At 33.0% G+C, this 72,089-nt stretch overlaps 5 protein-coding genes across 5 annotated transcripts; 4 read left to right on the top strand and 1 right to left on the bottom strand.

Annotated features, from left to right (window-relative positions):
- Nucleotides 1–14,601: 14,601 nt before the first annotated feature.
- LOC133183715 (barrier-to-autointegration factor-like) lies at nucleotides 14,602–19,937 on the bottom strand. Its single transcript, XM_061318637.1, has 3 exons — nucleotides 19,840–19,937; nucleotides 16,962–17,099; nucleotides 14,602–15,781 (listed from the first exon to the last, which is right to left on the bottom strand). Exons 2-3 carry the CDS (start codon nucleotides 17,085–17,087, stop codon nucleotides 15,635–15,637), a joined length of 273 nt encoding a protein of 90 aa, XP_061174621.1. The 5' UTR covers nucleotides 17,088–17,099; nucleotides 19,840–19,937; the 3' UTR covers nucleotides 14,602–15,634.
- A 202-nt stretch (nucleotides 19,938–20,139) lies between these two features.
- Nucleotides 20,140–32,737, top strand: LOC133183714 (solute carrier family 35 member F6-like). Its single transcript, XM_061318636.1, has 13 exons — nucleotides 20,140–20,261; nucleotides 22,474–22,565; nucleotides 24,921–24,988; nucleotides 25,406–25,452; nucleotides 25,710–25,771; nucleotides 25,911–25,990; nucleotides 26,190–26,328; nucleotides 26,643–26,737; nucleotides 28,701–28,745; nucleotides 29,389–29,569; nucleotides 29,861–29,943; nucleotides 30,371–30,413; nucleotides 31,479–32,737. Exons 1-13 carry the CDS (start codon nucleotides 20,167–20,169, stop codon nucleotides 31,679–31,681), a joined length of 1,233 nt encoding a protein of 410 aa, XP_061174620.1. The 5' UTR covers nucleotides 20,140–20,166; the 3' UTR covers nucleotides 31,682–32,737.
- A 2,007-nt stretch (nucleotides 32,738–34,744) lies between these two features.
- Nucleotides 34,745–36,055, top strand: LOC133183712 (paired box protein Pax-5-like). The gene has a single exon (XM_061318635.1). The coding sequence runs from the start codon at nucleotides 34,751–34,753 to the stop codon at nucleotides 36,053–36,055; it is 1,305 nt and encodes a 434-aa protein (XP_061174619.1). The 5' UTR covers nucleotides 34,745–34,750.
- Nucleotides 36,056–41,128: 5,073 nt separating this feature from the next.
- On the top strand, nucleotides 41,129–58,465 carry LOC133182375 (leucine-rich repeat-containing protein 74A-like). The gene is made up of 14 exons (XM_061317202.1): nucleotides 41,129–41,200; nucleotides 42,294–42,382; nucleotides 42,751–42,923; nucleotides 46,462–46,569; nucleotides 47,079–47,172; nucleotides 47,618–47,667; nucleotides 48,155–48,236; nucleotides 50,740–50,825; nucleotides 51,029–51,223; nucleotides 52,392–52,484; nucleotides 52,632–52,752; nucleotides 56,415–56,587; nucleotides 57,924–58,012; nucleotides 58,288–58,465. The coding sequence occupies exons 1-14, from the start codon at nucleotides 41,130–41,132 to the stop codon at nucleotides 58,304–58,306; spliced, it is 1,443 nt and encodes a 480-aa protein (XP_061173186.1). The 5' UTR covers nucleotide 41,129; the 3' UTR covers nucleotides 58,307–58,465.
- Nucleotides 58,466–59,977: 1,512 nt separating this feature from the next.
- LOC133183711 (uncharacterized) lies at nucleotides 59,978–68,649 on the top strand. Its single transcript, XM_061318634.1, has 2 exons — nucleotides 59,978–60,226; nucleotides 67,445–68,649. Exons 1-2 carry the CDS (start codon nucleotides 60,160–60,162, stop codon nucleotides 68,293–68,295), a joined length of 918 nt encoding a protein of 305 aa, XP_061174618.1. The 5' UTR covers nucleotides 59,978–60,159; the 3' UTR covers nucleotides 68,296–68,649.
- Nucleotides 68,650–72,089: the final 3,440 nt, after the last annotated feature.

Genomic DNA, 72,089 nt, shown 5'->3' with positions numbered 1-72,089 from the left:
GACAAATACGACAAATCATCAACTGCCAGACGCGGGTGTTTAGATTGAGCGAGGACTATTACTGAGGTATCCAGTCTCTAGCTTGGACCAGGGATGGCAAATAAAGACTTCAGATACAGAGGGGTGATTTGACTTGGCCTCCTCTTTACGCAGGTATGTTAGTAGGTAAACAGGGTCCTTATCAAATACACACAGGGAACAAAACTGCTTCAGAGACACGGTGGTTTGGGGATATTCTACGTAATTACATAATCAGTTTCAGTAAAAGTTAACTCAGTTGCCCATTAATAGAACAGTTGCTGTGTATATAGAGGATATTCAATGTTTTGTAGTTGGATATGGAATTTATTTCACGAGGGGGACAGGATTTTTGATATTTTCACGAGTGCGAAGCACGAGTGAAAATATAAGAAAAACTCTGTCCCCCTCGTGAAATAAATTCCATATCCAACTACAAAACATTGAATTTTCTGTTTATTACATTTTCTTTGATATTTCCGTTTGCCTCTGTCTTTTCTTAACAGTGTTATAGGCTGTGACATCAAGGCTGAGCGGTTGAGAATTCATAGCTTAGCAGTTGTGAGACCTATTGAAAATTTTGTAACATGGATTTTAGCAACATATTTGGGAAGAAATTGGCAGTTTTAGTCTCTATCAAGATGGTTTAGTTACTATCTCTCTCTTAGGACAGGCCAGAAATTATTTTCACTTACGTTGATATCCTTTCACACTGTGAGAGAATATCACTTTGGTATCCTTTAACACTGTGAGAGAATATCGATTTTATTCAATAAATAAATCACAATATTATACTGTTGAAAATGTAATATATATATATATATATATATATATATATATATATATATATATATATATATATATATATATATATATATATATATATATATATATATATATATATATATATATATATATATATATATATATATATATATATATATATATATATATATATATATATATATATATATATATATATATATATATATATATATAATGGCTGAGTTAATTAAAAAGGCGTCATCACCGTGTTCATCCCCCTTTTTTCTAATGGAAAAAGGAAAATTAAAGTACCTCTGAGACTGTAATTCACTAATTAATTAACACTGTATTTCATACCAACAGTCTGGGAAAATCCCTGAAACTATCTATTAAAAAATGCGCTGTTGGTAAATTTTCTGCATGCATTTATATGTATGTGTAGGGGGAGGTATTTTCTTTATCAGGGCTTTCATTTATATCCGTAAAAGGAATTTCATAATTTCATTTCTCTGATAACCTGAGAGAAAAACATGCACGCTATCTAAGCGGGCTGTTAAACAACAAAGTAGACGAATAAATTGAAATACTTATTCATTTAAATTCGATATATATCCAATTCAATTCAATTCAACTTTAATCTCATATTGTGTAAAACAACAGGGAGAAAATACGAGAATAATATCAAACAAAATACATGAGGCAAGAGTGTACAATTTATATTAACCTGGAAGGGTAATTCTCTTAATTATTAATTTTTATTATTATTCTATACACCATTCATAAAAAATTAATGAATAAATAAATAAATAAGCAAATAAATGAAAAAAATTATGTAAATTATTTTTATTATAGTTATAATACCTCTTCCAAATGATCGATCAATTCAAAAGTAATAATTTATAAAATTTAATTTTTAAAATGCAAATAAAAGACATTGCAAAACAGGCATTATTATAATCTTCATGAACATTCAATAAAATGAGACTCTTTTTTTTTTAAATCCAGCTAACTTTATCGCATGATTAAAATTAAATATAATCGATATCTGACACTTAATACCAACACTGGTGTAAACATGTACTTATGAATTGATTATTTTTGAAGCATCATAAATAGCATAATCTGGCTCATAAATGAAGCCGAATTTATTCAAAAACTTCTACATGTAATATTATAAATAATATATACATTGACGACGTATTATCAATTAACAATAGTTACTTCCATTCGTATGTCGACTCGATATATCCCAGTGAACTTGAAATAAAAGATACCACAGAGTCTGACACATCTGTTTCATATTTGGACATTAGTAGAAAAAAAAAACCTTAGTGGTAATCAAACAACAAAACTTTATGATAAAACTGATGATTTCAACTTTTCTATCGTCAGCTTCCCTTATCTATTTAGCAATATACCATTATCACCTGCAATGTGGAGTTTATTTATGTGTCCCAGTTGATTCGATACGCAAGAGCATGCTCTACGTCCGAACAATCTGTAATACAGGGAAAGCTATTGACAAACAAGTTGATGAAACAAGGATATCAACAGTCTTTTTCGAAGTTAACATTTCGCAAGTTCTATGGTCTATACAATTTCCTTGTCAGCAAAAAAGTCTATTATTAATTCGAATGCTTACTGACGTTTTTCATACCAATTGTTAGGGCATTATGTACACAGTGAATTGTCTACGGATTTGTCCGTTTGCCCGATCATGACAAGGAGCATCAGCGGGTGTGACCGATCGACAGGGGATACTTACTCCTCCACGGCACCTGAACCTACCTCCGATGCTTTAAGGCGTCCGTGTTTGCTCTGCTCCGATTTCTATTGTTTCAATGTACTTTTAATGTTGAATACTGTTCGTTATCTCCATATTTCATTTGATCTATGTATATTTCCAACCTTATTTTAGACATCGTAAACATTCGGGGAAAAGTCACTCCCCCCTTTCCAAAAAAAAAAAAAAAAAAAAAAAAAAAAAAAAAAAAAAAAAGAAAGAAAAGAAAAACACTTTTTTGTATATTAAAAAATATCATAAAACTTTCACAAAACAATTACAGTATTATGAATCTCTCTCCTCCTAGCTAGGACAAAATAAGATCGAATCAGATTCAAACTATTTGTCTGAATTATTTTTTTAATTTGGTTGTTGTTTTGATTAGTGGTAGAGTCTGTTATTTTGCATTTTACTTCTGGACGATATGGTGTTCATAAAAAAAAACCTTTGCTCGTTAAAAAGTTACTTTCTTCAGAAAATTTAGTTGCGGAAATATAGCTCTCCGAAAAAAAATATATATACTGACAGACCAGAGAGCATTAAAAAAAGTGTATATTTATTGCATACAAAAAGGTGCGCTGTTTTTTGATTTATTTCTACATGTTTTTCAAACTGTCATCTCATAATATTGTTAACCGTTTGTTTCTATCATATTCTTTTACTATTCCCACATCAAAACATTCCATATATATAACCGTTATTAATAGCTCTGCTGGGACTGACTTTGAAACCATCGAAGATTTCGCCCATTTATACTTCTATTTTGGGTGGCAAGATAATTCGCTACAACGTGCTTAGTGCAGATGTCATCTACGAGAGTAGCTGATAGAGGTCTAAGGAATTTTTTGAAATCAAGTTTTTGTGCAGTTGAGGTAAGAATTTGGAGAAATTAAACCAGAACCAAGCGCACTTTTTTATGCGCAATATAGTTTTTTTCTATGGGTGGCACTGTAGCTCTCTGGTCGTCCATCCCAATTTTTTTCAGTCCAGCGAGCTACAGATCTGTAGCTACAGAAAATTATGCTTCGACATGTACATGTTTGTCGAGACACGTGCATTACACAGTCATGTTGGTGAACATAGATTTCAGGAATAGACCTGGGACATTCGCGCCTTTTAGACGACGTTTAACGAACACCTTTTGTGTTGCTTTTAGTTCTATTTATAATGAATATAGTCCTCGTATTCGGACATTGATTACGACGCCGACAAAACTTGAAATTTACTTAAGATTTCTTTCCCTATGAGGACTGAGTTTTAATATATACATGTATATTTTTTGTAATCATAACTTTGGCTATAAATTAAATATGAATAAACTCAAACTTCTGAATCTTCTTTCTTCAATACATGGTACGCAATACCGCATTGATATATTATTAAATCTTACATTTAAATCCCTCTCTTATCAAGATTGCCACGAAAGGATTATTTACGTATTAACGGTCTACTAACTGTTTTGTATTTCTGGCTATTAAATGTCAAAAGGATTTTTGTGTGCATTTGTCTTGAATTGCTCTAGATGAATTAAAATCCCGTGAACCACGCACAAATGAAGAAACACGATAACTTTTTACAACACACTAAAGAGGTGTATAACCATAAATGCACATCACGAACTTATAAATGTTCACGATATAGAATGTCATTGAAAATAAACAGCGACAACTAAAGAGGGAAGTAGTTTTTCAGTCTGATTTATATGTTTTATTTCCTTGTGCAAGAGTATTTTCGAAGAATTCAATTCATAGAGTGACAGGATTGACACATAAAGGTCGATTCTTTAAAATTACCTTTCTAGTCAACTTGGACAATGCCATATGCAGGATGTGATCAAGAATCTTTTGGATTTACCGGTTGAATTTTCGTGGAAAAATCTGGGGGATTGCCGAACATTATGGACGTCACAATGAATATTCTAGCGGAAAATTTGAACACACCCCCATTTCTTTACTACGGACAGCTTTTTGTCTTCAGGATGTGGCTCAGTTTTGTAGTTGATGCCTGTATAGTCTACTTTCTTGTACGAAAAGGATGTTTGAGGATCGGAAAAAATTTGCTGATATATGTGACAATAGTGATTTCTCTACTGATTTTTGTGACGAGCTTGGTGCTAACTGGAGAGGACTTGTATTCACACGCCAACAAGTTAATGGTTGGTTTCAAATTTCTGACTGCTTTTCAAGCCTCGTATTTGCTATGCAATTATTCTCAAAACAAAAGTTATGACTTTGATATACCAACATTATTACAAATATTTCTATGTTTTGAAGCCGTGTTGTGTTCCCTGCAATTGATTAAACTTGTTGTGTCTGATCTCAGTTACTCTTTTGGAATAAAATTCTAAATGAATTCGATGTTTCGCTCCTCTTCAATTTACGTTTAACTTGTTGAATTACTCAAAGATAATATGTACATGTATATCTAGATATGGTGTCTTCATGCATTGAAACAGTAAAGTACTATCCATTCAATAGTTACCATCTTGCATGGCCCAGGCAAGTACCCATGCCCCTTTGAGCGCCCATGGACGGTAACATACGATTCTTGGGCCCGTTTCACAAAACTATCTTATGACTAAGATCTATCTTAAGACCGAAAATTATCGTAAGATTGTACCATAGCTGTTTCACAAAACTCTCATATCTTATATGATAATCTTAAGATCTATCTTAATCTTAAGACAACTAGATACCTGTCTTAAGTGAACATGGCGACAGCATTGCTTTTGGGTAAAAACCGACGGATTTTTAAAAGAGAACGGCTTTTAGAGATAGAACAATACTTTGGACTATATCAGACCAGTCGGAACAATGACCCCCCCCCCCCTTCAACCTAATAATTTTGCCAACAAATACAATATATAATAGAAAATATAAAATGTAGCTACGTTATGGTTGCGCCCCATAATATTATTCTTTCAAGGCATTTTTGCTTGGTTGTGCCTCCTTCCGACCGAAATTGCCCCCCCCCCCGAAATTGCTTTTCACATCCATGTAAACATGTGTGTAAAATCCAGATATCATTTATAATTTCATTCAAATTATTTAATTTTGAATTTCAATTCCCAGAAAGAATATCATATTTTCTATGACCAAGCATTGCTTACTTATGCAATTTTTAAAATGGCTAACGCAATTCGAAAACGTATAGTTGTTTTATTGATAATTATGTTAAGTAAATACATTTTTAATAAATAAGAATACGAAATATATGCATTTTTATGCTTTGGACAAGTCTCGCTCATGAAAATAAAAAAAACGAGCTTTAGTGTAGCTACCTTGCATTTTTCACGTTAATTTATTTTGGTACATTGTGGTGATTTTTTTTCTAGAAACTAAACACGTCTTTCAGTCTTACAAAATTAGATGAAAGTCAAATAGTTTTAGTTCTTGACATACCCCTCATTAATACGCTGGAATACGTATGAAAACTTAGTATAATTCCTGCTGTAACATCTGATGCTATATGTTTTCTTCATAGCATTTGAATGGTAATATTCTGACTGGAAATTGTTCTTTCGTTTCTCTACTTCGTCTGTTAGCACTGGTATTTCGTTGCAGTATAAAGTTCAGCGTATCAGAGACACCTTCATAGATTTTTATGTACGATCCGGGGGAACTTCGAACACGATTTTGGTGTTTCAACTGAATTCATTGGAAAACCATTCATTAAAGGCACAAATGCAGTGGTGGATTTAATCAAAAGTATTATCACAATGTCATACATTTTGACAGCAACTATTTTCTGAACAAATTTTATTCAAATTTACCTTTTCTGACACCATTCCCCCTAAAAGTACATTGAAGTTGATGCAAAAGATTTTCTGTGAGAGTATAACTTCAAAAGAAACTATTATTTCAATATTTTAAAGAAAATTAAGAAAAGACAACTAAACTTCGTGCAAACATATTTTTTAAAATTTTTCTTGTAATATTGAAGCATGGAATTTGTCTTAAGAATTGTCTCAAGATTTCTTATACTTAAGAAAGTTTTGTGAAACAGCAGTGACAAATCTTATGATTGTCCTAAGTCAGATATTAAGATTATCTTAAGATCTGTCTTATGACAACTCTTATGATAGTTTTGTGAAACCCGGCCCTTGATTTTACGTTATGCCATCATGTATATTATACAGAGATCAAGTAAAATCAGGCATCGTGTGTTACTGGTGTTGTTTAGTAGCCATTCCCCCTTGTTTTCTTCCCTAGGAAAACAGTATACAGCAGTTTTCAACCGCAAAACTGGCAATATATAGCAGATCGTACCCCATGGAAAACTGGACCTGCACCCCCCCCCTTTCACCTCCAGGGTGAGCCTACTATACGGTAGCTTTTTCCTTTTCTTTCCATACAAGTTATGTTTAAGGCAGATCATTCTTTGCAATAGTTTACAATATTAAAAACACAATCGATTTTCACTGTAACTCATTTAGGGTCAAAGTTCCAAGACTTTGAATAAAACAAAGAAGTAGATTTTAAAAATTTTCTTCCAAATATCCTTCCACCACAAGAAATAGTCCACAATAAATCTTATTTGAGCAGTTTTTAAATTGAATATTGTATGATTTTCCTTGTTTAATTTAAATATATTAAACAGTGCGACATTTAACTCCGGACACGACATAGTCCGGACTTTTTAATACCACTGATTTCTAATTGTGATGTACCAGAAAAATCAATAGTACCTGGTGGCATTTTTTTTAGCAGTATCACATGCTCTCATGTTGAACCCACACATATCTCTATTTAAAAAAATATATTAAGTCCTAAATATCAGAATCCTATGGGAGAATGGTAGGGTTTTTAGTCCTAATAACTATCCCATCTTTCTCCCATGGGAGAAAAAGTATCGGATGGGATATTTTCTCCCACGAAATTGTTCAAATGGGATAAATCCTATGGATACTGATCAGTGGGACATTTTCTCCCATTTATTGTCAACCATAGGATAAATCCCATAGATTATGATATGTGGGACATTTATTCCCATAAATATTTAAAAAGATATGTATTAACCTGTCATCTGCAAGTGAATATCTGTGGGAGAAAATATCCTAATGGGAGAAAAAATCTCATCTGATACTTTTTCTCCCATGGGAGAAAGGTGGGATAGTTGTTAGGCGTAAAAATCCCACCATTCTCCCATGGGATTCTGATATTTAGGACTTAATATTTTTTAAAATAGAGATATTTGTGAGTTCAACATGAGAGCATGTGATACTGCTGAAAAAAAATTCCACCAAGTACTATAAAAATTTTTTGGACATCACAATTAGAAATGGTAGTAAAAATCCGGACTCTGTCGTGTCTGGAGTTAAATGTCGCATTGTTATTATAAAAATGAAATTCTATTAATAATTTTGATATCAAAGGTTCTGACTAAACTTTTTTTCAAAAGCCATCTAGCGTTAGTTCAGATTAATATTGTTCCGTTTGCAAGCCATCTAGCGTCAATTTAATGAACAGCTGTTAGTTGTGCATCGTTGATCGTTCGTTTTGCAACGGATAATGCTGTTCTAAAATTGGTTAGACAACATATAACTTAGTACATATATATTTAAAATATTGCATACTTATATTTATATCCAGTATGTAGGAGTTGCCCTCAGAAAAGAGAGATAACTCTCACTGAGGTTAATGAATATTATGAATAAGGCATCCTGACTTAACACTTCACATAAATAATTACAAAACCAGTGGCGTAGCTTCCATTGAAGCACGGAAGCACGTGCTTCCACATTGTTCGGTGGGGGGAAATGAATTCATAAAAAGTTACAATGCTTTTCAAAAATAAATTTGAAACACTCTCCAAAGAAAATACTGAAATGTAGAAAAAGTTTGCATTATTTGTTTAATATTTTAATTTTTTAATTTATATTAAATTTATGAATATCATTTCTATATGTAATTCATAAGACTCAAGGTCATGAAAACATTCATGTATGATTGAAATTTCAAAAGCATTTTATAAAGGATAATACATACTTAGTGTAAGATGTATAACATTGAATATATGTAAAATGCATGTAGGTCTATAACAGGCTAATAATAAGGACATCTGGGAGAACTGCTGCTAAAAAAGTATTTAGAAAAAACAAACAAACATTTAACATTTTATGGTTTAAAATGTTATTAACCTTTTGTCTAAAATGCACCAGCTTCCAGGGGCTTTGCCGCCAGAGTCCCCAGGACTTCGCCTTGGTCCCACGGGGGCTCTGTGCCCCCCCCCCCCGGCATTTTATGCTTCCACATTGATCGACCCCAAGCTACGCCACTGAAAACGTATATTAAATTCTCAGTAGGTTGGAATTGCTTTCGCTTCCGGTGCAACTGAACCAAAATTTATCTATTTTAGAAATTTAATAAATCATTACACAAATTTAAACTGACAAACGACTTAATTGAATTTAAAAAACCAATTAACGCTCCATGCGAGGATCGAACCAATAAGTTCTCGATTCCTGAGTGCTCCGTACTGGTAACACATACTACTGAGCTATCATCTCTGCGTAAAGAATATGGATTTTTAAACGACATTGAAGCACCGTCTACAAATAGGTTTTTTAGGGGGGTGGGGTCTTTTTTTTGGTCTCTGGGTCTTCTCTTCATTTTATTTACCGAATGTTTGCTCGTTTCTTTGAATTAAAATGCACAAAAATGAATTTTAAAATCATGAAGAAATGACCCAAAGATAGCATTTTTTTTATGAAAAACATGTTTTGAAAAATGTTGCGTTTTGTACCAATGACTCATCATTTTTCAAGTTATTTTTTAGCAAATCAAAACACAATATCGATAAAACATTTCCCTCTCCCTTGTCACAGTAATCCGATGCGTCAAATGAATGTTAAAATTACATTTGACAGATCAATGAAATTTTAACTTTTCAAGTGTGCACAGATCCATGTCGAATGCCAATCAAATGAGACCTCCTTCTTTGCAAATAAACTCCGAAACGCTTGTACCAGAGTTCATACTTTTTTCTCCCCTTATAATACACTAAGTATAAGGTGATGCCGTTAACTATATTCAGATTTCATTCGCATTGTTATTATCTTGAGTTAAATTAAAAGTCTACTTTCGCTGAAATCGCAAAAAAAAGAGAGTACGGTGGTGGGCACGGTTGGCGGATCTAAGTTACTGACATTTTTTAATGAAACTGACGGAGAGTTTTTAATGAACACCATATCGTCCAGAAGTCAAATGCAAAACCAGAGGCTTTCCTGAAAACTGAACACAAATTAGGAGGCGTAAATTCATCTTTGAGAGCTGTTGGATAGGACACATCTAGGGATGAATTAAAGTAGAGTTGAAAGAGGTAAACAATACCATATTGAATCTTCAAAAGGCGATGACGTCCATTGGAGGAGCTCAAAGAGCTTAAACAAAACATGGTGATCTAGAAAAGGACAAAAGGACAAAGAAGACTGATTGGAAGAAAGACGCTTCTTGTTATAACTGTGGCAAGATGGGACATCTCAAAAAGAAAAGCCCCAGAATTTCAATGCAGTGCAGAGAGGAACAAAGCAAACAAAAGAGCCATGCAAAAAGGAGTCTCCTGAAAAAGTAAGGGTTACTTGGGATGCTGGTATTTTTGTTAAAGCATCTATTGATGGTTTTGATTTGAATATATTGGTTGACACAGGAACTACACTGTCTCTTTTGACTAAACATGTATATGATAAACTTCTCGAAAACAACAACTCAGTTGAAACTTTAAAGAAAGTCAGCCAACCAGTGATATCAGCAAGGAATGACCCTCTTACAATTAATGGGAAACTCGGTGTCCCAATCCTTATAAGTATTGTCTTGTATAGCACCGAAGTTGTTTTTAGAGAGTTGACTGTCGATGCAATTATAGGGTTAGACTAACTTTTTGATCGGAAATAAGTGTGTTGTCGACTTGACAACTCAGATTTTGGATGTTAGCGGAAAAACCTCACCTTTGAATAAAGCGGGTCATACTGGATGTTACCGTGTTACTACTGTGGCAGACACCATCGATAGATCTGAAATTGTCTCGAGTTGCTACAAGGAGCCATTGCCAAGAGGTTTAGGGATACTAGAGGAGATAAAGATTTTTTAAAATCTGAAAGAGGGATAATTGGCAAAGTGTTTGCCACAAACCAAAACTCGGTTCCTTCGTTGTCGACTGATCAATCATAGTCCAAACGTACAAGTCATCCATAGTGGAACTGCCATTGCAAACTTAACACCAGCTGATGGCATAGTAGAGGGATCGCATAAAGCACCAATAAAACATTTGAAGGAATTACCCAAAGCTCTCAGAGAATTGCTTGATAGACCAAGCAAGGGACTGAGCCAGCAATAGACGGATCATTACTCTTGCAGAATGTGAATTTTTTTTTCTAAAGATAACAGTGATTTTGGAAGGGACAGATATTGTAATGCATTCCATAAATACAGGGTGAAGAGTACCAGTAAGACAGCCTCTTCAAGGAATTCCTGTTCATTGGAAGGACAATACCGGTATAGACAAACAAATTGATTAGATGCTCAAGTCAGATGTCATGGAAGAATCAACAAGTCCTTGGGCGGCCAGAGTAGCTCTTGCTCGAAAGAAAGATTGGAGCCTTCGATTTTGCGTAGATTATAGAAAAATTGAACGACGTTACTATCAAGAACGCCTATCCTCTTCCGAGGATAGATGAGTCCTTGAATCCTGCTGTTTTCAGGATCCTGCTGGTTCTCAACCCTTGATCTCTCATCGGGATATTGGAAAATTGAAGTAGATCCAAAAATAGCGTTTATTACAAAAAAGGGTTTATATCAGTTCAAGGTAATGCCGTTCGGACTTTGCAATGCTCCAGCGACCTTCGAACGGCTCATGGAGACAGTCCTGTGTGGTCTCCAATGGGAGATATGTCTTTTATCATACTTCTGGTAAAACATTTCCTAAATAAAGTTAAGAAAGTAAAGTAACATTTTTTCTATAGTCTGAAAATTTCACGTCTAGCAAAGCTATCGGGGTGTAGTTTGTGCTATCCAACCCTCGGAAAATTTTCATTCAATTTTGAGACCAATTTTGACTTCCTGCGATCATCTATAGACTGATGATGTCAGTAGCATTGTGACGACCTCAGGATTTCAGCTCATTCTTTCAGTGTTATCTTAATCCAAATACTTGTTCGAAACTCTTATAATTATTCTTTTCATGTTTTTTCTATGAAACTGTAGTATCAGGTAATCCAACCCTCAGAAATTATGATATACATCAGTATAATGAAACGCTTATCCACTGGTTGTGAGTGGGATAGCTCTTTCATCAAACCCTTGACATTAACTATCCCCCTCGGGCAAGCTCTCGAGGAATAGTCCCTGTCGCGGGTTTGATAAAAGGGCTATCCCACTCACAACCAGAAGATAAGTGTAAAATATATATCGATGATTGTTTAGCAAAACCTTTGAAGAAATGACAGAGAATCTCCAGAAGGTCTTTGATCGATAACAGTTAGCTAGGCTCAAATTGAGAGCAAAGAAATAATTGGACAGAAAGCTGAATATCTTGGACATATTATCTCTAAGGCTAGGGTAGCAACAGATCCTAAAAAGGAAGAAGCTACCAAACACTGGGTAGAACCGACATCTATTAAAGAAGTGAGATCATTCACTGGGGTATGCAGCTACTACCGGCGGTTTGTGAAAGACTTCGGAAAGATTGTAAAACCTTTACACAATCTAACAAACAAAGATGCCAAATTTAAGTGGACTGAGGAATGTCAGTCGGCATTTGATAAATTGAAAAGTTTTTTTGGTTAATTAACCCATACTCGCTTTCCCTGACTTCAGTAAGCCTTTCGTTCTTGACCAGATGCGAGCGACATGGCCATAGGAGCTGTCTTATCACAGAGCCAGAACGGATCTGAGAGAGTCCTAGAGTATCGCTCTGCCTTGCTGAGTGTTCGACTAGCTTCGTCTGTTTCGTAAAATACTTAAAGACACTATCTGTTTGGACGGAGATCTGTGGTCCGTACTGATCATGGCTCGCTACGATGGCTCCTCAATTTCAAACAACCAGAAAGCCAACAAGCGCTTTGGATGGAGATTTTGGGCATGTATGAGATGACTGTCGAATGAAATATGAAGATAACGAACAGCATTCAAGCTCGAAAGTCCAATGAAACGATACAAATTTGAAGCAGAGCAACACGGATCTCAAAATTTAGAGGTGGGATCAGGTGCCATGGAGGAGTGAGCATCCCCTGCCGACCGGTCACACCTGCCGTGTGCTCCTTGTCATGATCGGGTAATAACGGAGAAATCCGTAGACAGTTCAGTGTATAAATAATGGCCTAACAATTGGTATGAAAAACGTAAGTCAGCATTTGACTCAATGATAGGTTGTATGTGCTGACAAGGTCATTGTATCGTCCGTAAAGCTTGCGAAAAGATGACTTCAAACGAGACTGTTGATATCCTTGTTTCATCAACTTGTTTGTCAATAGCTTGCCTCGTTTTAGAAATTGTTCATACGTAGACCATGCTCTTGCATAAATCGTTATGATTTTCTGGATAATAATTACAGTGTGAAACAGTTATGAATATATAAAACTGAAAAGTTGGTAGAACTGGGAAAAATTGTTTTGAATATGCTACAGCTGCGAATGACAACGATATTTTTTCTACACTTTGGATTTCTTGTTGTTGTCCATCACTGCGCCGTGCATCTCCAGAAATCATTGGTATCATCACGTGACGAACATCCAGGGTGGAAAATTTCATGACATTTATCACCGATTTTGATGAATCAGTTGTACTGAAAGTATGTGCCATTTGAATTGTCTATCTTGCAACTTGTTGTGTGTGTGCGTTTTTTTAAAATTTCATTTTGGTGGCGGGGGGGGGGGGGATACTTTGAAATAAAAAATTTGTACATTCTTCAGCTTTGAAAATCTTTTATTTCACTTTGAAAGTACTTTTTTTAAAATGCTTAATTTTATTTGCGGCCGATTTGAAGTTTTGCATCAATCACTTTGTACCGATTTTTATAATGCTTTTTCATTATATGACATGGGAAGAGATTTTCAATGATGCAATAAAATACCTATGTACCAACTAAGCCCCGCTCTAGGGCCATGAATTTCGCAAGTTTTGTAAAAGGTTGAGTACTCATTACATGGCCAGATCCAGAATATTTTAGGTGGTGGTGGTGGTGGTGTGTGTAGGGGGGGGGGGGGGCTTACTTGCTAAAACAAAATAATTCTGACTCAAAAATGTTTACATTCTTGTCTAATCGCAAAAACTCTTCCTACCAACTTTACGAGGGACCCTTGTTTCTTACAGGAGTACAGTCCCTTTCGATTACTTTATTATTTAAATAACACTGAAAATCGGGGGGGGGGGGGGATCTTTGCATGCATTTATTAATCATAATGCATGCAATTTTGGTCCAGCAAACTGTTGGAACGCCTACTACACAGAGGTGTAGCATTAGTTCATCTCAACTTCATGAAGGTGACCTAAAACTTGGCTAAAATTTGTTCAGCCGTTCCTGAGAAGAGGTTGAAAACGTTCAAGCTTTCTGACTAAGGGACAAGCACAACGTTGAAAATGAGTGTCTAACTAAAAATTGTTGAGAAAGACGAAAATACTCCATAGACTGAAACTGCTTCACAATCTGGCTGGTTTGTGATTTATTAGAAGAAATGTTATCATAGCAAGTGCTTTTATTTAAGAACAGACGACACAAACAAACTTTTTTTTCAAAAACCAAGAAAATAACCATTTTAGTCATGTTTATTTAAGTATAATGAGTAAGTTTAACCGCATAGATTTTAATTTTTCATTCAAAATTTCACAATAATGTCCTATATAGTGAAAATGTATAGATTTATAAGGGTGATTGCAGAAAGGTAGAATTTTGAACATCATAGAAAGTTTACAATTTCTTGATATTTTAGAAATTTGATATTTGCATCAATTACAACCAAAATAGGTCCAAAAATATATTCCAATCCAGGCATCCATTTTCTGTTTGCATCATCTGTCCTTAAATAACAAAATATGAGGGCATTCACATAATATCCTAATGCTGTTGCAAACTATTTATTTTTCTTAGTACTTGACTATTCTTTATGCATTTTTTTGAATGCACATTTATATGGGATTCAATCTTTTTTTACTGGTATTTATATTGTGGGCATAAAAATGAAATGTAATGAGGAAAAAAACCCAGTCTTTAAAATCATCAGCTACATATATAATCTTAGCAATGGTAGATTAAATATTGGAAAGGATTTTAAATTAATATGTCACTTGAATTGATTAAAAGGAAGAAACATGACAATATGAACAAAAGAACAATAATCTCAGCTTAGGCATTTTTTTGTAATATTGATATACAATATACCACAACACAATTTGTACACATTAACTATTGAACTTCAAATACGTCAAATTGTTAAGCATTACACATAGAGAAAAAAAGATAAGATTTCAAGAAAAATGACCAGTCAGCAAGGCCCCAATGAAGAAAACCTTGTATAATTAATAGTAATGATGGGGGGTGACAGCAATCATGAAAGTACAAAAAGATTAAATTAAGGAAAAAGAACCAGAGAGATGGACAACCAAAATTACTCTTAAAACATTAATTTGAACATAATATTTTATCTGAAAACAAAATTTTGAGGGAAAAGGGAAAACTAAATGGTTGGACTGATACAATTTCTAGGGGTTAACTACGGTACAATTTCTTGCAAGACTCCTGCTGATTAAAGCAAGAAGCACAAACTGCAACAATGTTACCATGAATGCATACAAACTCTAATACCGTGGGTAGATAATAAGCATATAATCACTAACATATTATCATCTTCCTAATTATATATAGAGCAAATAATTAATTTTTGATCTCCATCAACATGAGTAACATTAAAAACCTTAATTACATAAACATAAAAAATTAAATAAAACAGTATTATTTGATATTACTGCAACTTTAAGAATGCTCATTTCATAATTGTTTGCAGTTGGTAATGTATAAATGACCTATTCCCATCTTCACTGATGAAAGGCTTCCAAGTAAGTTTGCATTATTACTTTTTCACAGGAAATTGTCACACCAGTCTTTAAGACACCGGAAACAATCTTCCTGTTGTTTAGCATTGGCACCACACACTTCTTTTAACCAGTCCTTGAACATCTCTTCATCCTTCTTCAGGACTAAAAACTGTCCCAGAACTACATAAGCCTAGAGAGAAAAATAAAAAATACATTTAACAGAGTACACTTTAAGTTGAGCTTTTCATATATAAATCAATATTTTTAATTCTTGACTGCCTTATTTATACAATATTTGAAGCACAAGCAATGCTATATAATTTTTGGTTGCACAGTCATATGGAATGCTTAAAGGGGCTTGGACACAGATTTGAAGTTAATATTTTCTAAAATTTTCAGAATATTTACATGTTGTTAGAGCATTTCAGACTGATGTATTATAAAAGCGTGTTTAGAAACTTCTTTTATCTGAAAATTATAACTTTGAATTTCTGGACATATTTGTTTGACACACATCCTTAAACTTTCATGAAGTAAAATTTATCTTTAATATTTAAGAAAAATGGAAAAGTTCTTGCGTATTGATAAAGAAAAAAATTTAAATCTGTAATCCAGAAAATTTAGAGTCGATATGAGAGAAAGCAAAACTGTCAGTCCGTGTTCAGTGACGTGTGTAGAGTTAACAAATTGAACACACACAGTAAAATGTGTATTAATACATAAACAATACTCCTGCCCATGTTTACAAACACAGATGTTTGACATACTGTGATGAAGAAGGTCTTGTCACTGAATTTTAAAAATTTTCAATAAAGTTCAATTCATTAAACTGAAGTTATTTTTTTTAAATAAAAATAGAAATTTAAAATTGTACATGAAACAGCAATGCAACTGTGTCCAGGCCCTTTAAAAAAAAGTCCACCAATATGAATGGTTTTTTTAGCATTAGAGCAAGTATCACATGATCCAGATTTTACTGAAATTTGATAAAGGAAGTAAAGCAAAATAAAAAAATCTCTACAATTTTAATGAGAATATACACCAGGAAACTATTTTCAATATAAAATATAGTTATAGATCTATAGTTGAACTTCGGTATCTCAAACACCGATATTTTGAATATCATGGATACGTCGAAATGATTTGGAAGTCACGGTAACTGATATCTCGAATCCTCGGATATCTCGAAGTTTTTTTCTTCGCCCCATCGAGTTCAAGAGTTTAAAGGGGGCATATATATATTTTTCATCACAGGAACATCTATACACACACGTCTCATAACCACAGACATCATTTTTTTCTATATTTATTACAATGGTTTTTTTCATAAGGAAACACAGTCAGTTTATTATAATAGTAACAATACAAACCAAATCAAAACCATTTTCAATAAGTCTTCCTCCAAGTGTTGGTCCAATGCCTGCCAATTCTGTCACAGGCTTTTCTGCCATTGGCTCCTGAACAAAATTCTTGTGTTTCTGTGATGTTGAAGACATTTTCTTGTGAATCTAAAAGAGAGTGAATAAAAATATTAGGATAATCTGATATCTATATAAAATCAATCAATTTAATGACTACAATCAGCATTACAAGGGGGAACATAGCAACAAGACATATAAAAGTATGACTAGTCATTTGTTTAAGCAATTTTCTTGAGTACCAGTTCAGGATATGGTCAGACCCCTGAGTGAGTCCAATCTAAATTGTCAAATTTTCTTGCATAACAATAAATGATGACTGCACTTAAGGACATGCGAAATTTGCGACAAAATAAACTTTCAAAACAAGCATTTTTCTTTTCATTGCAAGAATGGTCAACGTCCAATCTACAACTTTATGTAATTACATTTTAAATTAATAAAAGTGTGTATTTATGAAGTTCGAATCTGTTTTCAAAGGGAGGGGTCCTCACAATTTCTTGAATCTCCGTTCGATAATGAGGACGCCCACTTTTTCACTGACTTTATACATAGGACTCAGGGCATGTTTGTCTATTGTTCTACGTTTAACAGTAGTTGTATATTTGCATAAATAATAATGTGTCAAAAGGAGATTAATAGACAAATATGCGCTCATGGTAAAAAAAGAGAAAAAAACTGCTTCTTCTTACATTTGCTCTCTGTGTTGTAACCAAGGACTGTGACATGTTGAATATTATGATTCACCACATGATTTCTTACCTCAGGTAACTTTGTGAATACTAAATTCCGTCACGTGACTTGTAAGGTAGCATGTTTTGTGCTAACTAGGACATTGTGTTCGAACACATTACATGTAAGTCATCTGGCATTGATATAAAATCTGCTTTAATCACATTGACGTGCTCATATTGTTAATTTCGTTTTAAAACCTTTGTCAGAAGTGTATTTGTACCATACAGAATGGAGAGGGAGATTGGAAAGAGTGATCACGTAATTTTTTTCAAACATGCCATTGTTATTTATCAAGTTTAATTTTAGACCCATTCTTACAATGTTAGCTCCACCTCCCATGCATATCTAATGTTCAATCAAGGGCAGGTAAGTGTAAATTCACTATATTTGGAAAGCAGTAAGGATAAAAAACATTGAATCACTTTATTGTATCACAGTCTAAAATCATTTTAAGATTTAAATTTGGTTCCAAATTGACAGGATTCTTTCATAAACATACAAAAGTGAAATAAGGTTTAGATATAAAAGCAACAAAAGCAGAGCTCCAGATAAGGTGCGTATTTGCAGAAATATGCATTGATTTTTTCAAAATACGCATTGAAAATTAAAACAGGGCGTACACTTACGCATTAGCAATCATAAATAAGCATTACACTACAAAAGTACTGCATGCATGTACGACAGATTGAATGATACAAGTACTAATTATGTGAATTGAGGTCAGCTCAGTGTTTGAATTTTTATCAAAATAAAATTTTGATTTATAAGCGTATTCGGAATAACCTAGGCTGATTTCCAGTTCGGGAGAAAGATTTGAATATTAAATACTCGCATTTTGTCTGAAAATATCACAGATTTCTACTGTTCAAATAACATCCAAATTTTCGTTCTTGATGCGTACGCGTCTATATTGTCAAAATTCTGCAAAAAGACGCATGGTGTCTAATTTATCCTTTATCACTGTATATTAAACAGTTCTTATATATTTACCATTTTCTGTAGCAATAATATCATCTAAAGTCCGCCGACAACCTTTATTAATTGTATGAAAATAAATGCTTTTTGGCTTTCCACATGGCTCCTTTGCTATAAATAGCGCCACGCGACTTTTAATGCAAACGGGGAGTAACTTTTACCTCGAGCGATGCCAACAATTTATATAGCAAATCCTAATATATTTCATTAACCTAATTGATAAATGCAGAAACTGTTCTTTTTTTACATTCCTCTTTCAAAAACGCTTATTTCGATAACAATCTAAAAACACATTGGATGTCAAAAATAGCAATATAGATTTTGCTGAAAAGTAAAATCTGCATTGATTTGAAAATCAGGGAGTAAATACACTTTGAGGTAAAAAATTATCTGGAGCTCTGCAAAAGCAACCGAAAAGGACCCCAAAACAGGCGTTAAGTGCAGTCATCCTTTGTTACTGATCTGTCCCATTTGCAGAAATAGATCGGATGTGTGCCTTGTGAAATTTTATTGCAAAAGCTAAACGTCCTTGTCATTATTGCTCAAACCAAGGCACTTGTTTCATTCAGTTTGGGTTATCAACACAGGTGCTTGTGAACAGGACCTCCACCCTCCCGAATGTAAACCTCAGGTCCAAGGATATTTTTATTTGTCTTTCATAAATTAAGCTTCTAGTACACAATTACTGTACAATGTATTTCATATGGAAATTTAAAAAAAAAACGAAGAATAAATGTTTTATTAAGAAAATCAATATCGCGGTATTAAAATATAAAGAAGGTAAGTCACTTTGATTTGTTTACAATCCTAGAGAAACGAAAGTAAAAAGTTCAACTGTTGTCTTCAATTTCATAGAATCTGATCACAGGGACATCTTATCCGCTATATTCTCTATTACACATATATTTCACAGAACGGAGCGGATAAGATGCCTCTTTGATCCGACGCGCGTAATAGAATGAATTGGTTAAATTGAAAGTCTCACGGGCCGTAATTTTAAAACATTTGCAAAGGATTATAGAAGGGGCCAGGCCCTAGGCTTAACTATCACATGAACCTTGTACCGAACATAAACATCAAAGAAGTGTCTAAGTACATTACAAAGAAAAAAATATTTTACCTGGACACCCTTTTAGCAGAATACTACTATCTCTTAATACTTTCGCTTTCGTACTAAACCCTTGCTTTTTTTTAAAGCCTATTTTTGGCGCTAAGTCATTCAAGATTGGTTTCGTATTCTCCTGTCATCGATCCCGACCTAATACACAATACATAAACATGATTAATAATTTAGGATGTTTTGTGATTTTTATTTATTTCAGAAAAAAATTAAATAAATCAGGGTTGGCATACATACACTTTTGAGAAAGATGCAAAAAAGAAAGAAAAAGAAAAATGCAATAAATCACGTGATCAAATTTGGTGCTGAAAGTCACATGATGGGAAAATGGCGTTCTCCTGCATGCAGATAGTGTTGATGGTAGGGATGCTGGTAACTGGGAGTATTAATACACTAAGTAAAAAAGCACAAAACGATTGTACGTAAGTATGCAAAGAAGCACGACTCTCTTTTACTGTTTAAATTTGATTGGAAAATTATGTTCAATATCTGGTCAAGGTTTAAAAAAAAAATTAGGACAAATGTTGAAAATAAATCAACTTGTATCCTCAATTCTCATTATATCGCGGGTTCCATTGTATCGCGGTATATTTCAAAAATTCGGATACATAGCTCATATCCTTTTTGTTGATGGACTATCTGTCTGTCGTCTGAATGTTGACTTTTGTGATGATTAAAAAGTATGGAACATCCGTTGGAAAATTTTTTATTCAAATAAAACGTAATTTTACAGATTTCCATTCCCGTTTTTATTTTATTTAGACCATTGAATTTATAACCTGTAAAATCCATAATAAAGTTAATATTTTGAAAGTCTTAAGTTTGTATTATTGTTTAGTTTTCATGTAGAATTACATGTACATCGTAAATTTAAAAATTGAAGTCCATGTCAAGTACAAGCTTCTATGTTTTCCCATACTGTGATACATTGAGACTCTCTGATTTAGGAGGTAAACAAGACTTCCTGTTTTAAAAATAGACTACAAATTAAACGATGCAAGCTTGGAAAATAATTTGACACTAAAAAGTTAGGCCATAGTTAGGTTTATGAATATCATTTGATGAAAGGTTAAAGTAAAAATTTGGAATTACACTTTTTATGCTAAAGAATTAAGTACCGCGATATAATGAGACACCAGTATACTAATTATATATATTTCATAATTGACTAAGGATTTACTTCTACTTTGATAAACATAATTATGCATGGTTAACATGCTTTGGTTAATGTTCATGCATGTACTAGGTATGACATTAGACCATGCAGACAACGGATCCACATAATCTTGGCTCAGATTCGGCTGGATATTTAGACTGAAACCGTGACGGCAGCATTTTGTACTGAAGCCGTCGATGGCAGCGTCAGTCCAATATTAAGCCAAGTCAAATCTTGGTCAAGATTTATGAGTCCTCAAATGCATGCAACTCTATCGGTGACCATGGTGATTGAGTCATTATGACACTGGCTGGTTGTGGTGTGATTAGAGAATCCAGGTCTGTCTATATGTTTAGAGTAAGGGTGTGGTCACAGTCAATCAGTGATAGCCACTGCCAACTTATTAATTTGTGATACAGCTACTTCAAAAGATATTTACAATTATGCAATTTAACTATTGTGTTCTAATCTAGCTGACATTTCACAGATTCTTTCCCTGCATGATACCAACTAATACAGGTCTTTTCCATTACTGTTCCTTTGGTTTGTCATGCTCAGTCAATGAGATGATGAAGCTGGACACGGGATAATAATTTTACTTCAATACTTACTGCTATTCTCTTATCTGTGCCCAGTGATGTTAAAACAGACTTGGTTATCATAAAAAATTATCAATACAACCTACTAAGTCAAATTTTACCTCCTTGTCTTCATTTTATCCTTTCACAGTGCAATTAATAAATGTGAGACACAAGTAAATAATTTGCAAGTAAAATAATTTTTCCATATAACCCAACTACACTGTCTAGATGCAAATTTTACGAAAATGTGTAAGACCTATATATATATATATGTAGAAATCACATCTATTGAAAATTATTGAAAACCTGCCATTCCCAGTACCTGAGGCCTGTTCAACAGAGCGAACGTTCAAAATTCCTTATCCCTCCAACAGAAATGTTCGTGAGTGCTTGCTCTGTTAAACAAGCCTCAGGTACCAGGAATGGCAGGTTTTCAATAGATGTGATTTCAGCAAGAGTTATTTCCTGTTAATCACCATATTGGATGTCAACAAGCCCAAATTCCTTCATTATTCAACCAATTTAAACTTGTCATATTGGGCAATGAGGTGAAGCTAACAGTTCTTCTAACAATATATGTTAACAAAAGCTTTCTTTAATTCAAAATTTTAGTATTTTAAAGATTTTTGCCCTTATATTTCTGCCATACATGTTTAAAATTGGTTGCTCATAGAGGAAAATTTACTAGTTTGACCTCCAAGATGGCACCCAAGAGAAATAACTCGAAGGGAAAATATGTCATACAAAAACTATCTACATCAGTTTAAGCTGATTTGATCACCTGTGCATTTTACAACCCTGCAGAGACGTAAGTAAAATTGTGATCTTCTTTCTTTAGATAAACACAGACAAAACATTTCAAAATTTTGATTTTTGATTTATTTTTCTCTTTCAAAGAGTGAAAGGATACCCAGACAAATCAGCAAATAACACTTCTAAGCCACATGAGTTCAATCATCCATGGTTTCAAACCCTTATCATGTTCATCGGTAAGTAACTGTCAGAGTTTATGTATAGTAACCGTGAAGGGAATTCTGGTATTTTGGTCCAAGAGTGAAGAGCCAGTAGTTTCTTGTGTTGTACAATCTTCAAAGTAATTACCGGTAGCTGTCCCCACAATTGAAATTACTTTACGTGCATACATGTTTGTACATGTATGAGGCAAATGCTTCAAAATGATGAAATTATGCAGTAGCAAACAATACATGTACATACAGTTGCAGAATATACAGTAGATTTTCTTCAAATAATGTGAAAGATTACTGCACCCTCTCCCAGTTAAGGTCTTTCCATATTCCAGTCTCTTGGACTAAATTTATCACTGTTTTACATACATGTGTAGTGGTTTGGGCCATCGATATCAGCCTGGGTAGCTCAGTTGGTAGAGCACCTGACTAGTGACTAGTGATTCACGGGGCCTTGGTTTGAAACCTGGTCTTGTCTGTAGCATATATATTTGATCATCAGGCAAAATTGAGCATATGTCATCAAGTAGTATAACATTTATGTCATTATGATGAAGCTGTGTCAAAATATGGAAATGTGAAGGACCTAATTTTAATAGGATTGAGGAATAATATAAGGTTTCACATTCTGAATTCCATATTTTTGGGAGAGTTTCACAGAATCATTTAAATTTTAGCTTTTTGCATGCAGCCCTCCTCCCAAATATATTTGTCTTTTGATACTATGCATATACAAATACTTCAGATACACCGGTAACTTAAATTGTTTTGATAATCACCACATTTTTTTATTTCACTATTTCCTTTAGCAGGAAAAAAAATGTAGCTAGGAGTTGTACAAATTAAGGTATATTGTAATAAACTCTGAGACACATATTTCAACAATTAAGCAAACAATCTTCGGAGAGATTCTTATTTCTACAAGCTTTCCCATTAAAATAACAAATTAAATTAAATTGTTTGATCAAAATCATATACTCATGTCAATCAAACACATATGAACAATTACATTTATCATTTTGATACATTCATCTAATCTGCACACCAATGGTTCCACAAATTTGGCATTAGACATTTTAAACATTTGAATACATTAAAGGGATCATCACTTTAGGCAAGATTTCAGAATACACAACATCCAGATTAGACAAGAGGCCCATGGGCCACAACACTCACCTGAGTTACTATGGCCCTTCTTCATCAACAGATTCTTTCTCCTATATATTCTCATGTAAAACTTGATCACCAATTTTAGTCCCACTCTATCCTCTGGGATCATGATTTGAATAAACTTGAATCTACACTTCCTGTAAGAATGCTTTTTTATATATATGACTGCCCATGGTTTTTTGTGCTCCTGGGATAAAGCTTTTTAAAGATTTTTTTCTATGTATTCCTATGTAAAACTTTGATCTCCCACTTTGGCTCCACTCTACCCCTGAGGGTTATGATTTAAACAAATTTTAATCTACCCTATCTGAGGATGCTTCCATAGAAATATGACTGATCATGGCTTTGTTGTTCTTGAGAAGATTTTTGAAGATTTTTCCTGTTTATACTGATGTAAACTTTGATCATCCCTAGTGGCCACACCCTACCCCCTAGGGTCATAATTTAAACAAATTTGAATCTACACTAGCCATGGATGCTTCCATAAAAATATAACTGATCAAGGCTTTGCTGTTCTTGAGAAGAAGATTTTTAAAGATTAATTTTCCTATTTATACCCATGTAAAACTTTGATAGCTTATAGTGGCCACACCCACCCAGTGGTTCTTGAAAAGAAAATTTTTAAATGACCCCACCCAGTTTTTACTTTTTCTTAATTATCTCCCCTTGAAAGAGGGTGTGGCCCTTCATTTAAAGAAACTTGAATCCCCTTTACCGAAGGATACTCTGCCTCAATTTTGGTTGAAATTGGCCTAGTGGTTCTTGAGAAGAAGATGAAAAGTTTATGACAACATTACAATGACAACAATGACAGACAATGGACAAATTTCAATCAGAGGAAAGCTCACTTGAGCCTTCAGCTCAGGGGAGCTAACAAGTTTTACTGTATACATACATAAAGACTCGATCCTCATATAAAGCTCACTTGAGCCTTCAGCTCAGGGGAGCTAACAAGTTTTACTGTATACATACAAAAAGACTCGATCCTCATATTTGTGGTGCCTAGAAATATGAAATTGACAAATATACACTGAATATCTTTAATTTATGTACATGTATTAAAGTTTCAAGTTGAGCGCTAAATGTACTTGAAGCATTGATTTGATAAGCAAATGTATTTGAAGCATATAGTCTAATTACTTTATTTATGAATCATAGACCTTTTGTTATACCTTAAGTTAAATTGAACAAATGAAATGATATTTTCAGGTGAAACAATTTGTTTGATTGGTTTTGTGATCGTCAGGAAAAGAGAACGAGACAAAAGAAAGAATGAGGTTTGAAATATTAAAATTATGAAATATGGGTATTTAATTTACCATGTTGTTATATACATCTGAAGTTAAATTGATCAAATGAAATGATTTTTGTTAATACTTTATGTATAAGTAAAACAGGAAATCAAATAAAACTTGGAAAAAAATTTAGTCGCTGACTGGGACATGTAGAAGGTTTTGAATTTTCAATTTCAAGTCATATTTAATCAAGTTTAGGGAGCTGAAAAAGATTGAAAATTAGTTCATTTTCAGTAAATCTAGACCTACTACTTTTTAAAAAAAAAAAAATAATCAAACTTGCCTACTCTCCCAATTGATAGAAAACTATATGGAAAACATCCATTTTGAGTAGGCAGCTAGGTCTTGATTAACAATGCTTCATATAAACAAAAGTTACATATTTACGTTTACTTTCAGTTTTCTGTAACTCCACTGGATGAACTGCCAAAACAGTTTCAGAACAGGTAAATTTTTGCTGTTCCAAGTGTGCATGTTTGTAATATACACATATAGCAGTTAATATATTTGATGTGCCCTACGGGTCCAGAATAAGCCATTCTATAGGGATTCTGGGCATGTATAAGACACTGAAAGCAGGGGACCACAATTCTTTGAATTTTCTTTTTTTTTTTTTTATGATGCATAGAATAAAGGTTGCATCAATGCAGTAATTATTTACATGAAGTATACATGTATTTTTATTGAAGCATTTTTTTCTCAGATTAATACAGTTTGTGGTAGCTTTTCCAACTATTTGTGATCTGATTGGGACATCTTTAGCAGGTAAATGAGTAAGCAAAATGTCTAATCCTAAAGAGCTACGTTTTCATCAAAGGCTATATGTTAATGAATTTTCATTAATTGTGAAGTTATTTCCTAAATATTGTTATACAATAGATATATCATCTGATATTGTTTACAGGGATTGGTCTTGTGTATGTTGATGCCTCTGTGTGGCAGATGTTACGAGGATCAATCATTATATTTGCTGGGATATTATCTGTGAGATATGTTTTAATACATGTGTAATTAATTCACATTAAAGAAAAATAATAATTGATAAGCCATGATACATAATTTACGAAAATGTCAAAAAATGTTCAGACTTGAAATTGGTTATTAATTGCCCATGGTATTGTATGTTTGAGCCATTTGATTTACATGTAAATGAATAAACTTAACCAATGATTTGTTTTTTTAGAAAATCTTTCTGAAGAGGAAGTTGCGGGCTGTCCATTGGAGTGGTATGCTGGTAACAATGATAGGACTTGTTCTGGTTGGTTGTTCCAGTGTGTTTAAGTCCAAGACTTCTTCATCCAGTGGATCAAAAACAATTTTAGGTTTGTCTATGATAAACTTAGAGTAAGCTTGGAGAGGGCTTAATTATATAGGCTATGCCTGCTGCTCAATCCATTAATTTATGTTTCAGTACATAATATAATATGTTCAAATCAACTTAGTGTAATCAAATTTTTGCACTTAACTGGTAGTTCACTTGCATAATTTTTGGCGTGATTAAGCAACTGCATACATATACATGTACATGTAGATCTGAAATATTTTGAGATCTAAATAGTTTTTTAATTGAAGTTTTGACATTAAAATTGCATGAATGTCTTGCAATAATTGTTGGATATGTACATGACTCTTGTAGGCATCATACTTATCTTAGGAAGTCAGGTTGTCAGTGCCAGTCAGATGGTCATAGAAGAACTATTTCTAAAGAAAAGGAGTCTTCACCCTCTTCATGTAATTACATGTACACCAACATTATTGAGCACTGTAAATATAAAGGATACAGTTTAGCTTTTCAACATTTAGAACAAATTTATTTCATATGGTTTATTAGAGATCATGAAGGAGTTCATGTGACCCTGTCTAGTAGTTAACTGACAATCAAAATCTAAATCGGAAGCCATGCGCTTATCATCCTAATTGAATTTAGGCTAAAGGAAAGACTGCAGAAATTGCTTTGGTCAAGAGATACACGTGCTTAATCAAACAAAAGAAAGTAATTTGAAGATTTTTCTATACAAAATTAAAGGTGCTGTTAAAGCATTTGAAAATTTTAATCTTTTGAAAAATCATTACATGTAAGCCAACTACTCAGATGTGTAATATTAGACTGCAATACCGCTTGTTTACATCTGAAATGTTAGATTAATTTGGACTTCATTAAATTTAGTCGAAGCTTTAATAAAAGTTCTAATACAGAGGGAATCTAATGTTTTGTTACAATTAATATTTAGTTTAATCTTAAATTTCTTCTTTTTTTTTAAGTAAGTATCAAAACCGCATAAAAATCTACAACAATTATGAAGTTTTTAAAATCATGAATTTAATTACTTTCAGTACTGTTTCAGTACTTTGATTTTTTTTACATGGCTGCATGTTCAAAACCTGTATCAGTCTAGGTTTTCAAGTTTGGTTTTTCTTAAATGGACTTGGTCATGTTTGGCCAATTCCACTAAGATGACTTTAAATACTACATGTATTTTAATTTTATCTCTTCTAAATGAATGACCTTCTTTGACATGCAGTGTCTGTATTCCAGTCATACTATACATGTATTACTTAACCAGAAGTCTCTGATGAGACTGTAGCTCTACTGGTTGTACTTATAAAGGAAGATAAATGTAGCACTTGGACTTGAAACATTGCAACAGCAATAAATAGAATAATGATCCTTGGTTAAGTCTGTTTTTGTGGCAAGATTTATTGCAATCAGACTAAAGCTGTAGGAGGAGTAGCCTTTTAAAATAATTTTAATGAAATTTCGATTTAAGTAACCATGGCAACATCATTCAACAAATAATGACTGTTATGCATCTCAGTGTAGTGTACTTGTATGCCAAGTTATACTGAAATCAAACAAAACATGTAGGAGGAGTAGCCTTTCGAAAGTATTTCAAAAAATTTGTATTTTAGTAACCATGGCAAAACTGTTCATCAAAATCCAAAACTGGTACTGAGAATTATGTATCTTAGTGTAGTCTACTTGTGTGTCAAGTTATACTAAAATCAGACCAAAACTATAGGAGGAGTAGCATATTTAAAGTATTTCGAGGAAATTTCTATTTTTAGTAACCATGGCAACACAATTCATCGAAATCAAAAATGGAAACACAGAATTACGTATCTTTGTGTAGTCTACTTGTGTGCAAAGTTATAATGAAATCAGATCAAAACTGTAGGAGGAGTAGCATTTTGAATGTATTTCACAGAAATTTCTATTTTTAGTAACCATGGCAACACCATTCATCGAAATAAAAAACGGATACAAAGAATTACGTATCTTTGTGTAGTCTACTTGTATGCCAAGTTATAATGAAATCAGATCAAAATTGTAGGAGGAGTAGCGTTTTGAAAGTTTTTCACAGAAATTTCTATTTTTAGTGACCATGGCAACACTGTTCATTGAAATCAAAATCCAATACACAGAATTATGTATCTTAGTGTAGTCTACTTGTGTGCCAAGTTATATTGAAATCAGACCAAAAATGTTGGAGGAGTAGGTTTTAAAAAAATTGTTTATAGACGGACGGACAGACAGCTAGACAGACGGACAGACGACGGACACCTTACTATCACATAAGCTCTTCTGGTCTCTGACCAGTAGAGCTAAAAATGAGCTAGCCATGAATTTAAAGAAGTAAAGCAATTAAACTTTAATTCTCAGTACCAACACATGATATTCTGTCATTTTCTACAGGTTGTTGGTATGGAGGGGACATATGGTGTTATTATGATGTCTGCAGTAAGTTATTTGATCTCAAAAACTGTGTAATCCATGGTATTTAAACTTTAACTTTCTTTCATTTTGGAAAAAATACATTTTTATGCTTCAGGGCCTAATATCTTTTGCATCCAAGTCCTATGAAATGACCATGTTCCAATTGAAAATTGACTCCTTTTTTCCAAAATTAAGCTAAACATTCCCAAATGACAAGCAGATCAACTTTTTCAGTACTCTTTGCATTTAAAATAATGTAAATTTTGACATTATAATGATTCATAAAGATGTGAGAAAGGAATAAACCTACAATCTACCTCTTTATTCTACAGTAAAACGTAATACATCATGTATAAGTAATCAATATTTCAAAATTTTGTCACTTTTCAATTTAAAATTCCCAATGGAAAGAGTACAGGACCCTGTACCAAAAGGGGTCAATTAAGCCCTGTGTTTTATTGGTGTAAAATGGAAAGCAAATTTTTTTAATTAACTCATAAAAAATATAAACAACACCCACAATCTCTACAGAAACTGCAATCTGTAAATTCCCAACAATAAATAAAAGCATTCATGGATAATTTATGGTTGTTATTGTATGCATTTTGTGTAGTTGATTTATAAATGCTAAGAGTTAAACCACAACTGTATTTACTAAATCCTACAGATTGTCCTGCCGGCCATGTATTACATACCAGGATCAGACGTAAACAACAGCTATGAGAACAGCTTAGATGCCCTGTATCAGATCTATAATGAGCCCAGACTACTGGTCTTCTGTCTTCTATACCTGACGTCTATTGCCTTCTATAACTATTTTGGACTGGCAGTGACTAAATCTTTGACAGGTATACTAGAAGAAGTAATTTTATTGAAGTAAAGTATTGCACCCTACAATCTTTGTGTCCACCCCCCCCCCCCCCCAAAAAAAAAAAACAAACAAACAAACAAACAAACAAACAAACAAAAAAAAAGAAATAATAAAAAAAAAACACATACATTGTACCAGGTACATGGTACATTGCCCTGCTTGGAGACTTTGTAAATGTAATCAATTATTTTGAATCATTGTAAAATATAAAAGGATATTGGTTATATATAAAAGAACTTAATGTAAAATGTAATTTTCTTTTCCATAGCTGTACATAGAACTTTGATTGATGCCTGCAGAACAATGCTGGTATGGGGAGTGGATCTTATAATATACTATGCATTTGATAAGGTATGTTACATCTGCATATATAGATTTCTCTTCTTTGGAGGGGGGGGGGGGCACTTTTTTTGGTTATTTTCTACCCCATTTTAAAGGTGATAATCAGTACTTGTATTACAAGATTTGGAGAGGGGAACATGTAAATGTAGATGATGCTTCAGGTTGGTTATAAAATGCAGGGTAAATGAAGGAAATTCTTAAAGTCCTCCAAAAGATTTTTTTTTAATTTAAAACATATTATACTATAGTAATACAACTGTTTTTTAAATACTCTAGAGAATAAGAAAAATAAAGTTACAAAGGCAGATTGGATATAAATCTCCTTGGTCTATTTTCTTTTGTAACTTTAAAAATATATGTAAAAGAATTAGTGAAATCATTGCTTATTGAAGTTTGAAGTTTTTTTCACCATCATATTTTCTTTTTTTTTTTTTAGGACTTTGGTGAGCCATTTGACAAACAATATGGGCTTTTACAAGGTGAGAGGAGTGTAGAAATATGTCACCACCAACACTACAAAAATGAACATTCAAAAATTATTCATTTATGTTGTACTTGTAATACATATATACTGAAACGCAAAAGAAACGCAACATCCTATTTTAGGGGGAAATATTATCTATAGGATATAATTTTGTATCTAAAAAGTAAGGATATCTTCAACTTTGTAAATATCTGTAATTTAACGGTTGAATGATTTTCATAACATTACCGGAAGTAAAGCTTGAGTCCACTTAACAGAAATCAAAAATTGCATGATTTACAAAACATTTGGCAATAATATGGGGTTTTAATGGTTTGTATCTGTTCATCATAAGTAGTGCAGCAATATTCCAAAAAATAAATTATCCTTTCTTTTCCGTAAGCTATGCCAAGGCTTCCTGAAAATGACTTAAGTACACATTTCCATTGCTCTAGCTGAAAAATCTCAAAATAAAGGTGATGGAGAGTTGCAGGTGCAAATATGCAATACATCACGCCTCAAGAGGCTCTTACGTATCATTAGCATGAATGACAGTCCTTGGACCAGAAGTCCAAGGGTTACTACACGGCGCTAGGCTAGAGGAAATTCGACCTCGTCATCTTAAAAACAGGCATTTAAAATTGGCAATTGAAGAATATTTCTTTCGCTCAGATCTCGAGATTGATGAACCTATTACATCATAGAAATCAAGCTGCAATTGTTGTGCATGGCAGTCTTGCACGCTGTTATTGAATGGCCGGGGTGGGGGGTGTTTTAACAGTCATGAGTTACTTTCTAAAGTTAAAAGAAAATCATATCACATTTTTATCAAATCTCTTATGTTTTTAAATTGTGTTTAACCTTAATGTATTCATTTTTGAAAATCATTAGATAAAAAATTCAAATATTTGTAGATTACTGCTTGTTGCGTCTCTTTTACGTTTTAGTATATATGTACCAATTTACACTTTACATGTATACATACATTTACATGTATATAGGTGTTGAATATTTTGGATGTGAGGTGCAGTTGGTGACAAATATTTTCCTGAAATTAAATATACTGACCTGTTTTTTTCAGTGGATGGGTTCTTGTTCTTACTGATTGGTACAGCTCTGTATAATGAACTGATTCACGTGGAGTGTATTCCCTGTCTCAGGACACCAATCAAAGACATGGAATACGTCACCAGTCCCCGTCACAGTGGAAACATTCAGAGTGCCGAGTTCTCAGATTCTGATGAAATTAACACATCTGAGAGGACTCCTCTGATACAGGACTGAAATAGCACTTAAAACTAGGAAATGGTTTTGTGTTGCACTCAGAGGGCTGAATTAATGCTGTCAATGTAGTAAACTGGAATGAGTTACTGTGTAAAATAAAGGATTGTCAGCAGTCAGAGAGTATGCACTGATAGAGCTACCTTGTCTACCATATACATACAGTTTTTACATTTTGATATTCAAGGTATGAACCAAAGTGCCATCCCCATTGATGATGTTTACTTTTGAACATATTTTGTTGACAATGTGTCAGTGGGATTTGACAAGTTCTAAGATGATGTGCAAACTATCTTAACAAAATAGGTGCCATTGTCTATGCCTGTATGCTGGTACAGTCTGTACAGTTTTTGCTTAATATTTATATAACATCAACGTAAAAGAATGTGAATTATATCAGAGATAAAGGAACAGCCACACTTATATTACTTATTTATAAGGCACATCAGAACAATCAAGATTACAAAAGCAACATAATGTTTGTTTACAAAAGATTACAGAGATTTTTTTCAGCATTAGCCATTGAAATGGTAGGTTACATATACTTAAAATGTCATGAAAAAAGTTGCATTTGTGTTCAGTCCCTCTACATTATACGTACATTGGGTGTGACTAAATTATCTTTAATTTTTTGTCTTCAGTTTACAACTAAAAATTAAAAGAAGAACAATTTTGATTGATACCACTAAAAAAAGTGTAAAAAAGAAAATATAGAATGTATCTTCTGTCACAGAGGGCTGTAATTGTACATCTTTACTGTCTCAATATTCATATTGTGATATTGCTATGGTTGTAATGAATTTTACTTGCATAATATACAAGCATTGGAACTTTGAAATTAACTTATTACTTGATGTCTACTGTTACATGACAGAATGATTCCCTTTGTCAACAGGTTATATGTCAACAATTTTTAATGTATAATTCACAATTGACAAAATCTTGTAAAATGTTTTAATTAATAAGTTCTGTGATATACGTATACATCTGTAAATAAAACACTTCATCGCCTTGTTCAGAACATTAGAAATACGATATTATTTTTGCTTCCTATTTTTGTATACTTATTATGAATGATTAAAAAATGAAAGTTAATAAAATGTCCTTTATTTATTTTAATTCATGTTCTTAATATTTACACTTCAAAAAATCTTCACAGTCAATTATAATTTCAATTGCACCAAGTATGATTAATTATAACAGGCATGCATCATTATATATGTATTTATCTGGATAGTTAAGGTTCACAGTGTTGACAATATAATTATTTCACTTCCGGGTACAGTTCAGTAATTGCCTGTTGGACTGGAAATGATCATACTGCCATTTTCTGGTCACTGCAAACTTGTAATAAGACGATAACATGATTTTTGATATCCAAATTTTTACCGACAATTACATTTTGTATTCCCGTAGATCACTGTGCACGGAACAGCCATTACGTAGTTGTATAAATAGACAGATCTAGAAAATAACATATAAGGGCGAAGTTTGATTCTGAATTTCAAAGGCAAACACCCCTATAAACAAGTTAAATGTTCGTAAATAATTAAAATTTTCTTATAAAAAATATATGAAAATAAAATAAACCAATATTTTACACTAAAAAAAGCGCTCATGCATGTGTACTGATTTTTTACATACATGTAGCTAAAGTAATTGCTGACTGGTAATATACAAAATGAAAAATATGAACTATTATAATTATACTTTCATTTCTTCCTTGAGAAAGGTTTAAGTCCAGATAAAAAAAATTAAATATTAACTACCCTAAAATCATGTAATTGTTATATTTTTCCATCAGTTTTATGCTGATAACGCATTTAATTTTACCAAAGTGAATTTGACGCATTCGTCGTTTATCCGAGTTTGCAATTCGAATCTACTATAAAGCAACATATTCAGTGTAGTTGATAAATTTCTTTTGTTAAAGCTATATATGGTGTATGTGAGCTTAAAAAAAATAAAATTAAAATACAAGATTAAGTGTAGATAAACATGATCTATGTTATTTACATTCAAATTAAAAATTTCACCGATTTGGAACATGAATAACCTCATGTTTCCTTAGTTAAATTGATTTTAAACTACATGTATTTGTTAATTAAATGCGGAGTCGGTAAATAAATCGGTTATTGTTTTAAATTTCTAATATTTTTGAAATGTGATTGATTTAAATTATGTAATTTACAGGAAAGTCCTATCTTCATATAAAGTAATAAAACAAATAGAAAGATCTTTTTAATTTAAGTTAGTCTGAACTTATGAAAAATACGCCCTATATGACTTTAAATTAATTATACGTCAACCATTCATTATGATAAAAATAAGAATTCAATGCCTGTGCAAATTAGAATTCTAAAATTAAGTCCAAAAATTATAATTTTACGGTGGTATATTTCTTCGGGTCAGCCTCATTAAGTTTTACGGTGTTGACAAATTAATTACTCAGCAACAGGGACAAGACATGCGTGAAAATCACCCGGGCCGTTGGTCACACTTTCTTATCCAGCGGCAAGATTCACGCGTGTGTTGGAATCTTAGCAGTATCCTAAAATCGAGCAATTTCATTGGTCGAAATCTGAAGTCATTTACAGAGTCCGCTATGTATATAAACTATGAATGCTTGAATTTCTGCATCATTTACTGATCTGAGTTCTAATACTTAGCAAAGAAAAGATTCAGAAATGGCAGGTCTTCACGGTTTGCCACAATCAGCTTTCTATCCCATCCAGCAAGCATTTCATGTACCAACTTATGACTTTTCCTCTACCCTGAAGTTTCAAACTAATGTTTCCAACCAGTCATTCCAAGGTATTATTCAAGTTCATAAACATGAATATGACTATATATGTGAGGCTATAAATGTACTCCTATAGAGATGGACGTAGTTTGTCAGTATTATAAAATTTTAAAAAAAAAGGTATTTAAGGGGTATTTATTTTAACAGGTATCTTTTTAGTGTATGCTACAAATAATTGAATTAATCAGTTCCAAATGAAGTTAATGATGTATTATTAATTTTTGACTCAATTTCTTTTAATTCCAAAAGGTCAAACAGGAATAAATCAGATGGGTGGATCCTATGTGAATGGCAAGGCGCTCCCCGAGTCTGTTCGCCGACAGATTGTAGAAATGTCGTTGAACAATGTCCGTGCCTGCGACATCGCTAAACAGCTTAAAGTTTCACATGGATGTGTTAGCAAACTGCTGAAGAAATTTCGAAATACTGGATCTTACACAGCGGGCTCGACGGGCGGATCCAAGCCAAAGGTAGCCGTTCCAGAGGTAGTGGATATAATTATGAAATACAAGGATGAAAATCCGACCATGTTTGCTTGGGAAATAAGAGACAGACTGATTAAAGAGAGAAGGTGTACAAAGTTCAACGTTCCAAGTATCAGCTCCATCAACAGAATATTGCGTAGCCATTCATTTGATAAATCACGAAGATCTTCCCTGGGTTCCAGTTGCTCTCCATCATCTTCTGAAAGTTCCATCAGCCCACCCATTGTCTCCAAACGGTCTCCTGTTGGTTACAGTATTAACGATATTTTAGGTCACCAGAACGCCTCAAATAGTTTCGAATTCTCCTCAACACCCATAATGCCTAAATCAGGGAAAAGAAAGTTCAATGAAATTGATGACGGTGACATACTGGCAGTTGCAGCTAAGTCGGCTCGACTGATTGAAGAGGAAGCACCCCCGAAAAGAACAACCGAGACAGATGTTACCAACTGCTCTTTGCCAATTGCTCCACCTCCCTCAACAGATCTCTGCAAGGATTTAGGAACTCTCCTTGACATGCTTCCATGGGTGCCTTCTCAAGTCTCTGCATTAAAAAGTAATCCCACATATCTGGACGACTCTTTCTCGTCCTTGATGGGTCCCAGTAAAGTAGCCCTTGACAGAGAATTCCACGAAAGTCAAGCAACGCCTGATGAGAAAAACCATCACGAAGACAAAGGTCAACGCTCATGCGTGCCAGAAGTAGCGAAGCCAAACATAGCAAGACGTGAGATTCCCCATGCTTCTCTGCCTACATCCCAATTTCACGATAGTTTTTATTCTCATCACACGACCACAGGTCCAAAACCAGTACCATCTCTCTTGTGTTCCACAGGATCGATGATGTCAAATACCGGTCCTGCTGCTTCGACCTCTTTCTATGCTGTACCCCCATGCTCCCAAACTCTCTCTGCAGGTTTATCTAGCTACAGCTATCCCAACTACGCAACTTCAGCTTATGTAGCAAATCAGAGAAATCACTACCCAAACACCTCGTTCGTTTCGGAGCCCACTTCTGCTTTTTATCCACCGATTTCAACTTATGCTGGATACTCAACCACACCATATCCATACTATCATCATCAGTAATCGGAGTAAAGTGACCTATTGTTGTGTACATATGTATTTATTTTTCAGAGTAATATATTTATGTTTTGTAAATTCTTAGTTCCTCTTCTCAATGAAAAAATATTTGCACAGACTTAATGTCCTTTGCTATTGTTTTATATGCAATCTGATTAAAATCAGATTCTTTGATCCGCTCACATAGATCGCTACACAAAGGATCTGATTTTAATCAGATTGGTTTTATATGTTGATCGTTCTACGATTAACAGAAGAATTGAATAATTACCAATCATTGATTTAAAAAAAAAATGGAAAAAGAAATACATATAAACAATTAAAGAAATGAATGAATGAATGAATAAAGAAAGAAAGTACAGTGAAAAGAATAATTCTGTGTTATTTCTATAAAGCGCAAATATAATGTAACAAAGATGCACTGTTTGAAAAAAAGACCTCAATAATAACTTACTTGCCGTCTTGCCGACGAGAAGATGACGTAGACCTGACCTATTTATCGCAGAAAAAAAAAATTACGACCTTTACACTGAATACCTTGGAAGAGGCCTATATGCTCTGAAACCCCAAAATTACTACAATAAGGAAATGTATGCAATTAAAAGAGAGTTCAGGGCCGTTGCCAGGTTTCTGGAAATGGGGAAGGGGGTGCGGGGGAAGGTCTGCCAGGGGTACCAGATTTTTTTAATATATACATTGTATATAAATTGGAACAATTTTGGTGGTTTCTGGTGCGTTCTTAAAGTAATTCTTTCAAATATTGAATAAATAAAATCAAACAGCAATACCTTAAACAGATGTACAATGAATTTATTTTGTTTGAAATGATATTTTTGACTTTTCTTTAAAAAGAGGGTTGCGATCGCACCCCCACCCCCCTTTTGGCGAAGGCCTTGGCTTTTTAAATTGGAACTTACCGGGGTACATGGAATCACACGGTAAAATTTTGCTGAGCATTGACTGACACATTATCAATTTGAAAAAGGTCACGGTATTAAGGGCCAAATCAATTTCAAACAGCAAACATCTTTAAATCTTATGTGTTTATTGCTCTTTGAAACTATAATCTCACTAAAATAAAAACACAAACAAACAAAACAATGAATTGCAAACGATTCATAAATCTATTTAAGGATGAAAGGGGGTACATGCAGCTGTCAAGTGTACAAGCACTTACTAGAAATTAATGAACACCCCAACTCCCAATCAAGTATAGATTCAAACCAAAGTATATTACCGATTGATATTATAACTCGTATATGGAATTGTAAATCCATTTACATCATATGACTTCTATACATTGATGCGAGAACAAATGCTGGTGTAACACCTATCACTCGGCAAACAGCATTCGACCGGCCATGGGTCAACCAGTTGGCTATTAATCTCTGTAGAAATTTGCTTACAGAAATCGTTACCAAACGAAAAAAAAATAATTAGGCCACATGTCAATAAATTGATTGTCTCTCACTGGATGTTCAAGATCCTGTATATTTTTTAAATCCTGAACAAAATTACAATGTGTTTCACCTTAAATGACTTTGAATTAAATCGAACGACATTAAGATTAAATGTAATACTGTATATGTAATACAGTATTCTGGCAATATATAAGTAATGTAAAATATATAAGAAAAATCATTTCTTTTTAAACACATTTTGAATGACAGTGCACGTATTTCCTTTTAACATATCTTTAATGTCCAATTCATTTACCCTGTACATTTTTTAAAAGTTACCTGAACAATCTCTATAAAGGAATTCTTCAATTAAAAGATGCAGGAAAAAACTTTTCTACTGATTTCCAACGGCGCCCTTAAGGTCTGACGACACGTTACTCGAATATCTGTTTTTGCATTTCATTGTAATATACCAAAAATATTTATAACCATCTCTATCTTTTGATTTTTAATCTATTTTCAATAAGTCAGAAAAATATATCAGCAGTTCAGGTGATTTCCAGTATAGGATTATAGAGGAATAACATCCTCCTGAATCTTGCACAAATGCCTGTTTGTACCCCAATTTTTAGTGAGGAAACTTCTTAAAGTAGCAATATTTTAATTTGAAATTCTTGGGAAAAGTTATATATTTTTGAGGAACGTGACGTGTGACCTTAATTATTATTTTTGTCGATGAAGAAAAAATTAAATGTACCTATGCCTTTCTTCAAAAAGTCTTCACTTGAAATCACAAAATAAAAGTTTCTCTATTTATAGTATTGTCTTCCCACAATTTTTTATTAAAATATAATTTGGTGTTATGACTGTTAATTGTGTGCATGATTTTCATCTGAATTACACCCTACTTACAAAAATACATTATAATTTGTTTTATTTTGACACAGATAAATTGTAGTCTGAATGCCTTTAAAAATAACAGGAAAGAATTCAACCCAAATGGACATCTGAGTAAATCTCATATAACACTATATAGTCCTCAAAATGCTAAAATCTTTCTACCGGAAGTCCTCCCAAGATCACTTTGTCTCGGTCGGACGGGGCGTAACAATATCCGCCATGGCGATGGCTTCCCATATTTAACACTTGAATCAATTTTCTTTGGAACAGCGCTTTTCTTGCTTTGAACTGTTGCTTTCAGGAACATCTCTTTTTTAGTAAGATTGCAGTTTTTGATCATAACATCGATCTGTGAAGTGAAATTCCATTTAGATGGAAAATTTTCCGGGTTTTCATTCAAAAATTTTGTCTCATCTAAATGCATGCTTCCTTTATAAGAAACTGGAGTGGATGGGCGCGAATCCTCCTCTCCTTGGTCATTTTCACAATTCCGTGCACTCAATGTCGTATTTTGGCGCCAGATAAATTCGCGCGTTTCTTTCATGGAATGCGGTGTGACAAACATAAAGTGGTATGTCTGTTCTCTGCGACACGGAAATTGCAAGCATTTTTTGCCAGAACAAATGTCGAGTTTCGATTGTGAACTAATATCCAATGATCTATTGCAAGGATGCGGTGAATTTACTTCTTTATGATTTTCGCGTTTTCCCACTATTGGTTGAAATTTTGTTTTGAAATATTTCTCCATTCTAGAGACTGTCTCGTTTGACAACTTTTCCTTGTGTTCCTTCTCCAATAACTTGATTCGTCGAACATGCTTTCCATACGCAGATGTCGCATCGAATTCCAATCGTCGTAGAGATTTTTCGATTTGACGTTTTCCTCTCCTCTCAAGAAGCATCGCTAAGTCACATGTTGCTATGTTTCTTTCTCGAATTATGTCCTGTCGGCTTGTCATTCGCTCTGTCGACATTTCTATGCTCCAATATCCTCTGTAATTTCCTTCACAGCTCAAACGTGCAATTGTCGTTTACAACAATAAGTCAAAAACTGTATGTTGCTGCAGTCTACATATATATGGTTCACAGATAATGTCAATTTCTGCTCGTCATTTACAACGTTTAACAATAAATCCAAAACTGTAAGCTGCTCTAATCTACATGTTTAGATAGTACACAGATAATGTTGATATCTGTTCGTCACTTACAACAATAAGTCCAAAAACTGTTTGTTGCTTATATATGGTCCACGGATAATGTCAATTTCTGCTCGTTGCACAATTGAAAGAAAATCAATGATAATGAATGTTTTATACAACTTTAAAAGCTCTTTAATTAGTTTAAGGCCTAAGCCGAACGCAAATTAAATATGAATTCAATAAAAATACACAAGTTGACCGAACCGAATAAACAGAATTTGTTTGCTAAAAGAATTTCCATTCAATTACAATATTGATTCGTTTTTAACTCTTTGCTCTCTTTAAAAAAAATTGCATTCACTTTTGTTACAAACACCCAATGTACACGTACCTGCGGCCAGTACGCTCTTTTCGAACATCAATAAGTAATATGTAAATGGATTTCCTCTGATGTCGCAGTAAACAGTTTGAAAATTCATAATCAATAAAACGAGCACGTTTTTAATCGCTATTTTATTAATATAATGATCTATATAATCGCAAAGTATGGGGGAATTGTATTGAATATTACTATTTACCGTCTGTCTGAATTTGAAATCAAAATCTATTTAAATCTTAATAAAATATCATTCTTACCCATCTTTATTAATTTTTAAATTTATAATTAAACATTGTACTTAAACAGGCAAAAAAGCAATGTGAAAATACATTGCTACAATCTATAAATCAATGTCCAGTTTAAGGAATCAATCGAACATTTTATTTTAAAATTTATTCTGTATATTTTATTAATTTCTGTCGCAGCAATTCAGAATATTTATTAGGTCAGTGTGACTGATGGAAAAAGCAACCTTGTAAAAATTACAAGACGAATGCCCTATTGCTGAATAGAAAGAATAAGAAAAATGATTTTTTTTTTTCTTTTTGGTCCCTGAATATCATTTAATCTCCAAATTTTGTTTGCCAACAAATAGAAAAAGTATAGTTTCCTATGCTATTTCGATTTTCAGTTTTAAAGATGCTAAAAAAAAAAAAAATAGAATGTTACTCAAAGGAGTACTACATACATGTGCTGTGTAACTATGATGAATAAAATAGAAGTTGTCCAGTTTTATAGATTACAGAAAACTGAAAAAAGTTTAAAATAAAAAGCTGATTTCTTAAATAAGTTTAGTTTTATCGAGTTTTTATGCCCCCGAATCAAAAGATCACGGGGGTATATTGTTTTTGTCCTGTCTGTATGTTTGTCTGTTAACGTTTAGCTGTCTGTTTGTCTGTCTGTCTGTTGTCAACTTTAATCTATTGCGCTGTCAAGGGTAAGGCTTTAATACTTGACATGAGTGTTCATTATGACAAGACCTTTCCATTGGTACAGAAATTTTTGATCATGTGACCTCGACTGTGACCTTTGACCTTTATTTGAAAAACTTTAACATTGGCCATAACTAGTACTGGCACTGTAGTCTACGTCCCACTCCAGAATTGTGTTACCATCAGGGGATTAGTGTTTCACAAACACATCTTGTTTCCCCTTTCTTTTTAGTATTTTCACAAAATGCTTTCAATAGGGACGTTACTGTGACGTCATTTGACGTCAAACGTCAAATTGCACTGATGACGTATCATATCGAGCACAGCGATAATGTCGTCAACGGAAATAGGGATGACTGTTATCGAAGAAGAGAGTATTGAGATTGCGTCTACTCCAGACAGGTAATAAAAAAAGTAATAAATGGGGGGGGGGGGTCCGCGGGCTACTGTGGTCTTTGTATTGTAATTGACTTTTGTTAAACCTTTTTATTGATTTTTGTTACAATTTTACAGGGAAAAAATATGAATGTCCTTTTTAGCTTGCATTGTTTGAGTAAAAAAAATAATGCTTGTCCCACCTATGTAATGAATGCCCCAGAAAGCATACAAATTGCGCCAGGCCGACCCAGGCCTGTAGCAACGATTTTCAAGGGGGTGGGGGTGGGGCACAAAAAAATTTGACGAGCTCTCGGAATACGTGCAATTATGTAAAATTCACAGATACACTTTGGAAGGACGCACATAACTAGCCCCTACCGGGGTAAATATTATATGAGTTATGGATCCTTCAGGGTAAACCGTGTGTGATAAATTTCCATACTTATTATTACTTTCTAATGTCTATTCCAAGAAATGTCATATTTTCTAGATTTTGCAATGCATTATCGTTTTATGGCATCATGAAAAATGCATTCGTGGAAAACTTTCATCGTGCAAATTAATAAATAACATACAACTGTACGCCTACATGTACTTCAAAATTATGCAAAGTTTCTCTTCATATGGATTAATATTATCAACATTTCTTTTATAGTGGTTCAATCCATAACTTTGCTTATACGAAGCTCACAGATACAAGTGTACATTTACTCAGGATCCCCTACCCTCGCTTCCCAAAACATTTGTTGGATGATTGAGTTAAAAATTGAATTATTCTTCCTATTAACCAAAAACTATATTTTACGAATTCTCTCTTGGTACATACATGTAGATCTCTGTACAAGTCAAAGATTTTTTTTAAATATTGCATTATACATGTATATTGAAATGCATGTCGTAATTAAGATTATTTTTTAAAAAATTATTTTATTCTCTTCTATTTTTTAAATCTTCTTGCTGATCTCAAGTGATGAAAGTAAGTAAAATTTTAGACCATGACACAGAACTACTGTAGAATTAATTAATTCATTACACGTAGATGGCAAGACATCTGTCAAGCAGTGTAACATGTAATATCATGATGAAGCTTACAGATTTGTAGACGTGTCTTTTTCAGTGAAATAAGTGAGAAAATTAAGTCTGGATCTCCACGACAGAAAAACCAGGATACAGGAGAGGACCAAGACACTGATCTGGAGTTAGAAGGTATAGGAAAAATATCTCATATACTGACCTGCAAAATACTCCTGTCAGGCGTAAAAGTGATTTGGCAATAGCTAATTACATATTATTAAAATATTTCCTTCTTCCATTAATTAATTTATTTATTTATTTTGTTTTTTTATCTGGTGGAGGAGATCACATTACATAATTATTTTCAGATTTATAACTTTAATTAATATATCTTAATTTTGCAGTCGGCAGTGGACCTAATATTTGTGCCGAGATAATTTTGATTGGTTTTAAATAGAAAAAAAAATACGGAATTTACTCATTTACATGTATAAAACAAAAACGTGAGAGAGTTAAGTTTTTAGTTTGACCCTATTTTGTGTTTGATTATTTGATTTCAGAGGAAAAAGAGGAGTTTGATGTGACGGGTCGTAATCAGTATCTCTCTGTGTGTAGAACTCTGGGCGTGGTTCCCTCCTCTTATTTCCTCCGACATATGCAAGACAGTACTTTATCACTAAGACACCATGGAATAGGAAGTCCGGGGGCCAAAGCAATCTCATACCCCCTCATGGTATGCACATATTTAATATAATTCCGCGGTGGTTTAACAAAATGCTCCGTGGTCGTGTAAATATATATATGAAAAAAATATCCTGTCCAATTCATGATCCAACTATAACACATTGAATATTCTGTTCATGACCTTTTCTTCAGTTTTTCTTCGGTTGTGTGATGTAAATTAACCAGGTGACAGTTAAGAAAAAAAAATTACAGGTGTCCTGTTAAGTTCGAACAATTTTATATTTACTTCTACCCGGTAAATTCTTTACTACGTGACAGTTGTCTATTGAAATTCAAAACATTTTTGCGCGGTGATTGTAAGTCCATAAGAAAGATACAAAAAGAGAAAGAACTCAATAGGTTTGAACTATATCAAAATAAACCCTTTTCTGATGGTAATTTTAACGTTAAAATATGAAAGAATTAATTTCACATTTTTTTACCATTTGTTCTGTGCACAGTGAGAAATATACCTCTGGAAATATTTTCTATTTTATTGAACGGAAGCACATTTATACGGAAGCCCATTTAGGACCTATCAAAATTTTTTTTTGAATTCGATATAACGAATTGTCAAAGAATGAATCGTTTAAACGTCCAAATCTGGCCCCCTGATAATTAAATTAAAGATTTCCTACATATTTTTGCCTCAATCTTTCCATCAAACATTGTAGTTTATTATTTTCAATTTCAATTTTTACTTCCTTGCACTGTAATTAGGTATTTATTTGATTATTATAGCAGGGGTACGTTGTTTACATCAATTTCTCATAGACTTTAGGCCTCACCCCCATTTTCCAAGCCAATTTTTTATAGGAGCGCAGGGATGTTTCAAGTTGTCGTAAATACGGTCAATGTAAAGAGTTAAACTAGTCATTTACATTCATGAATGAAATTGAAACAGTCTTGCGCTCATTTATTATTTTCCAAAAAGGTGCAAAATCACGGGTACTTGTCTCCATAGTAAAGGCACCTTGTTTACAAATTTCAACCCGCATATGACCTCATGAAAAACAAAGCACTGAACACGTGACTCAAATCTATTCACTTTCGCGCTTTGACCACACCTATGCGACATCGTGTACGGGTGTCTGCGAGCTATTGATGATCAAATCATTTTCAAATGGATAATTAAAATTCTGGGATAAAACTTCTTTTTGATTTAAGATGTGTTAAGATTTTTGATTTACTTGTTATTAAACGCTATATCAGTCGATTTTGTTTGATTTTATTTTCGGTATCTATCATTTTATATTGTAGGCCTGCAGCTTATAGCTTGCACTTACTGCCTGTGTCTCATAAATACAGAATTATAAAATTTAAGTTACTGTGGGTATATATATATATATATATATATATATATATATATATATATATATATATATATATATATATATATATATATATATATATATATATATATATTACATTTGCCTTTGTTCCTAAATATACATCAGCGCTACGTTCATTGACTCTTGAAAGATAGATAAAAAAAATTCCAATTAAAACTGTCATTAATTTTATAGACCGTTATTTGAAAAACACTAGTTCATCATATCGTTAGAAAATAAACTGTTTGTTACAAGTGCACAAATGCATACTTCCAATTGAAGAAACCTTAAGGGAAAGAAATTGAAATACGGAGCGCTAAAAAGACCTGTATATCAGATAAAAAGTCACTGGATGAATACATTTGCACAAAATGCACCCCTAATTTGAATAGAGGGAAGCTTCAGGTTTCTTCTGACGACTCTGCAAATGCTAAAACTTTTTACATCGGCACAAAATCTCACAAACATTTTGTTTTTTAGATCATGTAAAAAATTCCATGTTCGCAGGTATTTTTAGAGCATAATGTTTAAAAGCAAGAAAATGCACTTGTATGGTCCTTTCACATGTCCGATCAACGTATTTAGTGAAAAAAAAATCAATCGAATGAAAAGGGGTGTTAAAAATATCTTTAAGTGAATTATCATTTATCTTACTACGGAGAGAGAGTTTGTTAAAATCAAAAAGTACACGAGTGGATTTCAACAATTATGAATTCCTAAATGATGTCTGGCATGAATAAACAGGATTTTGTTCAAAGCGATGCAATCTGGACTGTACAAAGTACACTGACACTGATGTTTCATTATCCACCAGCGATGATACTGACGTTCAACTGACGTTTTAATTTTCATTTTCTTAACGATTTATTTTTTGTACACACAGTGTAGTTTTTATCATAATTCAACAGCCTACGTGTTTTTGTTGTAGCACTCGGATTTAAAAATTATATATATGCTCTGAAATAAATTCTAATTATACACATAAATGTAATAAGCTTAAACCGATTAATTTTTTTAACGTATGAAAAATAGTGTATCCTGCGTTATACGCGCTGTTTACAGATTCCATTATGTATTTAATGTATAAAAAAATAATTTTAACGAATTTTTAGTAAATCAAATATAACTCGTAAGTTAAGCAGAAAAAAAGCCTGCCAGATAATTTAATTAAGAATCTATGCTTATATTTTCTCGGTCTCTAGCACGAAATAAGAGGGTTTTTACGTGTCAGTTATTCATAAAACTTAGTACATCTCGAACACACACTAATGTATTCAAACTAATCGCACGCTTGATAGACGCTCCGCCTTCTCATTCAAATAATACAATGACCTACATAGCTGTAATGGCTTAGCCGGGATTTTACAGTGAAGTATACGATTTTATTTAATCAATATCATGTATATATTGAAAGTCTCTCTCCCAAAAAATCTTTTATGAATATCTATACAGACTATGCTTGAAGATTTTAGCTATAATATGACAATGTTATAGTAAAATTCTGCATTTAAAAGGGGCGAGAAAGCAGTGTTATGAAGATTCATTCTTTGTTAAAAAACGAAATCTAATATTTGTTATAAGGAATTAAATTCGTTTTAACAAATTTTAGAATTCGTTTAATTCTTAATGATAAATTTTAGAATTCGTTTAAACGAATTTAATCTGTAATAACAAAATTTTGAAGTCGTCATAGGGGCCTAACGGATAAAACGAATTTAATTCGTTATAACCAATTCAAAAAATTGTTATCACGAATTAAATTCGTTTTAAAAAAATTCGACAATTTGTTATATTGAATTAATGGGCTTGCGTAAGAAATACAGAATTTAATTTCAGTACTGTGTCATTTAAAAAATTCCTACATTCATGTCTTCTGTGGTAAAAATTGATGACAGAATCTTCGGAAAAAAGATACCATACTGAAAGAAATTTGCGGTTCGGTAATATTTTCGGTTATTGACTGTAAGAAATGGGCAAGTGAAATGAATTTAAAACAGAGCGTAACTGTTTTTTTATGTGTCGGAGGCAATAAAATTGGACAAAAATTTCTGAGGATATACATGTACATGTACTTTACTATACACTTATATACATATATAATTATGTGCTTAAACTTAGATAGACGACAGATTAATAATTTTTTAAAGGAAGGTTATAGCTCCGCATACATGTATAATTATGCCAAAAATATGAGTGATTTTTTCTCATTTCTAACAGAACAATACAACAGTGGTAAAGCTAGACCTACAGGATAATTGGCTGGAGGGAGAAGGTGGCGAAAGTATTGCCAGAATGTTAAAAGAAAACTGTTACATTACAGATCTGGTTTGTATAATGTATTAATGACCATTAAATGTACCTAAGTCACTGGAATTTTTTCGTATATCAACATAAATTTATGTTCACCCACCCACCATCTAGCAAGATTTCAATGAAGAGTCACAAGAAATGAAAGGAGGAAATCAACATCTAAAATCATAGTGAAAAATTAATATGGAAAGTTTATCGCCTGAAAAAAAAAATCACGCGTGAATTTTGTCAAGCGCGCTCTTTTTTCTAGCATTTTGTTGTTTAAGAAGAAGTTTTTAATCAAATCCCTGACCATTAGTACTATGCCATCTCCTTACCTCACATTATTGATAAACAGCATACTGTTGTCAGGCTATTTAATGCCGAAATAGATATTTCTAAGCAGGAAAAAGCAATATTCAAGCTACATCGTACACCTGTCTTACGAAAGCGTAACTATTTTAAATGCATCAATACTTGTTTATTATTAATTTGAAGCCAATTACAAAGCTTAGATCGGTGTTGATCTGTGGAATTTCTCCTAGGATATCTCAGAAAACAGACTAAGTAGCAAGGGAGCGAAGGCCTTATGTAACATGCTGACTAGTAATACAACTCTGAAAAGGATAAATCTCTCTGGTAGGTATATACATATATATGTAGGCCTACAGTTCCTCGTATACTTTATACGAATTCAGATCTTTAAAAAACTTGAATTATAATTTACAATTATTGAAGCAAACTATTTGTTTTGATTTGATTTGAATTGAAATATTTTTAACTAAAAGCAACTTAGCAAATTTGTTTACAAAATGAGTTCTAAAGAAAGTATGCATGATTAATTATAATTTATATACATGTAGTTCTATTTGAGAGTTTGATATATGCACGTATAATGTTCCTGTATGTATATATTTTTTTGTATGTTGGGAGAATTTATGTACCATGATTTAATAAATGAGATAAAAGAATTAAAATAAAATATTGAGTTATGCAGCCTAGGTTAAAACTATATCCTCATATAATCGTAAGGTACTAAATAGTGTTTAGGATGGCTCATTTCAGTGTGTGTTTCTTTTTGTAGGTAATTTGTTTTCTGATCGCGACGCTGGATACTTTTTCGAGGCTTTTAGTGTAAGTGAAATACTCAAATACGCAATACTTTAACATGCACCACCATTCTTTTGCAAGCAAGCTAGATCCTCTATATAGTTTTACAGGACCAAAGTACGCCTTAACATTTGCAAGCCAGCTAGATCCTCTATAGTTTTACAGGACCAAAGCACGCAAAGCTAGAAAAACAATTCTTATGTTTAAGCATTACATTATAGGTCATTTCAGATGGGTGAATGGCCATGGGGGTCAGAAAAATGAATCAGCGGGAGCACAGTGTTGAAATTGCCTGGGGTGCACTATGCTAAATTATGTTATCAAAAAATACATTGAGTGTGCGCGCGTGTGCTTGTTTCTTTTAATTGTGTCTTGTTGGAAAAACATGTGAATTTAAAAATTACTGAATAATGAAGTGTATTAATCATGGATTGATTATATTCCTGCATACTAGATCATTCGGGGACACATATTCTGGTTCTAATCATTAAATAAACTATACTATTTTCAGGAGAACAGCAGACTTAAATATGTGAATTTGAGTCATAATGAATTCTCTGACAATGCTGCTGTGGTTCTCGGACAAGCAATAGGTAACATAGTGAATAAAAGAATTACTTCTTCATTAGCATTATATTGAAAATACTCATGTTAACAATTATTCTTAGAAGTTACAATATTAAAACTGAAATAAGGGAACTGGATTCATTTGACATTCATACTGCAGTTGTGACATATCATTAATACGTTTACAAATGATTGATTATTGAACTGTTTCGTCTCAATTTTATGACCCTTGGAAAAAACCCTGGCCGTATCATTGTGATGGGCAAACAATAGAAATTGAACCAAGGTAGGCTAATAAAAAATTGCTTTTAAGCCGAGAATGTGCGTTGATTCAGGACCAAGGGCATCTGGGCTAGTTTCAACTTTATAAATATGCCGAAATTACTTTGTTGTGGTCACTGATGAATATCAGTTTTGATACATTTCAATTGTTTTCAGTGCATAATGCACAATCGATAAGTAATGTTTTATCATAATTATAAGCAAGAATTGAATTGAATGTGCTCCTATTTTTTTTTTATTTTGACCTGTCCTTGAAGTGCTGTCTCCCTTTGTCTTGATTCAATAAAAATAAATTAAAACAAGATGTGTTTGTGAAACACTGATACCCCCGTATGGCAGCTTACGGCGAAGGTTAAAGTTTCTCAAATGGAAGTCAAAATCCAGGCCAAAAGATAAAAAATGTTAAATTGAAAGCCCTAGCTCCAACCATTCAAAAGTAATGGCGAAGGTTAAAGTTTTTTAAAAGTAAGTAAAACGTCAAGGTCAAAGTTGTTGGTATTCAAAGGAAGGTCTTGTCACTAGGATTACATATGTAAAGTATGAAAGCCCTAGCACCAACCAATCAAAAGTTATGGCCAAGGTTAAAGTTTTTCGAAAGTAGGTCAAACTCCTATGTCAAGGTCAAAGGGTCAAAGTGTTTGGTATCCAAGGGAAGGTCTTGTCACAAGGATTACATATATGAAGAATGAAAGCCCTAGCATCAACCATTCAAAAATTATGACCAAGGTTAAAGTTTTTCAAAAGTAAGTCAAACTCCAAGGTCAAGGTCAAAAGGTCATAGTGGTTGGTGTCCAAAGGAAAGTCTTGTCACAAGGATTACATATGTGAAGTATGAAAGCCCTAGTTCCAACCATTCAAAAGTTATGGCCAAGGTTAGTTTTTCAAAAGTAAGTCAAACTCCAAGGTCAAGGTCAAAAGGTCATAGTGGTTGGTGTCCAAAGGAAAGTCTTGTCACAAGGATTACATATGTGAAGTATGAAAGCCCTAGCTCCAACCATTCAAAAGTTATGGCCAAGGTTAAAGTTTTTTCAAAAGTAAGTCAAACTCCAAGGTCAAGGTCAAAAGGTCATAGTGGTTGATGTCCAAATGAAGGTCTTGTCACAAGAATTACATATGTGAAGTACGAAACCCCAAGCACCAACTGTTCAAAAGTTATGGCCAAGGTTAAAGTTTTTCAAAAGTAGGTCAAACTCCGAGGTCAAGGTCAAAAGGTCAAAGTTGTTGGTATCCAAAGGAAGGCCTTGTCACAAAGAATACACATGTGAAGTTTGAAACCCCAAGCACCAACTGTTCAGAAGTTATGGCCAAGGTTAAAGTCTCATAAAATTTTGCAAAAGTGGGTCAAACTCCAAGGTCAAGGTCAAAAGGTCAAATATGATGGTACCCAAAGAAAGGTCATGTCACAAGGAATACACATGTGAAATACGAAAGTCATAGCTCCAACCAATCAAAAGTTATGGGCAAGGTTAAAGTTGACAACAGACAAACAGATAAACAGACAAACAGATAAACAGACAAACAGACAGACAGGACAAAAACAATATAGCCCCGGGATCTTTCGATCCGGGGGCATAAAAATAAATAAATCTATTTGTTTAAAAAAAATTCTACCGGTACTTAAATATTTTCCCCAATGAAATACATTTTTTCACCGGGGCCTTTGTTTTTAATCTTAGTAATTATTTAAATTTTTATATTTAAAAATAAGCTTATCTTTGGAGACCTCATTGCAATCTTTGTTGATCAATAACTGCTCAGGTATCTGTATTTTTGAAAATTTCTCTTGATATTAAAAATATTTTCTTGGTAAATCCTAGCTTTTCTACTCTAAAACGCTTTAGATGAATGCATGGCAAAGTATTCTTTATGAGACTGATATTTAGTGAAAGTGAATCATGTATGGAATATCTTAAAACAGGGATGTAAACATGATTGGCAACAGTAGTTTTTTAAAATTCTCAATGTCAAGGAAAAAGATAATGACCTTGACCTGACCTTGTTGCTTCTAAAATAAAACAGCCAAATTTAATCAAATCGATACCATCACTTAGTGATATTGTCTTCTTGAATCTATGAAAATTTCCTTAATTTTTAAAAATAAGAAATATGAGAAGAACCTTCCTTAAATAATTTTAGATCCTTTTGTGATAGATATCCCAATGAAATTTCTATTACATCTGTTCTTTTTATCAAATGAAATTTAAAAAAAATTGGAAAATGAATAACTTAAGTTAAATTTAATTTCAGCTGAGAACGAGACGATAGAAGAATTAGACTTGAGCTGGAACTTCTTTAGACGAGGCAGCACTCTTAAACTTTGTGAAGGGATCTGGGTAAACGTTTTTCTAAATACTTTGATTGCAAAATGGACAAAAAATTAGAATTAAATACTTTCTGAACTTTTTTTTTTTAAATTTCATTAATCACTCGAAATAAACTCTGCTTTCTCTACAACTTCTTGTTCATGCCTCTAAACAAGCTTAGTTTAGATGTACCAAATGCAAGGAAATTAAGAGATGACTTATGTTTCTTGTAGAGCAATTGCAGACTGAAAGAGATTAATTTGTCCATGAACGGTTTTGGAGACGAGGGGGCGCTCGCTGTAGCAGAGATCTTAAAGAGAAGCATAACGCTTTACGTGATGGATATAAGCTATAACCGAATTTCTAGAACAGGAGCAACTGCGATCGGCAAGGCACTGGATCAGAACGATGCTCTGCGAACTCTAAGGGTAATCTAATTCATTATCATTTAGCTGTTTTACTTAAAAAAATTACGCGAATACATTTTAAAATAAACCAGTATAGCACTAGACACACAAATAATATTCAAATACGCATTAAAAAGAAATAAATTGCAGCTGGTTGAAGACACCCTATATTAATTTTTTTACATAATAAATAGACCACGTTTCTTACTCCAATTCTTCTTATCTTGAACCCAAACATTATTAAAAACGTTCGTAGTACAATGTAAATGAAAAATCATTAGTTCCATTCTTGTAATCTTTGTCCTTTGTCATACTTAAGGGTCATTTTGATCACAAACCATAGAAGATATTCATTGATAGGAAAAAAGTTTTTTTTTAACTGAATAATAAATTTGTTTATTAGAGAGGTAAACTCATATAGAAATGCCTAGAACCATCAGGTCTATTACGACGGCTCTTTTATGTGTATTACCTTTTGAGCGAATAGTAACTTTTTACTTCAGCTTGCAGTAGAATACTTTTCAGTAAGTTAATGTCCAAGAAACAGACATTGATCCTTGACTGATCCTTGCAATAGAATAAGTTAATGTCCAAGAAACAGACATTGATTCATGATTCCAGCTCGAAAAGAATAAGTTAATGTTCAAGAAACAGACACTGATTCTTGACTTCTGTTTGCAACAGACTAAAGTCCAAGACAAGAAATATAGACAGTGATCCATGACTCCAGCTTGCAATAGAATAAGTTAAAGTCCAAGAGATAGACAAAGATCCACGACTCCACCTTGCAATGGAAAAACGTTATGGTTCAAGAAATAGACAAAATTTTGTTTTACTCAACTTGTGTTTAATTGACTAACAAGATTTCAATGTCTTTGCCAGCTTCAAACAGTTATTTTTATGTAAATTAGGTTCTAAATTAAGGTTAAAAGTAAAATTGTCATAGATCCGTATTTTATAATTTTCCTTAACAAGTGGCTCATGGATTTAATCCCCTGTTCTTTCGCTTCTTATTAGCAAAATCCTCGAACAAACAACACAAGACACAAGCAATGACAGACTATACGTGCTTCTTTGAATAAAAAAAAATGTTTAATAAAATCGTAAATTTTACATGATTTGTCAAGAAAATAAAGCATTCTGCCGCTTGATTAACGATACACATGTATACATGTACAGCTCTATTTAGATAGGGCACAATCCTTTTGGGGTTGAAGGAGCCAAAGACATCCTAAAGGGGGTGGCCTGCGAGCACTGTGTGATTACGCAGTTAGATCTGTCAGTAAGTATGTTACATACGATAATAAACAGGTAGAATTGTTAACCTCATTTTAATATTGAGATTTTTTCATGTTTTTGAAGGTTTGTACCTCCTCCCTATACCTACATGCATACAGAATCTGATTGTTTTGTTTTTCTTAATTTCTAGGGCATAGAAGTTGACAAGGAGTTCAGAGAATTGAAGCAAGTTCTGGAGGAAACCAAAGAGCTCCAGGTTACACATGGTGTTGTTCTAAGTGATTACGTAATCAAAGTCAAACCCAAAAAAGGTAACTGCAACGCAAACGCAATCAATTATAAAAACCACAAATACATGAACGGTACGACAGATGTAGATGTACATCCTACTATAGTCATGCAACAGCGCAGTTAATAGATTTGGTTTCGGAAGCAAGCTATTTCCAAGAGCTTCAATTGAAAAAAAATTGTACCGACATACTTCCCTAATTTACACAATGTTCTATCCCCGTGAGAGAAAAACCGCCGTGAGCCGTTCCTTGTTTCTGGGTTATTAAAAGTGTGTGTGGGAAATTTACCAGCCAATCAATTGGCAAGAGAAGCTGTAGTAATCTATTTCTCACTATAGTCAATGGTTATTTTCTCATGTGTTACTAATGAATGCATAGGCTTTCAGTAGACTAATGACTACACCGCACAGGAAATTAGGAAGAGAATGGCGCCTTTTGTATTTCGAGAGCATTGGCTAGAAATCCCAATTGCGAGGTTGTAGAAGTGATCAGTCCGTATTATACAAGATTCCATGAAATTATTTCATGAGAAAAAGTCAGTAAATCCTGTAGCAAACGTAAAGTTTTACAAGGAAAAGGCATGTTCAACTTATAATACATCAAAGAGTAGGGTGTGTTATCAGTTATCAATTTAAATGCATGTGTTTATAAATATGTAAATGATTATTGTTTAAAACATACCGGTAAATAATTTTCGAGACGAGAAAGAAATGTGTAAACCAGGAGTGTTTTTAAAACATGTTAAAATATAATTATTTTCTATTCTTAACGATTAATTTAATGATGAATAATTGTTTACCAGGGCTCAACATTAACTAAAATATTCACTTGTCCAACGGACAACAAATGTTACTTTTTTAAAAATTACATTACAAGTATAAGATGGATGTTGAAATGGCGCATTAAGTAGTTTGGATCCTGCCATCAAAAGTAGTGAGAATTTTTTATTAAGTATATTTTTAGAATCTACACACATAGCTTATTTAAAAATCAAAACAAAAATGGGGGTCATTGTATTTATTTTGGCGCTACGGAGCATTAAGCATGAACATTTTGCACTGTAATTACGTCTAACACAAAAAAATAATTTTTAAAGTTTTTAATTTAGGACCAGCACAAAATAGTTCACGGCACAGAAAACTTTGTGTGCAGGCTGCATGGAAAAATAGGAATCCAAACTTAACAATACTTTAAATACTTCTTTTTATTCAAATAATATATGGGAACAAAAACAGTCTTATTTCATCTTGAATAGACACATTAAAATTTGTGACAACAAAAACGTTTCAAATTATTTCGCATGGTCAATTTTTTGACCTTTCTGCACTCAGAAATGTCATTTTTCTGGCATTAAAAATTTAACAAGCAAAAAAATCATTTGAAAGTAATTACATTTTACTGAATTGAAGAAGAATGGTTAAAAGTATCTTATATATTCAGAAAATAAAATCTAAAAGTGGGGGTCTGTGATGTTAATGTTTAGATATTACTAAAATACATGTAGTATTAATTCTAGGCTTAAATTGGGTCAATTTTTTTTCTTGAGTTTCACAATATATTTGCTATATTTGTCAAATATGATGATAGAATTCATAACAGTTTATTTAATATATAATTTAGGACCAGCACAAAATAGTTCACGGCACAGAAAACTTTGTGTGCAGGCTGCATGGAAAAATAGGAATCCAAACTTCAATACTTCAAATACCTCGAAAGAAAAAAAAAGATCGTTTTCTTCTAAAAAAAAAACTTCCGCCACAAAATATAGTTCCTCACGTAATGCTTTTGGTATGGAATTTAATTATGGGATTTTAACTGAATATAGTTTAATTGGGATTGTAGAATCCAAATTTATTGTAAAAACTAAAACATTATGCAGAATTTTTTAAATATAGGACACGACAAAAATATGCTCAAAAGCTCAGGAGTGAACCTCTTTAAGCGACTTAGGGGCAATGTGAAAACCATCTATCCTTCTGTGTTCACTAATTCAGATATGAAAAAAAGAATTAAACGACTACACGATCAGTATGTACTGGTCCCAGCTGATAAAGCAGGTAACAACATAGGCTTTGTTTGTAAGTCTCACAATTTGAATTGTATTTTAGGTAAGCTGGGATTTAATCCTTTAAGTGGAAATCCGACGTATACCCATAGCTCCCTTTCTAAGGAGGAAATTCTTCAAACTCATATGTCAGTTTTAAATATTTTTAATATTCCCAACAATCAAATTGAATGTGAATGACCATACTTATACTGGATTCCTAAACTCCATAAAAATCCTTACAAACAAAGATACATAGCGGGCTTCAGTAAATGTTCTACCAAGCCTCTTTCTTAACTCCTCACTAAAATATTAACAGCAATAAAGGATAAAGTTCACTAGTACGGTGCAACAAAAAAATCGAGAAGTGGTGTAAATCAGATGTGGATATTTGAAAACTCCAAGGAACTTTTAGAAAAAATTGAAATCACAAAATTTTAGTAAATTAAATAACATCAAAACGTACGACTATTTAACACAGTACATCCATTCCTTGCGATAAATTTAAGTCCAGGCTTTCTGACAGAGAGTTTCTTTTACAGTAAAAAAGGGAACTCGTAAATTTACTTGTCATTGGTCATTTGCAACATTATTTTGTTAAAAAAAAAATTAATTATGATTATACATACAAGTACTCCGAAGTTGATATTAAAAACATGCTTGAGTTTCTGATTGACAATATCTATGTAGTATTTGGAGATCTAGTCCTCCAACAATCCGTCGGAATTTCCCTAAATACTAATTGCGTTGCTTTATTAGCAGGCCTATTTTTATATTCATATAAAGAATTTTTTTTTTCAAAAACTTCTACATGAGAAGAAAACACTTGATGTGCCAGACCTTCAACTCGACATTGAGATATATCTACGACGTATTATCAATTAACAATAGCTACTTCTATGCCGACTCGATATATCCCACTGAACTTAAAATAAAAGATACCACGGAGTCTGAAACATCTGTTTCATATTTGGATATTTTGCTAGAAGAAGACGTTAATGCTAAACAAATATTAAGATAAACGTGATGACTTTAACTTTCCTATCGTCAACTTCCTTTATTTATGTAGCAATATACCCCTATCACCTCCATATGGAGTTTATGTCTCCCAGTTGATTTGATACGCAAGAGCATGCTCTACGTAGAAACAGTTTCTAATACGAGACAAGCTATTGACAAACAAGTTCATGAAACAAGGATATCAACAGTCTCCTTTGAAGTCAACATTTTGCAGGTTTTATGGTTGATACAATGACCTTGTCAGCAAATACAATCTATCATTAAGTTGAATGTTAACTGACGTTTTTCATACTAATTTTTAGCCCATTATTTACAACTGAATTGTCTACAGATTTTTACGTTTACCGGATCATGACAAGGAGCACACACGGCGAGTGTGACGGGTCGACACGGGATGCTTACTTCTCTAAGACACCTGACCCCACCTCTGAGGCTTTTAGAGGTCCGTGTTTAATCTGCGACCGATTTGTATTGTTTCAATGGACTTTTGAGATTGATTACTGTTCGTTATCTCCATATTTCATATATTTGTAAATTATGATAAAGCGTTTCTGTTTTCCTTATTTGAAAAAAAAATCAGGGGAAAATGCTATATTTTTATTTGTACATTTATTTTAAGCAAAGGAACAAATGTTCGGAGTCCACATTGCTGATATAACCCCTTCAAATATTCTTCAAGTAATCAAGCAGTACAGTCACGAAAAGGACATTAAACTTGGAGATATGTTTATCAACTTAGACAGGAAGAAGATGGGTTCTGTGACAATTCAAGAATTTATTCAAGGCTTACAGGTACATTTTCTTAAAGAGCAAGAGCCACTTAGGGCCTTTTTTGGCCCTGTGAATTTCTGAAAATTCAAAACTGTATAGTTTTAGTCGACAAAGCAATAGATAATACTTGAACACTTGTTGAATGAATATCTACTGTAAATGACGTCATGAATAGCGTCATTATTCACATATCCTGAATATTTCTTCCAAAATGTGATGCCATTTTTCAAAATTTCGTATACAGCACAACCTCCGATCCAAAATATGTAAATATTTTATAAAAGAACTGTTAATGAAGATTATAAAACATATTTTAGTTTTTGGATCGAGGGGTGTTCATATTTTGATTCTTTGCTGAAGGTTCTCAGAAACACCTGTTTTCTGCAAAATTCAATAACATTGCAATTTCAGACAACCTGTTTTCGAATGCCTGGACTCTTCAAGGGAAATTCTGCTATATAAACTGAGAGCATTTAGAGTCTACTTTATATTAATGTTGGAAATGGTACACAGGGTGTTAGTCAATAAATTGGTATATCTACAGGGCCATTTTATGCATAAAGTGAACCTAGCTCTTTATCTTATAATATATGACATAGTATAAGGAAAGAAGTAAAGAATGGAAATTGTTAAACAAAAGCAGTAGTATGGCTCTGAAAAAAAAATGACAACTTTAAATTAACCTTTATTTATTAACATTTAAATAACTTAATGGCAACTTTAACGTAACCCTCTTTCATACCTGATTTTCTCTGAGACCTTTAAGCCCTTGAATTGGTGCTTATTTGCGAGAAGCAGGCACTTTAAACTCAAATGAAAGTTTAAGGATTGAAATGCTTGATTTACTTTAAGTATAGACATGTATTGTTTCAACCATATTCCTTACTTGTCTTTTCACTTCCGTTCGAAGAATTTGTTTGCAAACTTCAATTATAACACACCGGATTGACTGTTAGAGAGTATTTTCACTGAACTCTGTTAAACTGGTATGTCAAAAGAAAAGTTTTGGTATGATACACAGGAAAGAGTATTTTTTCTTTGTATATCAGGCCATGTCATACCTTTCCCTTTTATCCTATTAATTAAAAATAAAGTGTTGATCAAAATAGGTCTGAGATTTTCCAAAGGGCAAAGAATATTACGCGTACGATATATCATCTTGATTATTTCATATATCATCATGGACAAATAAGGATATATATGTCACCTGATTTTTTGTCGCATTCATGCACATTGCAAATCCTCTTGAAGTAGTTACCAAAATATCTGTTTTGTAAAATAAACGTAATAATTTGCATTATTTTTATATTAAATATATGTTCTTGTGATTCATAAACAAAATGTTCAAAATATGCAGAGCTGTGGTCTTGAAATCCAAGAATCCCAGATGTCAACACTAGTAGATCTCCTAGACGCCATTGCACCTGAAAACCTAATAAATTACAGGTATGATTAGAGCGGATTTCCGCCTTAGAGTTCAAAATCAACATTTTAAAGACTCTTGACAGACATTGTAGGAATGAATTAGGGTTATGAGTTGATATTCGTAACGTCAAGATCTTAAAAATAAACTGACATTTTTTGTGATTTAGACGAAATAGATATAGCAATAAAATGTCTATCTTTTCATGTGGATTTTCATACTGCAATACTTAAACAAAAATAATTTCATATATTCCAATAAGCCTTTCTTTAATCTTGTTTTAATGCCTCTTTTACAGCATCTTTAAGAGCAAGTAAGGAGAATAAGGGATCATTAAATACAAGTGAAAAATGAAGCCAAACAGGGACGCATTTGATATTACATTGTATTACCATCAGAATACCTCTTTATGTACCAAGTAATGCACGTATAAGCTATTTTTATTGATATTAAACGCTTAATTTGGGAACACGTGATGGACAGGGCATTTTGAATTTCTTTCAGAATGCTACTTTTTATATAATAATTAATCCAAAAGTAATCTTATTGGATGAATCCTCGAAACTGCAACTACTTGATACAAGAAATCTGTATGATAGTGATCAAACCTAAGCCCATTAAAACACACTTTTGGGCAAAAATTCCCCTGGCTCAAATTGTAACTTAATCCAAGTAGAAAATTTTCTGAAAATTGACTGATATTGTTGGTAAATCCGATATCTGAATGAAATAAGATTTCAAGGCACCTTGCATGCATTCACGAACAAAACAGAAATATCCTCTCTTTTTTGCATGAAGTTGCAAATTTGAAAAAAAAAAGTTTTCTTCAAAATTCGGTTCACAAGAACATTAAATGAAATAATGAAAATTGTGTTCACAAGAAATGAAATACTATAGTAAAATAATCCATGAAGTTATACAAAATGAAAGAAAACTCCACTGATTATAGTCTGGAGAGGAAACCGTATGGGAATGGTATTATTTCTCTTGTGAACATTCACTAAATCTTGTTCAGTGCATTAGATGCAGCATTAGCCGTTTTACACCCTACTAATCCATTATGTTGTTGTCGGATTTCGAAAATCGATCATATCATTTAGAAAAGCACGAACAGAAATACGTCACTGATAAAAATTCCATCGTTTTGTAGTCAGTAGTTGTGCTGTATTACCTGTGTTAATAAGACCGTGTATCCTGGGGGACGTTGACCTTTTTTTTTTTATACGCAATGTGTTTTGGAATGGAAGAGTCCTTGGTGACTGAACTCGTCTGATATTGGTATGCTGAATTACCGGTATCACAGATACAGACAATCGGTCTAGTAATTACTAAGTATACGTTCCTAGTACGCTCCTTACTGAAAGTTTGTAGCTTTGTAAATAAAGAGCACAGAAGCACTTGATCGGTATAACTTACTTAGTCCTCTTCATGCCATGTGGCACATATAAGGCAACCACACAATCCCTCCACCCAGTAAACACAGGATAAAAAACAACAAATCAATTTTAGTGACATCAATGTTTATGATACGCAAAGTTGGATTTGTTTATCTCGTTCTGCAGGATACCCATTGGCTCTCTGGGTATTTTGTCAATGAATATAAAACACTCCTTTATGACATTTGTAAGCAAACATGCTTTTGTTCTTCCCATCTAAGCAAAGAAATGCTTTATAATTTCACTTTTAATAATTTATTCAGATATCTTCATTATGACATGATGCTTTCCGGAAATAAAGATAACCATGAGAAATGATTGATTAAATGCAAACGTTCTGTGACCATGTCAACGCATATTTTCTGCTGATTGTAATTGAAAAGACTGATTTTAACCTTCTTGACTCTCCAAGAATTGTAAAATGAACGAATTCAAGAGTTTTACGCACTAATTACTGATGAAAGATATAAATTTGTAACAAATGTAAATAAAGAAAAGCAATTTTTTTTTCAAATTAATGACGTCACATCACCGACGGGAATTCGATTGTAAAACGCCTCTGTTAACACTGCGTATAATGCATCGGTTGTATCTCCCGTAGCGAAGTCAGACGTATATATAGATCGGATCACGACTGCTGCATTCTCTTATTGATGTCAGGAGGTTTATGAATGAAAACCCTCTTGTGCCGTGCTGTTAATTATTGTTATACGAACTACACGTGAATCTGTATAATGGGAAACCAAGGAAGCAAGAAATTAGGGAAACCGTCAGGAAAATTTGAAATGGAGGGCGAAGAAGGTATGCATTGTTTTAATACAAATCCTTTTTTTTTGTTTAAGTGATTGTTCAGTTTTTATGTTATTAAAAGTAATGCTCATAATATCATGATATTATGTTTGCTACCAATGACCAAATTAAATGCTTGAAGGTAAGAATTTCTCGAGGAAGAGTAAAGTACATATAGTAAATAATTATTACATGTTTATAATGTTCACAATTTATTTGTCGAAACTATAGGAGGATATCTAAATCATTTGTTACCCTTAATATAAACTTTATAATAAAGTATTGTACAACAGAAAATTAGTACAGTCGAGTTTTTCTGTCCATTGTGAAAAGTTCCTGAGCAAATCTTCATAGTATTTCAGATTTATTTTATTTTTTGTACATTTCTTTCGCTTTAAGTAGGTTTGATAACACGAGAAAAGTATATTTGATAGAAAGCTATGTATTTTGTGTCTTTAAGAAAGAATACCCCTTTATCAAGGTCTCTATCGGATAGAGATCATCATACAGAGGTGTCTTTCGGGACCTTGAACATGTTACCTTGGATGTTTGGCTCGGCTTCTCTACTGGATAAGAAATGTTTATATCATAAACATGGAACAGTGAATCAGATAAACAAACCATGGTTGTACATGTTAAATATGAAAACTTGACCACCTCCACAACCCTTTTTTATGCAGGCATTGCCTAAATGCATCGGACCAGCTTTGTTGCATTTTAGAAATTCTGAAAATGAAGACAAACAGACGATATATTTATTTGCTAATGCACATAATAGTGATATTTTCAGATGTGTCAAACTAGATGGGTAATTTCCTGAAGAATTTATGAAACAGCTAAGTACGTACTAACGCAATATGTTATTCTTATGTTATCGTTGTAAAGTCGCTGGTTAAAAAATGCTAAATACACTTTTAAGCAAGTATTTTGAACCCAAATTCTATCCTATGCTGGTAACTAACTTTTATTTATTTTTATTTATTCATTATTATTAATTATATATTTTGGATAACATAGTAAACTCCGGTATACCTCTCAATTATTTAGGTGGTAGAAAAATCTTGCCAATTTTGTTTTCATGGCTATCTGGAACAGGCTTTATAAACATTGATCGAAAAAAAAACCCGATCGTATAGAGGAGATTGACATCTCTATATGGTGTAGCACCGTTAATGAGGTACATATATTCTAATAGCTCCAGGAAACAAATCTATTTATTTACTTGCCTGTTCATTCAAATTGACTTTCTAGAATTCTCTTTTCTGATTTATAGATCTTTACATTCCATCAGATACAGTACATGTGTAATCATGATTAATATTTGATTTTGTCCTGCTTGTTTCCTTTGGATGTGTTGTATTGAGTGTGCAAATCATTTAATCATATGGGCACATAAGATAAAAATGTGATAGAAAATTACGATTTCTTAATATGCTGAATTTACGAAGTTTCAGTTGTATTGTTTGTGAAGAGACCAAAGCAGACAGGAAATCTAAAACGGAACCACTAGACATTGATTTTTTTTCTCTGTTTCATATTCATTTTGCACCGTTCAGACATAAGACTGCACAGCTCGTGAATGATTAAAGGTAAACAACAGGATCTATGTACACTAATCTCGGCTAGCGAATAAAGGAACACGACGTTTGTAGATTGTTTTGATTTTTTGTTTATTGGAAGAATACAACTGATTACCCACTATGTAGGAGTTATCAGTGCTTAAGAACAATTAGCTGGATTTTTTTTTATCCGAATAGATAGTGAAAAGGGGAGTTTATTTACCAATAATTATTTGTCACTAACCTAACAGACGAGAAAAAGTTACTGACTGTACATGCATGTAGTTTAGGTGATCTACATGTCAGAGGTCTATATTTTTTTTAGCTCATGCACCTGAGATGATAGCTCAAGCGAGCTTTTCTGAACACATTTTTTTTTCGGCGTCTGCACATTTTTCAAAATTTCGACTTCTTCTTTGGAATCAATGGGCAAATGTCAACAAAACTCGCAACAAAACATCCTTGTGTAGTGTCATGTTGTAAGTTTTAAATTTACCGGGTTGTATATTTTGTATTTACTGCCACCTGGTAAATTCAAAATTTACAACATGACAGTAGAGAGGATTGAAATTTGGTCAAATAGAATGTCACGCCTTTTTTTTTCAAGGGAAGATAATAATGATCAAAGCCATTAATTCATGCTGAATTTATAAGGCTAAAAAATTGTAGGTTATTATTAAATTAAGTAATAACCTACTAGTTAGGTTAATTGGTCAAGTTAGATATTGAAAAAAGTATATATTTTTTTATTTATATCTTTATGGTAATTAATAAAGAAATTGTACATTTTTACATCTATGAAATACGTTCTCACTCACTCATCTACATCCATTATTCACACTTCTCATGTAGTCAAAAATAATAAATTGTATAGTTTGTCGCTAATTTCTCCTAAACCTTATTTTTTTTTTTTAGCGTATTCTTATCAATAACCAAATACCTCATTTTATTACATAAAATATAAAGATAACGAACAGTAATCATGCTCAAAAATTCATTGAAACAATACAAACTGTGAACAGAGCAAACACGGACCTATAAAAGCATCAGAGGTGGGATCAGGTACCATGGAGGAGTAAGCATCCCCTGTCGACCTTTCACACCCGCTGTGTGCTCCTTGTCATGATCGGGTAAACGGAGAATTCCACAGTTAATTCAGTATGAAAATAATGGCCTTACAATTTATATGAAAGACATTAGTCAACACTCAACATAAATATTGAAATTTATCATTGAATAAAATTGATTTTTTCAAAGATACGTATTATTTTAACATTATGAAAATGTTTCTCAGTGTAAAAATAACTGCCATTCCCTGGGATCATGAAAATCTTAAGCTTAATTCAAAATCTTTATGTATGGAGATGTTGTTGTAGAAGTCAGATTTTTTTTTAAAATATTGCTTAACCAAAGTGTTATCTTCAAATTTATAGATCAAGTTGACAATTAACTTCTTACAGGTGACTGAAAATTTTACTTAACTTGAAATGTGTTTCATAATCCTGGAGCCAGGTTAACTTAGCTACATGAAATAGGGTCAAAAGGAAAACGAAGAAAATGTAATAACAGAAAATTTAATGTTTTGGAGATTGTAGTTGGATATTGAACTTATTCACTCGTGAGACATGATGTTTTTTTTAAATCTTGTCCAACTATCCTTTTGGATACAGTCTCAGTGTTCCTATTGACTAGCCGTTTTTAGAGTAGGAATTCGGAGTTCGATCGAGGCAGCTTGAATAAACACCTTGGGTTCATGGCTTTCTTAATTCATCCTCTTTAAAAATGCATATTCATGTGTTTAAACACGTATAAAACGTTCCTCTATTTTATAGGAATATAAACTCAATAATAATTCTCAGATTAAGCGAAACTTTATTATTCGTGTTATATCGAACTCCAACGTCACTCTGTGAAGTTACCCGATAAAATCTATTGCAAGCATCAAAGTCGTGGTAATGGCCCCTATTAAATTACTCTTCTGGGAATAGTTAAATGATGTATGACATTTTGTAACAACTCTTATGTTTCAATTAATTTTGATTTTTTTTACTAAATATAAACCAAAAAGCATCAATAAATCATATGTTTACTCACGAACTGTTGTACAAGACTTTCATGACTGGTATAAAATAAGATATTTGTAGAAAATAATCAGCTTTTTCTTTCAGTTGAATAATCCTGAAACTTACACGACCAGAATACATGAATATACAATACTTTATTTTTGTTTTATATTCGTCTTCAATAGTTTTTCCATCATTTCAATTGCAAGAAATAAAAAGATGAAAAATATTAAGAACGATATATACATGTAGAAAACAAAAAGCATCAAATAAGACTGTGCAGGAAAGACAACGAACATGTAAATAATTTAAGCATAAAATTAATCTACATGTTTTGCTCGAAATATAGATGAATAGATTTTCACCGCACATCAAGATTGCAATTAAACGGTAAGGATGACAGGATTCGATTAGAGTATGACCCAGTATCACAAAGTATCAGAATGAAACCAAAACAAACATTTATTAATAGAAGCTGTAAAAATAGTCTTCCAAAAGCATTACCCAGCACATTTGCCGTGCAAAGAACTGTAATGCAAGGTAAGATACATGCACAAATAACAGAAGCCAAAACATGACCTTTACCTCAGAAATCTTTTTTGCGACTTTGTGGAATATCCTGGATGCAGCAAGTCAGCTGCTATGCATATATTGATATGGGACCTTAAAGTGCACAATAAAACTATACAATTGTATTTTCTGATACCCAGTGGTAAGTTGTTGAAGAAAGGGTCATTCGCTATCAGAGGATGGTATGTGTGCTGTAGAATGCCTCTCGTAGCTATTCAGATCTAAACGAGTTATAGTGTGGGCCGCTCGATATTGTATTAATTGTCTTGAAGCACATATTTTTCGTGTTTATAAAATGCACCAATTACTTCAAAATGAAGGAAGATGATTCTTAAGTTTTGTTGATATGTGTGTATACGTTACTTGTGATGTTAAAGACATTTTCAAAATAAAACGTTACACTTAAATAGCGCTTAGGATGGTTTGAGGTAATGCTTGCAATAATGCTACTAGTGGCCCATTATATCATTATTTTATCTAACGGTCTACATTGTATTTTTTTTCTCACTTTTTCGATATGAAAGAAAAGACACCACATTGTCTGCCACATCTGTTTCATATTTGGATGTTTTACTGACTATAGACGACAAAGGCCAACTAACAACTAAACTGTATGACAAACGAGATGACCAGCTTTTCCATCGTCAACTTTCCTTATTTATATAGTAATATTCCGCTATCACCTGCAATTGGTGTTTATGTCTTCCAATTTATTCGCTACTGAAGAACATATTCTGAGTAAGATCAATTATTAAACCGAGGCAGGCTACTCACACAAGTTATTCTTGAAGGAATTTCAACAACCTCGTTGAAAGTCAGCATTCCGTAAATTCATCACTAGGTCGTATTTTGGCTGACCTGTTTCATACCAATTGTTATGCCTTTGTTTTTCTACTAAATTTGACTACGGAATGTTCCGTCTACTTGATCTTGCATAGGGTTCACGGTGGGTGTGACCGGTCAACAGGGGATGCTTACTCCTCCTAGACACCTGATCCCACCTCTGGAATTTTCAGAGGTCCATGTTTATGACCTGTTCACATATTTGTATTGTTAGTAGTTTTTATGATCACTGTTCGTTGTCTTCAGCCTTTTTAATTTATTCCTTCCAGTTCAAGAATAGATTACTCTTGAACGCATTTTCGTGCATTACATGTAAATTGAAGCAAAACGAATTGTGTCATAATTTTGTTGAATAGAAAAATATGTTGAATCTCAAATACTGTGAAAGATATTCATTATTTGAGTAAATTAATTTGACATTCATTCTGACTATTTTCATAAGCACATTATGCATACTTAATACATTTTACAATAGACAAAAACATTTTGAATTTTACCCCTCGAAACACGGCTGGAACTTATTTTGGCACGTTATTTTAGACTCTGGACATTTTTGTTGAACCTTCTCTACAAAGCATGCTTCTTGATATCAAGCTGACTGAAATATTTCATATCTATGGGAAAACATATTATTTTGATATACTTTCGTATAATTGAGTAAATTTAACGCTTATATTGATATGCACGTTTTCAATTTTTTGCGTTACAGTTTCTATTTCCGTCGTACCTACTTTTTTTCTTCTTTGTCACAATTGAATGCAAAATTCTTTGCGTTACAGTTTTTCCCGTCATACTTATCTCTTTTTTTTTTTTTCTACCAAATGCCAAATTGTTTCCGACATCATGTTTTGCATAAAATTTTAGAACTGTCGATTCATGATTTTAACTTTCTACACCGGAAAAATGCGCGGTTCCTGCTTAAAAAATAAAAATTCCTGCTTTTCTACTTAAAAATGAAAAAAGTAATGCGTTTACAAGCATAAAATATACATGTTCCTTATTATAGTTCTAAAATTTAATTGGAACTAGGTTGGAGCAACAGCGGGGGTGGGGTCAGAATTTAATAGATATATGTGCAGGCGATATTAAAGAAAAAGAACAAAAAAATCAAGTCTATGAAACCAATAATAACCTATCTTATAAATTATTTTAACAGAAAGACCTGAATCCAGGCTAGAACCTATTGTCAATTTCAAATTAGACACATTACAATGTAGGAAAAGGAGAACAAAGCATAATTTGTGCGAATTAAATGCAAGCATGTATTTCAACCAAGTCTTGTTCAATTCCTGACCATATTGCTCAGGGTGGGAGCACAACAACTTTTACTAATAAATACGTTAGAATGTCTTAAAGCCGTTTCAGAGGATCGTCAAGCACACAGTTTGGTGAAATGTATTTTTTGTAGCGAGTTTGAAATTATTGCAGTTGGTAGATAGGACTTTGATAAGCCTCTAATAGAATTGACTATGTTCATGTAAAGCATAGAATAATGAAGAATCTTAAAAAAATATTTCTCCTTAGAATGGCTAAAATAGACTGTATAAACTAAATTTTTTGATATATACAAGGATCCTCATGTTTAATCTTGTCCAACAGTTTCTTCCTGCAAGTCCCTGAATATAATAATTAAAAGGAAGATTAAGAGATTGAAGTGCTAGGCATTCTTGTTTATTTAGGTCTATTGCCTTTTGATTTATTGTTATTAATTGCGTAGAACGATATATATCTCCATGTATCTGCATTATGTGCATTATGCTATATCAGATAAGATATTTAAATATTTCTAATAATCTCGAAGTTGCTCTATGAAGTTTTCCGACGAAATGTAAGTCTTGGTTGTGTCCGTTATAACATTACTCTGTACCGGAAAGGTATTCTTTGTAGGAAATTATCATAATTTATACTAATTACTTTTCACTGGTTTTACTTTCTGTTTTTTTTTTTCAAATATAAACATCATTCATGAAATACTCACGAAATATTGCAACTTTCATGGCTAGCATAAGAAGGGTATAAAATACGTCGGGTGATCATGAAGCTTACACTAGATACAAAGATGTATAGATACCCAATGCTTTTTTTTCTGTTTAACTACATGTATAAAGATCTTCACAAGTATAATGTTATTTTAATAATTTGAAGTGTTTTATGATTTTTTCATTTACAAACACATTTGAATAATTTTTTTTCAGCAAAAATTTTACAAAGATTAGAAGATGCTGACGAACAAGAAATCGACTCTTATGACAAGTTAATGGCTTGGCTTCTTGAAATGGCTTCAAATGAAGAAAACTATGGGCCTGATAAATCCACCCATGTTGAAGAAATTAAAAAAGCATGTGCACAGGCCAGAGAAAAACGAACAGCTTGGAGTCAACACTCGACATCATGTGATTCATATACTAGCGCAGAAACATCTCAAATGAGTCGCTCAGGAAAATCAGATGATTTTGTTGACATAAAATCACGGCTAAGCGTCCCTTTTAGTAGCCGACAGACGACATTTAGTGATGAAGATGAAACAGCATCCAACGATGGAAAATACAGGCTTGCTATCCCGGTTTTGAGCAGACAGGCAACTTCAAGTGATGAGGAAGAGGGCGATGGAAAACATCGACTGGTTGTCCCTTTATCAAATCGACAGACAACCTTTAGCGATGATGACCAGAGAGATGGAACGGGATTGGATTCGGAAGATATTTCAGAGCACACGGTGTTATTGCCACCAAAAGAATGTCCAATACACCTGGATCCAAGAGAGGCTTTAACAAGGCGAAGAAAAAACTTCAGAATGTCAGGAAAGAATCCTATATTCAGTGCCAGTGTAGGTCAACTTCCCGATAATAATGTTATAGCTTTTAATTCTGGTCTGTCTAAGAAATCCGCCAGCATAGCTGTTATGAGACAGCCAACCTTTGAAAGACAAGAAAGCATAGAATCACCGGTGTGTGAAGATTACGAAAAAGTATTGGACGACAAATTACTTGATCGAAACATTAAAGACATACTACTTTCTGTCGAGGTCTTATTCAACAACAAGTGATTCAGTCAGAATAACACTTGCAGGAAAAATATTACAGGAGTTTCCACAAGCCTGTATGAAAACGAGACATTTCAATCTGTCGATGGAAAAAAACATCCGTTTTTTGATATTTCTTGATATGAAAAGGGTGAGCGAACAAAGGAAATGTTTGTGTAGCAAAAGAAAACGATTATGGTAACGAATTAGATGCCTCTTATGTTTTTTTTTTTTTGTTTGTTTTTTGGCCATACTTTGCAAAAGGGCATGTACAAAATAAGGAAGTGTTATTGTTGGAAATGATGGGACCCAATCAAAAACATTCCACCTGGAACCTGTACGTATGTCAAATGTACTTACATATTTGTCAACGTGAAAAGGAAAGGTGCTCACAGTTATTGCTATAAGCAATATATATTGTTTTTGTTTTTTTTTTTTTGTAATAAAGTAACTTGAAATGTTTCAAGTGAAATGTTGTCGTTTCTACTCTACTTTTAACTGTACAAATTATGCATCACGAACAAATAAAACACTTGTTTGAATTTACTTGAAACGGAACGTACTTAATAAAATTGGTACAGCTAACGAAAAGTATACGTTAAGTATGTAGTTATATTGGTATACTGCGATTTTTGATTTAGCATGTAGATGTACTTTGATTTTACAATGATATTTTGGTGCTTTGAATTATTATGATGCGTTGGATTTTTTTTAGAGGATTATAATATGTCTAGCATTTGATATCTTTGATGTTTGTATTTAAAACTAAAGTTTGAATCTAAAATTAGTCATTTTGAATTGGAAAAAAATGACATTTGAAAGTTAAAGAGCAAGAAAGTTTTTCAATTTGAATTTCATAGTAAAAAAAACTGTGAAACCTTGAATATTCACTGCAATATAGTAAAAAAATCAAATTTCAAAAACGGTGTTACTCTGGTTTATAATGATCTAAGGATTTACAAGAGGAAACTATAGTTTACTGTATTCTTTTATATATTTTTTTTTTCAAAAAGCCATTCCCTATAAATTAATTTCACATGAAACACTAGATATCTGTGATGAGGAAATGTAAATCACAACGATTAACAAATATCTATTGAGTAATCCAAAACTTAAAACTAGACTGACCTTAATGAATTTTATCGGATAATACGAGGGTCATTCAAAAAATATCTAGACAATGTTCCTCATCATCATTTTATTTTAACAAGATTTAAACAACTATTTGTATTCTTCTGAAGAAGACCTTGAAATATCGTGTTATCTGATATTGCATGACGGTGCATTGAATGTACAGAAGTGGTAAGCAAAAAATGAAAATAATTCTAGTTATTGAAAAGTTTATGATATGATTAAGGTAATCATGATTTCACTTGTAATACTTACATTATTTGGCATTCATTTTATTGTAATTTTTACAAAACTTTGAAATAAATGAACATTAAAGATATTTTGTTTCATTTTTGTAAATAAAGGCATTGATTTTGACTGCAGCTTAAACATTTATACCAAGACACAAGCAAGGTTCAAGCGTGCAGTTGTTTTTAACATTAATTCAATGCTTGGTGTTGTTGTTTTTAACATTTTTTGTAAATAGAGAAGTAAGAAGATAACGGAAAGTAATATAAATAAGTAAATCCTTTTATTCTTATTTCTAAGGAATTTGTATAATTATCATCTTGGGTATTAACATATATATATATATATATATATATATATATATATATATATATATATATATATATATATATATATATATATATATAGAATTGTATGGATAGAGTAACCGAGTAAACTCCTGTGATATTGAACAATTTTCTTTGTTGTGGATTCATTTCCTGTTTGAAATAACCTTTTTAAAAACATTAAATGATCGACTGTATAGAAGATTTATAGGATAAAATATGTTTTATTTGAAAAGTTATCAAAATTATCAATTACGTAAGTAAATCATATGCGCCCCAGAGGGATATATTAAGAAAATGCTTATCACTAGAAATGACCAGTGGTACTATTCGCTTACTTAATATGAAAGAATTACATGTATAACGAGCATTCTAAGAGTATTGCATTAGCAATACTAATCCCCTACCGGCAAGTGTAATCTGGTTCCCGTTAAAAATTGAAAATGCCATAATTCCGTCAAAAATCATTGAAACGGAACGAAATGCAAACTTAGTCTATAACTAATCAAGGTAAAGTCACATACCAAAAATCAGCTCAATATCTGCAAGCGTTTAGAAATAAATTGCAGAAAACCCTTAAAAATTGAAAAGGTCGTAATTCCGTCAAAAAACAATGAAGCGGAAAAACTTGATCTGTAACTAATCAAGATACACTCACATACCAAAAATCAGCTCAATATCTAGAAGCGTTTAGGAAAAAAGTGCGGAAAACCAAGTGGGACAGACTGACAGAGGGACAGACAGACAGACGGATGGACAGACTCTGAGGAAACCTATAGTGCCCTCCGGTTTCACCGGAAGGGGACTAATAAGAAACTGAGGCATTTCAGAACTGCTGCATTTTTATTCTCCCTAGGGAGTTCGTGCTTTGTATGGATTTTTAAAAAAGTTTTGATTGATTGATTGATTGTTGCTTTACGTCCCGTTCGAGATTTTTTCACTCATATAGAGACGTCCCCATATACCGGTGAAGGGCTTCAAATTTAGACCTTTCCTCGCCACACAGGGCAATTGAGAAGTGAGGGATCTTTATCGTGCCAACGCCTGCCGTAACACGAGGCCTCGGTTTTAAGGTCTCATCCGAAGGACACGCAACTTGCACTTCAAAGTGCCGAGCGCTTGGCGAAGGACCAGTTGCTACCTATTTTTTATCGACTTAGATCAGTCTCGGCCGGGACTCGAACCCATGACCTTCCGATCACGGAACAAGCGCTCTACCAAATGAGCTACCCTGACGGTCATTTAAAGTTTTGAAGAAATATGGTTAGGGACGAAATATAAATATAACGAATAGTAATCAAGCTCAAAAGTCCATCGGAACAATACAAATTGGGAGCAAGCACGGATCTCCAAAAATATCAGAATTGGAATCAGGTGCCATAGAGGAGTAAGCATCCCCTGTCGACCGTCACATTCACCGTGTGCTCTTTGTCATGGTCGGGCAAACTATAATTTTTTTGTGATTAAAAAGTTTGGAAGCAATAATCGAAGAATATTTGTAAGAAATACAAGGTGTTGACTTCAACCTGAAATATAATGGAATACAAGACTGGAACCTTTTTGTGATTTCGAAAATTTCTATTGTTTACCGAGTCCTTTGTGATGATGAATTTTTTTTTTTTTTACTGCGTCCTTTGTTGGCATTTTTTAATGTCTTATTTTTTAAAACAATTACTTTATATTCAAACTTACAAACATACGTCAAAAACCCACTCCCTCAAACTCTCCAACACCCACACACACGTTGTGCACCTTCCCAAAGAAAATTCCAGTTAATGGCACCCAGGGTAGTTAGAAAAGTTCGCGGACAAGTTCTATTGTGAGCGCGCTATTTGCATGAAACCAGTAAAACTCGGCAGACAAAAACTATACACATTTTCCAATAAATAAGTAAATATTTAGAGTTTTCCGATGATCCATAAAAAACTTACAGCTATATCATTTAGATAAAACATGCTTCACGGAGCATGTCACTTTTTCGCACATTTACATTACATAGACATTTTTTGGAAATTGAAAATTGCACTGTTGTAGCGACAAAAATTTATGATATTTTACCTGCCGCTACAATAATCATGAAACGTCATTTGGCGAAAGTTTGAAATGAATTGGAGGGGTCATGACTGTTTTATC

This window comes from Saccostrea echinata, unplaced genomic scaffold (assembly GCF_033153115.1).
Source record: "Saccostrea echinata isolate AGI-Se365-2 ecotype Australia unplaced genomic scaffold, CSIRO_AGI_Sech_v1 ptg000009l, whole genome shotgun sequence".
NCBI classification, from domain to species: domain Eukaryota; kingdom Metazoa; phylum Mollusca; class Bivalvia; order Ostreida; family Ostreidae; genus Saccostrea; species Saccostrea echinata.
This window is presented reverse-complemented; position numbering and strand designations above follow the sequence as displayed.

Bases quoted from the DNA above. Each gene is read 5' to 3' on its own strand.
- LOC133183711 (XM_061318634.1), top strand. From the start codon at position 60,160: ATGGGAAACCAAGGAAGCAAGAAATTAGGGAAACCGTCAGGAAAATTT. The intron at 60,227-67,444 runs GTATGCATTGTT...ATTTTTTTTCAG, and splicing joins TGAAATGGAGGGCGAAGAAG to CAAAAATTTTACAAAGATTA.
- LOC133183715 (XM_061318637.1), bottom strand. From the start codon at position 17,087: ATGTCTTCAACATCACAGAAACACAAGAATTTTGTTCAGGAGCCAATG. The intron at 15,782-16,961 runs GTTTGTATTGTT...TTTTCTCTCTAG, and splicing joins TTGAAAATGGTTTTGATTTG to GCTTATGTAGTTCTGGGACA.
- LOC133182375 (XM_061317202.1), top strand. From the start codon at position 41,130: ATGTCGTCAACGGAAATAGGGATGACTGTTATCGAAGAAGAGAGTATT. The intron at 47,668-48,154 runs GTAAGTGAAATA...TACTATTTTCAG, and splicing joins ACTTTTTCGAGGCTTTTAGT to GAGAACAGCAGACTTAAATA. The intron at 50,826-51,028 runs GTAAACGTTTTT...TGTTTCTTGTAG, and splicing joins AACTTTGTGAAGGGATCTGG to AGCAATTGCAGACTGAAAGA.
- LOC133183714 (XM_061318636.1), top strand. From the start codon at position 20,167: ATGGCGTTCTCCTGCATGCAGATAGTGTTGATGGTAGGGATGCTGGTA. The intron at 22,566-24,920 runs GTAAGTAACTGT...TGATATTTTCAG, and splicing joins AACCCTTATCATGTTCATCG to GTGAAACAATTTGTTTGATT. The intron at 26,329-26,642 runs GTTTGTCTATGA...TGACTCTTGTAG, and splicing joins TGGATCAAAAACAATTTTAG to GCATCATACTTATCTTAGGA.
- LOC133183712 (XM_061318635.1), top strand. From the start codon at position 34,751: ATGGGTGGATCCTATGTGAATGGCAAGGCGCTCCCCGAGTCTGTTCGC.